Raw genomic sequence first — 72,089 nt, 5'->3', positions numbered from 1 at the left:
CAAACTGGAACGTCTTGACAAGCGTTCGGCACTGCGAAAGTTGCATCACAGAAAAGAAATGTGTTCTTCCACTTTTACATTTGTCTTCTCTGATCACAATGATGAGCAATATTTCAGGGCCTATTCTGAGCATGAATACTACTGACAAAAATTGCAGTCTCAGAGGTCTTCAATTCAATTTTATTACTAGAAGCCACTGGAGCTTTATAGGCTATATTTAGTGAAAGAAGTGGGTTAAGTTTAGCGAACCACTGACCGGCATATATTAACCTCCGCGGAAGTTTGCGGTTGTCCAGTATTGGGCATTTTTATCTTAAATACTTCCGAAAATTATCCCGCCTCAACTGCTGGCTCGTTTGAAGCAAAACTGCGCACTAGCCTTGAGTATTTCTATAACTATTGTCTCATCGGTAGTTCGACGGTGGTACTTACCTGATTCTGCACCGCACGATGCAAACCCGTAATCGTCTACGCCGAGATTGAAGAACCGAAAAGCGCCAGCGCAGAGTTTTCGCGAAAAGGCCGTAGTTGCGCCATCTGATGTTTCCTGGTTAAAAAGCCGCGACGCGAAAGGCGCCGAGGCAAGCACTGCAAGGTGCGCGGGTCCTTTGATGGCGCCACCGCCCCCTTTCGATGGCAGCCTAGTGCGAGCGCCTTCCGCAGTTCGCCGATCTCTGCGCAGAACATCACGGGTTTGCATAGTGCGTGGCTCAACCAGGTAAGCACCGGTTTCAAACTAATATCAGGCAAAAATTACCGTGATACCCAAGCTCCGGGGAAAGTTTCACCGCGAGCGAGCCACTGGTTGAGGCGGGAAACTGCTGGAAAGTCTTTACGTTGAAGATTCACCATACTGAACAGCGAATTCAAGAATACACCTTGAGCAGAGAATTCACAGAGAACTTCGTGGAGAAAGCTGAATAAATCTGTACTGAGCCCATACAACCAGCTTAAAAGCATCCCAAGAACTTACCCATGAATATCTATTTGTGCAGACAAGACTAAGCATGTAAGTAGCGCAACCGGCACCCTATATACTGGTTTGGTTTATGGGGTTTAACGTCCTAAAGCAACTAAGGCTATGAGAGACGCCGTAGTGGAGGGCTCCGGAAATTTCGACCACCTGGGGTTCTTTAACGTGCACTGACATCGCACAGCACACGGGCCTCTAGAATTTCGCCTCCAAAGAAATTCGGCCGCCGCGGCCGGGATCGAACCCGCGTCTTTCGGGTCAGCAGCCGAGCGCCATAACCGCTGAGGCACCGCGGCGGCCGGCACTAATATACTGTTTGTGGCACTAACGAAAGAGTCAGGCTTCACTAAACCAGTAGACAAACTTTCTCACTTTGGTATAAAGAGCGTGGAATTAACCGCAGATATTTCAAGCTGCATTCCCGCTCATTTTGCAATCATGCATGCATCAGAGTGAATTTACTTTGCCTTTCTGCTTATGCTTTTACGCGCAAAATATGGCATGTGAGAGCTTTTTTACATAAAGTTAATGAGCCATAGGATTCAGATGCGCCCACTGCCAATACGTCATGCGCTTAATTTCTAAATCAATTTTGTTTTGTGCATACTTTAGTCGAGCTGGGTATATTATCATTAGAGGAAGCAAACTTAAACCAGCTGCTCCAAAATATAGGTAAAAATCATGGTATCTTTCTTCTGTTTCATTTCTTCAGCCAGCAGCCTGCATTCCCATTTCAACCGTTTCCCATTTGTCTGTATCTGCATTTTAAAAACCATTTATTTACTTCTTCTTGAGAGCTATTAGCGATATTGGCGGATATCTAACGCTCGCATGAAGACCAATTTAAATGAAGACAAAATCTCATAGTTAATGATGCTTTTTGAGTAAAGTCTTCAAAGCTTCCCTTCAAGCTACTATCGTTTAGTGACTCCTTCTTCTACATTATTGCATTTATGGCGCTATAGACTACCATCACCACCAGCCTGACTACGCCGAGTCCCGGGCAAAGGCCTCTCCCATGTCTCTTCAGCTAACCATATCCTTTGCCGGTTGCGTCCACGGTACCCCCTCAAACTTCTTAATCTCATCCTCCCACCTACCTTTCTGCCGCCCCCTGCTACGCTTGCCTTCTCTTGGAATCCACTCTGTTCCCCTTGAGGACCAGCGTTATCTTGCCTTCGCATTACATGCCCTACTAAAGCCATTTATTCCTCCTGATTTCGACTAGGATATCATTAACCAGCGTTTGTTCCCTCACCCACTCCTCCGCTCCCGATCTTTAAACGTTACTTTCTTTCCATAGCTTTTCTTTCCATAGCTCGCTGCGTTGTCTAACTTAGCCTTCACGTTTCTGCCCCATAGGTGAGTACCGGCAAGATACAACTGTCGCATACATTTCTCTTGAGGATTATTGGTAAACTGCCATTCATGATGTGAAAGAGCCCGCCATATGCGCTCCACCCCACTCTTATTATTCTAGACATCTGAAAGAGCCTGCCATATGCGCTCCACCCCACTCTTATTATTCTAGACATTTGCCTCTGATGATCAGGATAAGCGGTCACTACCTGCCCTAAGTAGACATATTCCCTTGCTACTTCCAGCAAACTGCTGTTCTTTTGCTAGACTAGATAAATTAACACATAGATCAATGTACACCTCCATGTCCAACTCACGATTGAATACATTAGAATGGGACCCGCCACGGTGGCTTAGTGGTTATGGCGCTCGGCTGCTGGCCTCAAAGACGCGGATGCGATCCCGGCTGCGGCGGCCGAATTTCGATGGAGGCGACATTCTAGAGGCCTGTGTACTGTGCGATGTCAGTGAACGTTAAAGAACCCCAGGTGGTCAAAATTTACGGAGTCCTTCACTTCGGCGTCCCAAATAGCCTGAGTCGCTTTGGGATGTTAAACCCCAATAAACCAACCAAACATTAGAATGGTTATAAGGCTTAGCCAACTAAGCCTAATAAGCCCTATGATTTTGCACAGTAATGGTACTTGATACTTCGGCATTCATAGCGTATACACTACAGCTCTTGGCACCTTTGCTTCACATTGTCAGGCACAAATGGGAATAACCCAATGGCGAAAAATGATGCTGAAGGAGCACCAATATTACGCGGGAGCGGATGCTTTCCTCAGGAAAAGTACCACCGTTCCACGCCCACGGTGTTCTCGCGGACTGCAGCTATTATTCTCTGAGCAACATTTCTGCGCCTTTTGTTAGTGCCGGAGAGTCACTCAGGCGTGGCGCTGTGGGTCCAGTTCGGAAGAGTGCGCAAACTTCTCGCCGGCTTTCTCGGTATCTCGTACTGCACCGATCCATTCTTTCTGGCGTTTCATCCCCAACATATATTGTTAGCGCAATGATCACTTTCTTACGAGGTGCGATACACTGAGTAGTAAGTTTGCAGTGGCCCCGATAGTTTTAGCTCATGGGAAAAAATTGTAGTTTCATGGCTCTCGCAACACTCTTCTCAATTTGGTAAATCTTGAACTTGTGCGGCTAGCGTTGTCGTGGGACAATAGCGAAGGAAGATTCGTTCCTTCTTCAATGAGTTACGCTACTGAGATGGCGTTGAAATAATAAATTAGGATATGCAACAAATGCACCTAAAAGAAAATTCACGTAGACCCCTAATTCCGTTGTGTGCTGGCAATAGGTTAGCATTCGAAGTTGTTGGTGTCTTAATTGGAAGTAACGGCACTTGCGGCTTGCTGACGTCACTTTCATCCAGCCAATAGGTACGCATCCGTATGATGACGTAAATTTCTTCCAGCTAATGGGTATGCTCCGGTCTGCTAAGACTATTTCCGTCCAGCCACCAGGCGAATTTTACAACCGACGACGTATTGTGGCCACAGGGAGCTTCTAATGCTGGGGCATGAAAACAAGAAACCTGTACACATTTGAACTGTCAGTAGAAGACGCAATGCATAAAAGGTAGGTGCTTCAACAACTAGGCATGGTGGTAGCTTTCGTGTGCACGCCCAAAATTTTTAATGCGGATAATGCCGTCACCAGCGTATCATGAGGCACATTTCGAAAACTGATTGCACCTTTTACCAGCGGTGATTGACTGGTCCTTTAGCTGTTGCGGTACATTGAATTACTCGGGTCTCGAAATGACCGTAGCGAATGAACTGCGAAAAGTCCTTAATCGCGAGCTGCTTAAAATATAAAAGCCTAATGATCCTAGCTACATGTGTAATGTCGTTGAAATATTTATTGAGTCAGCCGCCGCGGTGGCTCAGTGGTTATGGTGCTCGGCTGCGGGCCCAAAAGACGCCGGTTCGATCCCGGCCACGGTTGTTGAATTTCTATGGAGGCAAAATTCAAGAGGCCCGTGTACTGTGCAATATCACCGCACGTTAAAAAACCAGGCGGTCGAAGTTTCCGGAGCCCTTCACTACGGCGTCTTTCATAGCCTGAGTCGCTTTGGGACGTTAAACCCTATAACACCAAACCATTTACCGAATAGGAGACAGTATATAGAGGGTAAAGACAAATAAGGATCGAACAGAATAAAGAATATTGCGGTTTTCCGTGAAAACTTAGGTTGCCCAATGGAAATGAGTCGTAAGGAAATTAAAAAAATTGGGGTCATTGCATCAAAAAATTGCCGACTGCTGCTCGCCGATTCATCAACTCGCGTGGACCGCCAAGCTACGCCCAGCATAACAAAGTAATGAATGAGAAGTTTCATTACTAGAAAAAAGAGCTCGCAGGGATGCATAAAAAAGAACAAATAGGTATCTCCCAGAGCCCTTCATACTTGAAGGTTTTTTTTTTTTTCAGTAGAACTCCTATTGCCGCAACAATGGCTCGGTTTGTGCGCGGAATATGCATCGCGGTAGAACAGGCGGAGAGACGGGTCCGCGTGATGGAGCACAGGACCAGCGACTGTGCGTGATAGCATTAAATAAAAAGATATTCACATCGCACCCCGACGCATTTCAAAACTTTCCGCAAACACCACAAGTTTGCCCTGAGAGCGGACGAGTGGCACATCTAGCGCTCCGCAGACGACGGACCGCACAAAGGCTTCTCTTTTGAATAGAGAAACGAGAAACGTGGCAGTGGTGCTTGTAGTCCTGGCAGCTCATTCTGGAGCCAAAATAATTGGATGCGCGAAAGTAATTTTCTTTTCTGCCCCCTGTTGAGGCTCCAAATGAAGCGCATGGTTCATTCTAGAGGGCGCGTCATGTGGTATTTCATTGTGGCGCAAGCGAGCACCAAATAATGCTGTAAAAGAAAGACGGCATTCGTTCTCTTCGTAATAACTAATAATATGTAGTGTTAGAAACTCATGGTCAAAGTCTGTGGCATGACCTGTGACAGAGCAGCTTCGTTTGCAAAGGAGCTTATAAAATGCTGTCAAGAGGAATCTGTTTCCTCGTAGACGATGCTGCGCTGCTTTGGGGGCGAATTTATGGAAGCAGAGGAACACTACTCTTATTAGTTATGCTTGAAGCAATTTTTCTTTCAGGTAGTCGTCTGATCAATAAACAGGAAGGATGAATGAAATTTGTAGCCTTGCGAAAACGCAGCGAACCGTATGATGTTTTGTTTGTTCGGATCTCAGATTAAACCAAATCAAAAGAAATCTAACTGAACATTCTTCAAGTTAGTGAACTGGTGCAGAAATGAGGCCAAGTGTAGTCCAGAAAAGATGAAGAAAAAAAAGCGCTAGGTAACCTACTAGAAAGGACAAATTCTCTTACAGATAACTTATGTTAAGTGACTGTGTAACAGCAGAATAACAAACGTGTCTCAACATAGTCACAGCTTTAAAATTTTTTCATAAGCAGGCAAATGTTGCGAAAAATGCGTGCTAACAGGCTGCACTAGGAAATTTTCCCCCGACTCATCTTAAGTGAAATGTGATTTAGATGCGCTAGCACATTTGCCCTTGTTTAGGACATAGGCAAAGGAAATGCGATAACATTCGCTTCACCGTCTACTGCCGCATGTCATTGCTTCTCTCCAACAATTACAGGCGCCCGTTTCAGACGGATTTTGTTTTGCTGAGCCATTCTGATTCATTTTCATTTTTCGTGAGTTATCCTTTGTCCTGTATCTCTTTCCTCTGCCATTCAAGTGGAGGGGACGATTTACCTCTCTCTACCTTCTCTTGTCGCATGGGGAGAGAGAGAAATTTCGTAAACATTACCTGCCGCAGTTGGAAGGTGAAGGCCTCATCCGGATATAACGGATCTTTTACTAATTACCGATGTTGTGCTAACACGCTAATAATAAATCATAATTAGTTCCTTGGTTGCATGCAAGCCCACACATAAATTCACCTCACTTGTCGTCTTGCTCTGTGCACAGAACTGCGGGACAAAGTGGTACTGACGGTCTTCATATTATGCACGGTCTTGGGTAGACATAACCTTGAAGAAATCAATGGATGTCGACTGTGATTCAGAGGCGACAGATGGCTTTAACGAAAGCCACCATGAGATTTATTCTAGTGTCAGGAGAAATTTTTATACTGTGACTTTTGGGAACGTTCAAATAAAAAAACAGTCCATGCCCACACGCTTGGTGGTGGATGCTATTCATCTCCAGTTCAAGAAATAATAAATGAACCAGCGGCGTGCCCCGCGAGCACTTCTCACAACATGTGGTAGCGGCCTCCCTAGCGGGTTTGCGCGCTGAGAATAGGTTTGCTTAGAAGGTTACGCTTCCGTATCACCCCCACCCCAGCGGTGGCCTAGCCGTGGCCGGCACACTATCATGACCCTTTCCGCGACTCTTGCCCTCGCTGTTCCGCAACTGTCTGGGAGGCGGACACTAGACATTTGTTTTGGATCTGCCCCTCTTTGCGCGCTATCCGGCAGAAACGCCTGCTCCGCTACGGACCGCCCCCAGGTCGACCATCGGTTGTAGAAGACTGAACCTCTGGTCCGTACCACCGGAAGTTACTGGACCTCCTTCGAGAGTCCGGAGCATATCTTTGTGTGCAAATAATACCTGATGCCTACAGACAGGCTGTCAGAAAAAAGAAGAAAAAAAAAACTCTCCACAGGAGTTCCTAAAAGGGCGTTCGCAAAAGCATCTGGACGGTTAACAAGCTTTCATTTTCGCGCACCACACGAGTTCTTTTCGGCGTATCCAGGCTCGCGGCTAAAAATAAAGTTATTCTACGCGGTCTTTAATGATTTAAGTGTCGTTCGTACGCACAGGTTGAAGCGGTGTGGTTGAGAACTCTATAAAAGCACGTAATCAAAAATTTTTCGGGTATGATCAGAGAGCATAAATGTTCCTTTTTATACGTTGTTTTCCTCAAGACACGTGACTGGTAATGCGTTTTTGAGTACGAAACAGGAATCATCAAGCCTTTTGTTCCAAAGGGCGAATAAACTGCCCCTCAATTTGCTCTTGCCAGCGCCGATAGATTTTATCTCAAGAGAAAAAAATATATCGCGTGTGAACGCTTCCACTATCAGTTCTTTCTTTTCCTCACGCCAGCCCGCGATGAGCCTAACCATCCTTACAATAAATGTTCAGCGTTGCTCGTAAACTGTTGACATCACTCTGTGTATGGGCCGCAACTAAAATACAAAGCACTGGTACAGACGTCAACATGCAGTTAGCCACCCAACAAAGTTCTGCTCTAAAACAGAGTGTCTCGTTATTACCCCTCACACCAAAGCTCTCATTCATGCTGCTGCATGGTTGGAGGGAGCAACCATGACAGCGTAACTTAAACGATCTTCTCAAAGAAGGAAAAAAAGCAAAACTTGCTCCCCATTCCTTGAAGGACCCCATTTCGTCCTAAGTGCCCATATGCGGCGTACTCAAAGGTCGTTTGCCTCGTAGCTAACGAGAGCTCTAGACGCGGCTCCTGTGATGGCGATTCATTCCCACAAACAGCTTTCCTTACCTCGTAATGCGAGCTTACTCGTCTAGGCGAAACAACATTCCATTCAATGGCACCCTTTGTGATAAACCAAAGGTGGAAAGAATATTTTAATCCAGAAGCGCATAAAATAAAGCCATGCCTTTGCAGTGCTAGAAGTCTCGCATGCGCGAGAAGGTAGTGGATAAAAAATAACGCTGCCGTGAGTCATTTTCACACGGGAGCTATTTTGAAAACTCATTGTTAAGAAATTTTCACGGAACTCTGACGTTACTGTTACATGAGTATACTGTTAGCAATAAAAGATCATCTGGGCGTTGTTACATCGTATCATTCTTTTTTGTCCTCGAAAGTGTGCACTCTACATATGATGGTAAACGCATATCATACACAAAAATATATCTTATGCAAGGTAGAAAGGCAGCGGACAGATTGAGAGAGAGATTGTTTTTGCTAACAAACATATTTGCAAAGGTGAAACAACCGCACAACTAAAGCTAAACATGCGCTCCAGCAAACTATACATTCAGTGCAACTAGTTTTCGAAAAGTTCCCTTCACCTACGGCAAGCAAGGTTTAAAAGAGAGATCATTATTTCCCAAGAGCGCGAGTTTTTTTTTTTTTTACTTGCGATCTCTAAAACTCCAGAAGTACATTCTAGTGTTTGTTTGCTTGTCTGCTTAGAACTACCTACTTTCTGCTTGTGGCGTAGTTAAAGCACCGGATTATTCTACAGTTTTTTTTTAGTTTTTAGGACGATTAAATGTACTTGCCCTTTAAACTACGGCGATATATGACACCGAGATCTCTGCGTCATCAAACTCTGCATCCTGAAGCACCATTATATTTGGTCTTGTAAGAGCGTCTAGCAAAAGTAAGAGGTAAAAGAGTAGCAAAGTGGCGTCTCGTTTCAGTGAGATTAATGAGAATGGGTAACTGGAGTGCGGCAAATCCGGAGAAGCACCAAAATTCAGCCGTCGTCCTACTTATGACGAAATATGAAGCTTTTAATAACCGTTAGTCTTCATTTGGAGAAACGCAAGAAGGCAGATCCTACGTGCACACAGAATACAGAGACAAACCTTTATTGATATATTGTTGGAGAAACCTGCCATCTCGAGAGCTGAATCTCCAAACTCAGTCAAAAAAAAAAAGTTTCAGCCCGCTTTGGCATGTCTTCGTATGGAATATTATGCTTCACGAGACTCGCACTGAAGGTCTTCATTCAGAACTGCTTATTTTTTATGGGCTCCTTCTGAATAACTTACACAGAACTCTCTGCATGCTGCCAACAATTCAAAAATTGCGCCATTTTTTTGTTATCGCACATGTCGTCAATTACCGACCCACAAAAGCATGCGTGTCGTTATGCACGTCTAGACTACTTTGAGAGTAAGGTCTAGCAACTGGTATCGGTTATTTACTTATGCTTTTAATGAATATGTGCAAAGCTTCACAGAAGGCAAAAAAAAAAAACAAATTCTCGAAAGCTGATTTTCAAAGAAGGCTTATGGGAAGCCTTTCAAAGCAGAAAATAGAAAGACATAAAGGAAAAGCTGACAGCTAAATAAGTAAGTGGCGGTCGAATATACTGTAGTGGGCGAAGGGAAAGAAAGGAATAAAAGGGGAACAAATGAAAGAAAACGAACACCGCAAATCGCGGGAAACAGAAGAGCATGGCATGTCCCCCAGTACCGCATGCTGGGGCGGCGCAGTGCATGGCAGTCCTACAGGGCTGACAGTCGCTGATACGATTGTCCTAGAATCCGGTTTTCCGCAAGCCGGTGTTTGTCTGCGCGGCCAAGCGTAGAGCACGACGCTTAAATTCCTAACTAAAAGGTGGTAGAAGACAGAAATGAACTACATTGCTTCAACAATATCATATGCTTCACAAGGAGGCCTGGTGGCCACACTATAGAAAAGTAAATATTTGTCTGCGAGCGCAGCGCCCTCCCACAGGCGAGAGAGTAAGGCTTCATCGCGGCCTGATTGGTCTAACGGAAAGCGCAGCTGAGAATCAGGGATAAGGAGGTGCAACGGCTGAATTTTTAACTTGTGTTAGAACTTGTGAGGGTTAACTCTTGTGAGCGTTAACTTATGAGCGTCCATCCCTTCATTAGACCAGCTTGAATGCGTGCGAATTCTTGTGGGCATTGGGCGTAGTTGTCCAAGCGGTGCTTTCCAGTAATGTCCATCAACACTCAACCACAGTCGTCATAATCGCCATCAGCATCATCGGCATTATTCTGCTTCACTCTGCTTTCTTCTCTCATTACTCTGCTTTGTTTTACTCTGCTTCACATTGCTTTCTTTCTCAATGTTGCTACTCCTAGCGTAATCTCTCGGATCGCGTGCTTGCTATTTACACCATGATAATTGAAATTCGCATTGTGGCAGCGGTGCAACTGGGTGAAAATTCAAAATTTCGATAGCCATCGACTCAAAGTGAATTGAGGCTGGCCTTCTAGCAAGCAAGCGATGTACAAACTTTAACAGAAAACTTTTGCTACCCAACAGAACAATAGACCATTAGTTTTAATGATAAATAACAGTATCTTTCAATATTCCACCGCTCCCTCACAATTAAAATTTATGTCCAAGACTCGTGCACTTCATGCAGCTGGTCGTGTTAACGGAGCGATGTGCGTAAAAATTGCATTGAGCGTCATCGCGCGCAGCGCACTTAACAAAATTGTGAAGCCACCCATTTCATTCTTGAAAACCGTGTACCAGCTTTCTTCCTAGCATCAGCGGTCAACAACTTCAGGAACTTCACCCGCGGCTGACGCATGCCCAAAATGTGGATGAAGCACTTTGACAAAAGTGTAAAATGCCGAACCGATGCGGCCATAGAGCGTGATACGACAAAAAATTAATTTCCTAAACATTTTACTCAGCCAGACTGCAGGCAGCCCTGACGGAATTCAGTTCCCTGCATTGTTTGAGATGCTCATCAAATCTTTCAAGACCACACAGTTATAGGTGGTATACATTTTACAAATTCTTTTAGCTATCTTGTCAAGTAGGAATAAATAAAAAGTATTTGGAAATATGGCAATTCTTTCTCACTAACGTCCCGCATAGAATTCTAAATAAATGGTATCAACAGGACTAATGGCTAAAAAAAAACTACACCTTTAATGCGGCCGTGCGCCAGTGGAGTGCGGATGCAAGAGCCCCTTTTCTAAAGCTGATCGAAGGACAAGCTCTCGAGGGCCCGAGCTCCTTAGGATTGCAGGGCTGTTTATCGGAGCGAGACACGTCCAAAATCGTGCCTTTTCAAACTCACGTCACCTATACTCCGGCTATCGACGGTGCTGATAAGTATGGTCCAAACTTGTCACACCAACCAAAAGAATGTCGCACCAAAAAAATTAAAAATATATATATTTCTATCAGCAGGATGCGCCTGTATGTTGCGGACTTGTTCATATTTTTCCTTAGAGTAAGAAGTCGATTGTGGTACGTGGCGCGCATTAAATGTTTACCCTTTCGTTTGATATTCATGTCAATGTTGTGAGACAAGCATTTGCATTATTTTCGGACTTCCTGCGGTATTAGAGCAAGACTTGTTTGGTACTATGCGGGCAATTTTTTTATGTCTACGGTATAAAGTCGTGTGGATCTTTTATTTAGTGAATGTATAGTAATTGGCTTGCAGTCATTCGATAAGTCCTCTAAACAACTTGCTTCGAATAAGTAATGTTTTGGTTACCACCCTCGCACCCCATGCTGGCTGCGTATAATGAATTTGATGCCTAAATTTTACTCTTAAGCGTAACACTGCTTGCTTGCAGCGAGGCTCGAGCTCAGAGAATATATATAAAAATGTTGCATGCGTTCGGCGGATCTCTTCAAGCTGTTATTGCAACTGGTTATGGGAGAGAGTACGGATATGATACCAGTCATACCTAGAAGCTTCGTCCTCCGTGTGTGATATAAATCCGAGATTGCAATATATTTTTTCCCGTGGTCCCGACATACATCATTAAATAGATGTCTTGGAAATCGACGTTTTAAGATCTGCTGAAGAGATAAAATGAAGAGTGCAGTTTAGTGTGGTTGTTAAGTTACAGTGGCCACCTAGCGTCAGGTTAGCAGACAGAAAGAAGAATATTGTTTCGGAGGACAGTACCTTTTTTCTAAGATTAGTAAATCGTAGCTCTATTTACAGAACCGTGCAGAGTAGCACAGAAGCATTTTATGAATTGGATTTTGCAAATTTTGGGATCGAGAATTAAATTCGACGTGCGCTTAAGACAGCAGCATTTGATCGTCGCCTACGCTCTCAGCTGAACTAACTCTGGAAAAAAAAATTGATGACAAATTTGAAAAAGTTCAATAGAGGCAAATATTTAATATCAGACTTTTGCTCATTTCATAATGAGCGTGGAGTCCTCAAAGGGGTAAGAATAAAAAAAAAGTAACGTATTATTAGCAAAAGCAGATGTGCCTTGATGTCGGCGTTCTAAAATTCCTCGGCCTATTAACGGCAACAAGGGTGTGTCACGCAACGAAGGTGTTTTTTAGGTTCTGTACGTAGGTGCTATAAACGAAGATGCGCTTCGCTCGTTTGCAGCACTTCACACCTCCCCCCTCTTCCTTATAACTCTCTGTATCCCTTTTCCCTACTTTGACCTAGTCGTTCCCTTTCGAAGCCCCATCGCTGCCCCTGGGGCGCCGTCTTACCGGAGTCTCGGCAGATGGCAGCAGGCATCAGGCTCAGCCTTCATTCGGCTTCCGATTGGTGGCTCAGCTGCCGGGCAGCCCAGTTTGGTCTGAAAACTCCCGCACCCCCTCTCTTCCCCCCGTCCCCAATCGAGCGCCTCCTAACGCTCCCTTTTCTCCTTTCTCTTTCTTCTCGTGATCCTCCCCTTTTCCCGCGCATCCTTCGGCGTTGCCTCGTTGGCGAGATGCTGGGGAGCGCCAGTCAGCCGCCGACACGCTTGCATCCCGGATCTGCGGCCTTGCACTCTGCGCTGTCGCGGGACACCGCGCTGGTGGCCGTGCGGAGTTTGAAAGCATCGCCTCTTTCTTTCTTCTCGCTTCCTCTTTGCGATCTGTGGTTGCTTCCAAGGGAACCGTGTCGTCAGCAAGGTAAGCGCCGGTTGTCTTCAACATTACTTTAATGATACAGAAAGCACCGAGTAGTGGTTTAACATGAGCCGAAGAACATAACGGGATTGTATTGACAACGTATATTAGCCGTCGCGGTGGCTCAGTGCTTATGGTGCTCGGCTGCTGACCCGAATGACGCGGGTTCGATCCCAGGCGTGGCGTTTAAATGTCTATGGAGGCTAAATGCTAGAGGTCCGTGTACTGCACGATGCCAGTGCACGTTGAAGAATCCCAGGTAGTCGAAGTTATCTAGAGCTCTCTACTTCGGCGCCCCTCATAACCTGAGACACTTTAGAACGTGAAACCCTATAAACCCAACTAAACCAATCACAATATCTATTGAGTGATTTCATAGAATTCTGTTCTGTTCGCACGTTTGTCAAGTCCGCCAGCATCACCGTATTTTTTCTTCAAGAACGGCGTCAAATTTTGTTGCAGTACAGGAAAAAAAAAGTGCGAGTTACTACTTTTCTTGCAGGAGCGAACGCGGGGTGTCAGTTCCTCTTCCTAAGTAAACAAGATGATGCAACTGCAAATAAAGTGCTCATAGTCTCATAATGCGAGGTATAATGAGCTAGAGGAAATGTTCATTTAACAGAAATTTATCTAGTTTGCAGGTACTGGGCTAAGTGTGGCTTAAAATTTGAGTTCTAAAAGTGCATTCAGGTTGTGTCTGTTTTTCAGTGATCTCAATATTGTATGTCCTGAATGAGCTTTTTATCACAGGTCCTGTTTCAATTTATTTGCTTTTTGATGTTTTCCTCGTCATGATCCTAACACATAGTTCCACTCGATGGCGCATACCGGTCAAGCGAGTCCATGCGATATCATTGGGCTAAAATTGAAGCTCTTTTAACTTCTAAAAAAGTACCGTTCCACATGTTTTAACTCAGAGTGTGTGTTCAGAAAACTCCAATAAACGCAGTTCTGCATGGAATATGAAGAACGAAACAGATTCGTTGAGTTACCTGCTATTGATGCGTGTTAAACACTATTGGAATGACTCACTGAGAACGGAAATTTATTCGCCAGGTTTAATTGACTCGTGGTGCAAAAATAGAAGAAAGCTTTCATTTGGATGACTAAAAAGATTTCCCGAGGACAACTAGTTTGCCGATTCGTGTGCTAATTCGTGCGGCTAATGCAGAAATTAGTCTTAATTAGCCAAAGGACAACCAACAGTGAAGGCAGAGCAGCCCGCCGCTGAGAAACAACTTATTGGGATTTAGCCTGGTGCAGCAAAGACGGGCTTTTTGTCCGATTAGGACAGTGAACCGGCGGCACGTATTGTTATTAGTGGCCGTGACAGGCTATTTGTGGTGAGCGTGCGAGTTGCATTAGCTAATGGGGACAGGGCAGAACAAGAACCGCAGACCCTCTCTCCCTGCCTCTTTGCGTACGCTGTACAGCCATGGCCTGGATAACGTCTTATAGCCTAGCAATTTCCTTCGTCTTTCCGCAGAACACGATTCGCCCATTCCTGCGCAGTTTGTAAAACTCTTGGGTGTGTGTCACTTCGGCCTCATTCTAGCTGTGTAGTGGATGCGTATTGTTTGGCCTTGTGCTCTCCCACAATGGATGCTCTGAAAGAGGATAGAGATTTAAGAAAATAACTACTCGACCCCTAATAAGTGTAAAGGAGAATCTAACTGTCAAACGCGAATATGAATCTTTGAGATATGAATTGTTATTGCTGTGGCACCAGTTGAAAACTCCTTAAGCCAGTGTGCCTTTAAGGATTTCTTTTTGAGTGATTGATGATTAATTATCAAATGTGTGAAATCTTTTCTTTTCTTGCTCGGAACTCCTCAACTTCAACTACAAAATGCCTTAAACCATGCATTCCCCGAATCAAATTTATCGCTTATTATACCGGGTGTTTCAGCGAACACTTTCAAAAATATTTAGGCTTTTTGGGGTAAAAGTGTTGGTTTCACGGCATAGTATTACCAGTGCTGGAGTACACCAGAAAACCAGTGAATCGTATTAAGTAGTAAGCTGGTTAACTGTTTTTAATAATTGACTTTTTAACCATTCGATTTAGGCGCTAGTTGCAAATAGATATTTGCAGCCGATCGTTAGTAAGAGCCATATCAGTTTTTAGAATTTCGAAAGCGCGATTATCCTTGGCGCTGTGGCTGGACGAATTTTGGGTGCATCGCGCGAAAAATACATGCGCTTTTGAAAGCATGCAGAAAAAGCAACCCCTACAGTGCACGTAATTACTTTCATGTATTTATAACTGGCGAGTGCACTTAACGAGGTAACGCGGAAATTTAGGAGATACGAGAGAGGGGGTATAGACAGGGTTCCCTTAACCAGCAAGGTAGCAGCTGAAGAAAGAACGTTATAAAAGATGAGTTAACCCTACATGCACGCGCCGAGGAACGGGAGAAACAAAGGCGCGGTAAGCTTACCACCGTGTTATGAAGGGATTACAAAGATTACAACTCAGCGCTAAGGAACGTCGCGGGAAGAGTATAATGGGTGCTCACACCCAGCAATTCTGGACAAAAGCATTTTGGAACGAGAAAGAGTTTATGGGCCCAGGTTTTTTATAGATGGTAATATTTCACTATAATAATCAATACACCCGCAGATCTCTATTCGGCACCCTTGCTTCTTACCACGGGTTTTTTTGGCAGTCTTAAGGGCTCGACGCGAGGCATGGAAACACTGTGCGAGAAGATTTTGCTACATATCGAAGGAATGAACTATTACCTTCAATGTGTTTATACCAGTACCTTGCACTTTTTCATTATTCGAAATTTTGGTCAAAGAATGTTGCACATGAAACCTCTAAACCTAGCAGCATTAGCTTTAGCGACATTTTTTTATTCTCTGTGCCATGCTTCTTGAACATTTCCACGGAAACTCCCGCAGAAAGGAACGCCCGTCTGTTAAAATAGAGATTCCAGCAAGTGAACCTTTCAGAGCGTCAACTAGGACAGAAGCGGCAGCGTTCAGAACACACAACCTCACTTTTGTGGAATCTTTGTTATTCATTCACTGGTCGAGCGGGCGCAATTGAAGCAAAACAAAATGCGTCGCTTTAAGAACATTCTGCTCAACACAAGCGCCAGCAGTGACAACCTTCGTACCACCAAAACTGATGAATGACACATAGCGTATGAGCTCCTAAACGTCTTCGCTTCGGCAGAATTTGCCTTGTTGTACACGTTTAATGCAGCGAACTATTTCGAACCACCGTCCCTGCAAAGGAGACAGACAGCTTCCTCCTCTGCACAAAACGTCACATACGCCTCTGTCATGCCAGCGGCCCCGCCTCAAATATACACACAAAAAATAAAAGCAGTGTAGCAAAGCAGTGACTCCTCCGCTTAGGAATTGTGACACATCCGACAGAAAAAGTTCAGCAGGACAGGGTACGTGCGTGGTGTGGTGGAAGACACTACGTTGCAAGGCTTTGGAAGGAGAGCTGGGGGGAAGGGGGGGGGGGGGGGGAGGTAGTGACGCCATCATCATCCGGGCGGAAAGATACCGACGACGAGACAGTGCGCACCGTTACGCGACGCCAGTGTCCAGGCGCGCGCTTGTGTCTTGGGCGAGCTGCCGCCATACGGGTGTCGCTCGGACCAGGAGTTCCCGCCAGAGAAACTGATCCGTCAACATAAATAACCCCTCAAGGAAGCTCGTTTTCTGCGCAGCGTAGGCTAGACGGCCCGTAGTGCGGTAGCCGTTCTTTCCACGCCAACCCATAGCCACGCCCCGGGCGCATAGACGGGAGGTCGGCGAAGCTTTTCGGACGCTGGACCCTGCGACGAAGGGGAAACGGGGCGTGCTCTGCTGTGTGTCTTCTGGGATGCCCCGAGGCAGATAGCGCCCGCAGCGCCGTCTAGCGAGCACCAGCACTCACTTTGCTTGCAGGGTTGAAGCAGTCTTCCGGCTCCCACTTTTCTTTCTTCTCCGCTAAAGAGAGAGGCCCTTTTATTGCGCCGTTGCTTGGATCCTCTCCGTGCGCAGCCTGACGGCTTTTGTGAACCGCTGCTCTTTTGTCCGCGGCCTCGTTGCCCGAGGCTCTCGAGCCAAGTTTTTCTTGTCTTTTTTTTTCTGAGCCCCCCTTGACTTCTTTCTCTCCAATTAATTTTGCCGTTTTTCATTGCTCTGATTGTGAGTGAGCACAGGAATCGAGAAATAAAATTTGTTGTTAGCGCTGGCTTTCTTCGTCTCTGATCTTAGCTGCCCGCGGGTTCTTTTTCCTCCTATAATAAACGCTTTGTTGATCACCGTTGTCTGGAGCGGCTCCTTTTCAATAACCATTTTCATCAATCTTCTGTTCCAGAATGGCACACACAAGGGAAGTTGAACGCAACTGAGTTGTGCGGTAGTGTCCTGCTATTGCTTAAGAATAAATAACGAAGCGTTGTTAAGTTACTTGACACTACCCTTAATATTGTTAAATTTAAATTATTAACTGGTGTATTGCAAAGCCCAGCTCCTAATTTCAAACAAGGGTACGGGCCTATATTTTGCATCATTAATTGGCAATCAATGATGCAAAATATAGGCCCGTACCCTAGTTTGAAATTAGGAGCTGGGCTTTGCAATACACCCGCCTTGAAAAAATACCTCAACCAGAGATGAAAACGGGCGATGTGGGACTTTCATAGCTCTAATTTTAGGCTCGGTAGCATAGCTCTTTGACTGTCAATCTAGCTGTCATCAACCAAACAGCTAGTGACTGATCTTTCCTCGGCAGTGGTGCCAACGTGCCTAAAACTATCTTTTATTCTTCCTGAATGGAATAGAGGAAAAATCTAAGAAAGATGAGGTCACAGGCCTAAAAAGTGCAACTATGTTTCACAAACTGAACACTTCGACAATGCGCCCTACATCAGGAAGAGTTTCACCTTTTGTTGATAGGTATCTTGGGTGAGAATGTCGACACTTTTTTATAACAAAACCAATTCTAAACAAAAGTGCAAGCAATAGTTACTAAACGTCGCATGGTACTTCAAGGTAGAAAATGTAACGTACAAAGACCATGGCCAATCGAAAGAATTAAAAACAAAGCAAAACCGCGCACGAAAACCAAAGATCAACTTTTCACAATATATAGCCGGAAACAAAAAAAAAGCTTTATTAGTCTAACTCTGAAATTCACAGCAAAGGAGCATTTATGAGCGCTAATTGAGCGAAAACGTTATTCCACAAGAATTGGCTAGAGAAAAGAAAAAGGGAAATTGATTTTTTTTTTAAGAGCGATACTAAGAGAATCAAAAGCAAAAGGACAGCGCCCGGATTTCACAAGAAGAGAATCCTGGACAAAGCGGGAACATTCTTAGATAGTTCATTTTCCGCTGCTTTCTGAAGGCCTACAGCGGTCTCCTGCCACGCTCCCAAAATTGTGGAAGAGCCTGTGACAAGTTCTTGGCGCTGAGCTGTCAGCGCAGGAGGCAGGCTTCACGGCGGATTCATTAGGCAATTAGCCGCCTGCGCACACTTTCCGAAACGTCTTGCGGGAACGCCATGTTCCAACGCTCGCCTGTCGACGAGCTCGGCGTTCTGGGCCGCTGTCAATTTAATTACGCGCCGCTGACGCGAGGAAAACCTACGCTTTAGCCCAGCTTTTCTGGGAATCTGTTGAAAGGTCACGTTCGACCGGATGGCAGCAGCTGAAGCTTTACGCAGAGCAAATATTTTTGTCTTGTGTTTAGAGCGAAGAAAGCGCTTCGTAAGAATGCTTTTGACGCAATCAGCCGCGTATCTGATTGCGCACAGTTCTGATAAAGTTACTTTAAGCTGATGCACAATTTCGAGCGTTTTTGTATCGCGTGGAAAGCTTTGTGCGTGACTTCATCACTCCAGTATAGTGCTTTGTCTCGGTTACCTAGAAATAGGACGGCGGGCACATTTAATACCTCTGCACCACAGGGACAGTTTAGAGCGTTTAGTGTCTCGGCCCTCAAGAGCCTCCTTTATAAAGCCGTTCCTTGAGGCTAAGATTGGTTTCCATTCGCATTATGTAAAAATTTGGCATGGTAACACTCAACATCCTTTCAGGGAGAAGTCAACAATGGTATTGCAGCGAAGGCACGATAAATTATTTGAAGAATAAGGAAACTTAATTCGACAGGTGCGGAGATGAGAAAACGGAGCGCCCTATTCTGCTCTAAGTGGAATAACATTTCTCTTAGCCGGTATGAAGAGGTATTTCTTGTCTATGTAGAAACTGAACAAGTAATCGCTGCCGGCATACACATGTCGCATCTCGTAATTGTTACCAGTCAATTAGTAAACTTAGCTTCATGACTACATTTACTTGTAACCGTGTGCTTACATGCAGGTTACATTGAGCGATGTATTTTTCTGAACGATTCCTTTATTAAGCACATCCAGCGGATACTGCATGCGTCACAGTCGGTAAAAACTTTTTATCGATGCAGTGACGAAGCAATTCGAATTTCCTAGTGATAAGTACACACAATGTTCATAAAACAAAGACTGCACTTTTTGACTACGACCTATAGTGCCATGCGGGGCAAACTGTGCTTTGGTCACTGCTTAGCTGGCCCTCAAAATCACGCCCACTTAGGATGACAGAGTGCCATTGGTCCTAATGAGCACTGAAGCTTGAGCAGTTGTTTTTTTCTCTGTTGAAGAAGGGTGAAACGACATTGTAATCTCAACTAAGTTATGCCGTACCATCTTTCTCAAAATATATAGCCCAAGGAGTTCGCTTCCAAGCCGTGTAGCGGAGCTTTTACGCGCATTTGACGGTCCCAAGCTTGGGAGGTTCCGCCATCAGAGGTCGGGGTCCCAGAGTATGCAAGTGCAGCCGCTGTGCAGGGTTCAGAAGCAGACCCCTTGGGCTGTACAGGTTCGACAAAGACTGTAAATTCAATGCACGCATGCGAGCGCACACATACAATCACGCGCGCAGAAAAAGCCCTGTCGATATTTTTATTAAACGGATAACAAAACACATTCGATGGCAATAAAGTACAATTTAACGAGAGCTTTTACAATAGAAAGGAAGCGTAGCTTCAGTCATGTTTCTTCAGCTAGCGCCATTTAATCACTCTCAACTCAGACATGCGCCGAGAGAGAACCTTAAAGGTCTCGAAAAAGTCATATTGATCACGCGAGCACAATCTAAAGCGTGCGCGAATGCATTCGGTCGTCCAGCACAGCACTCAGCAAAATGTGGTCATTCACTGTTTCTTTAAAAGCCATCGCTTTGCGATAACTTGAAGTACTCGCTATTAACTGCGTTTTTCTTCTTTTAGCATCATTCGCTTTACGCTTGGGCGAATTCTTTAAGGCACCCTGGCACACAGAGGCACGCTATAAAACACGCAATATATAAAAATCCTCGATGTTAAGGATGGCATAATTGCGTTGTCGATTTTAACCCTTCGCTGGAAATCCATTAAGCAACGCTGAAGCAGAGCAGCTAGTCATATTTTTGTGCCTTTGGTCGTTTTCGATCGATCGGTTTTCTTTACCTACACAAAATTTACCGTGTTCCGAGATAGCGGCTGCACGTTTTTCAACGCATGCAGTTGCGCAGAATCTCTGAGGGCTTTAGCTAATATCCAATACAAATGAAGTGAAATAGCTAAATTATACACATTGATGTAAACGCCACTTGTATTTGCAAGGGTTGCACAGAAAAAAGGGGGTTAATAACACTGAAATCATAGTCATGATGCCGCACGTGCCGCTGTGGTTCACGGCTTACGTGCCTATATGCCTTATTTGATATTGTAATTTAACCAACCGTCATACATACAGCCATCATTCTACCGCCAAATTACAAAGAGAAAATGCCTGACAGTTTAGCTTTGCTGAGCACGAAAAGTTGCGCGAAAGCACTTTTTTTTTTTGCAGGCGGGCAACAACCGCCACGTACATGAAAGCGCGATTGAAGTGTCCACTGACCGACAGTTATGCGCACCTTCAACCTTTTCTTCGCCAGTTACAACTTGCCCAATGTTCGCCGGTGACCTATGCTCCAGTGCCGTGCTTCTGCAGCAATGTTTTCCGCGACAACGCGTATTGCTCTAGTGCAGTGTTTCTGCCACCCCATTGTCCACGCCGACTCATCTAGCATCCATTTCTCGGCACTACCAGCACACAGCTCAAATCGTGAATATTAATTTGATAGCAGTATTAGTTGGTAAAGAAGGGGATGGGAACATACACATTGTAGCCCGAGGACATCATCATCATCATCATCCCCTGATGACATCCCTGTCGCTGTCCAGCCACTACATGCATAATCAGCATTTCACCGTGGGTTCACTTATGGGCCCGGCGAAACCCGTAGTTTGCCGAAGAGCATCGTCAGAAAACAGAGTAAACAATTAGGATAGTCTGAGACTAAATCAGAAGTTGGAGCGGACCCATAAGCTCCTCCTTAAAGAGCAACTGCAGCACTTTTTTGAGAATTTCGCGATATTCAAGGATTCAAATCTATATAGGCTGCAGGTAAAGCATGCCAAGTGTTTTTGCACTAGCATTTAAAATAGTGACGTAATCGACGATTGAATTTTGCTCTTCTCCTCAATGCACCGTTGAAGGGCAGGAAAACTCAGCGTGACGTCACGGAAGGTATGATTTCAAATTACCGCTGTCGTCAGCCACACCCTGCCCTGACTCATTAGACACTGCCAAACAGCTCTCGGCAGGGTTTTCCTTCAGTGATGTTGATTTTTTTTTCCCTTCAAAGCAGGCGTTTGTGCGTTGGAAATGTAGCGATACCTTAGATGACGTCATCATGCGCCCCCCACGTGGCGCTGTGCGCTGCGGGGAAGCTTGAAGGGCGTCCGGATTTTATTCAGCGATTACTTCACTATTTCAAGGGCCAGCCGAAAAAGACTTCGCATGCTTTACCTGCAAGTTTCACACATTCGACCCTCTTAAGCTCGTTGATTTCTGAAACCTATGCAGTTTCCCTTTAAGGGTATGACGTGATAGCGTTAAAGGATTATTTTCCATATAGGCGGAAATGGTTACTTTCCAACTAAACATTCATGGATCCCTGCGAGTCCTCATACAACACCTGGACCAGCGGTGCAGTGGTTAAGCGATGCGCCACTGCCGTGCGATGGCAGGTGCTCTTATCGATGGGGATTATGTGAGCCACGTTTCTCCTCCCGAGCAACTTCTCGCGACCAAACATTAATTTGCTGCTTCTGTAGTACCAAGACTTCATTTACAGCGGCTTCACGCAGGCGACGCAATAATTTTCCTGAAGTGGCAATGGTACTGTTGTCGCAATGAAAAGCACGTTTTTTTTTTTATATACTGGAGTATAACTTTAAAAGTTCAATGCTGTGACCAAGCGCCCTTTACAATGCGCCAGCGTGAAAGCTCTCTATCAAACTACTAGTTCTTCTTTAATCCGGAAATGAAATATTCGAGCCTTATTTATTAGTGCCGTGAAGACTCCCATGGGGATGGGGGCGAAGGACTTGGCTCCACTTTTATATAGCGCTGTTCACGTTTACAGACGCAGAAATTGAGTAGGCCTTGTCATCTGACAAGGTGTATGTTTTAAGGAAGATACTTTTGGTTGGTTTTATGGGGTTAAATGCACCAAAGCGACTCAGGCTACGAAAGACGCCGTTGTCAAAGGCTGTGGATAATTTCGACCGCATGGGGATCTTTAACGTACGCTGACATCGCACAGGACATGGGCGTCTAGCATTGCTCCCCTATCGAAATGCGACCGCCGTGGCAGAGATTGAACATTTAAGGAAGAACTAGCAGAACACTTAAGTTTATCATCATTCACGGGGAGAATCATCATTTGTGGGGAAAAAAATACAAAATCGCTTAAGGAAAATGTAAGTAAGGTTCTTTTAGCTAGAATAGCATTTCGTTCCGCCGCATTCCAAATTAAGAAGAACTGAGTTTTGGAAATTTACCTTCTTGAATGTGTTAGTTCCTTTTGTTGACTCAAAAACAATAAAGCAAAACATTGGGCAAGACAAAGAATTTCTCTCTGGTTCCTTCAAGACTGAAACAGAGAGAAATTTTGAGATTCAGCGGAAAAGATTGGGCAAAAAAAAATTCACCATAGCGGGCGTTTCAGTGCACTGACAACGTTATCAGGAAGAGAAGTGAGGAAGCGGCATCAACAACGCATGAACAACGTCTACATTATCCGCACACGTTGGAGCACGAAGGCAATATCGGAACAAAATGAACTGTGTAGTGCTTTCTCTTTTTTTTCTTTAAGTGAAGGGTAGAACTAAAGGAGCAGTTTTTGTGCAGAAGGGAACATGTTTTCTTTTTTTTTTGGAATAGGGGTTGTTTAATGATGTTATCGGTTGAAATTGTTCAGCAGAAAGAAACCGGCACTGTGGTAGGTTGTATGCAGCCAGGCATACAGCTCTGCAGCAGGCAGATAACATTTTAACGGAAGTTGTACTTGAATAAGATGCGTTTATATTGTGAAAGGAAACATGTTCGACGTACAATGGCTTTTTACTATTGGTGTTGGCTCTAATGGTCTGGCCATTTCCGAGATTGTATTGACTTGCATGAATGCTGTTATTTACAGATTCGAGGGTCGGTGCAATAAATGTAGATTTGATTATTCTGCAGAAGTTGAGAAAAGCTCGATGTTTTATTTTAAGGTATGCCCAAATGGCAGCCCGTATCACAATATAGTGTTAGAGCTTAGGCAACGCGCCTATGATCATGCTTCTCAGTATAAATGATGCATCGCTGTCACAAAATTCGGCGCATTTCGGCGAAATTCGGCGCCGGCGCGAGCCCAACGGGAGAGAGAGAAAGCCCCGCCGAGCGCGTGCCTCTCTCTCCACCGCCATGGCGTGCGCCGAAGGAATGAGTCATCCACGCCGAATCCTCTGGAACAGACGAGTCGGTTCTACAGCTGACGGGGGGAAAGGGCGTAGCCTTGCGTGCACTAAGACACGTCCCCTCGCCCGTCGGCGTCGGCGCCACTCAAGAACACGCTCGAAACTTCGAGATGCGACCCGCGACCTCTGACCAATGGGAACGCGCGACCGGTGAGAAGAGGAAAGGGAGACAGCACTGCCAATGCAGCGTGTATGTGCGCGCCTACTCGGGCGCGAACAACAAACAGACGGGAGAGCGAGCCTATAAAGAAGGACGTTGACCGCTATCAGTCAGTCCGGACCGCCGTTTAAGCTTCATCGAAGCGCGCCCGTTCGACTCCCGGGAAAACACCACTCGGCCAGCATCGGACCAACGAGGCAACGGTCGCCAGTCTGCGGGACGGCATCGTCGTGGAACTCTGGTCGTCGGACTGCCGCAGTGCCCGGTGAACAAATTGTGTTTTGTTTGTTTACCTCTCTCTCGTGTTAGTGCACTTTAGGTGCAATATTGCCTCTGTATTGTATTCTCTCTCGAATTTGACATTGCACGAGTTGCATTGTTTCGTTAACCACTTTGTATGTGTCTGTACTAATGACTGTGAAATCCTCTGTATCGTCTCTTTGCTGTATAAACTTTGTTTTGTTTTGTAAACCTCTGGCTCCGACCCATTCTCTGGCTTGCGACCAGCGAAAGCTGGGCACCGAACGCCCAAAAACCTCTTGTCATTTGGTAGCTGGTCTCCGCTGAGTTTGCCACGCTGAGTCGAGGGCATCTCCTTTGAGTCCGAGACTGCTACCCCCACACGCTCTAAGGGTGTCTGGGAGCTTCCCACTAAAAGTGCGCGAAGTCTGGGTGACAATATATTCTGGCGTCCGCGACAGGACGTTTGGTGTTTGCAAGCACAGAGAACGGAGAAAGAGTCGGAAGGAATTTACGAATCGTAAACGAGTGTTAGCAGCAGAGCGATATTCTGAGGTGCCGCGCCGAAGCGGTTAGTGATGTTCACCGTGTAGAGGTATTCATTGCCTTGAATGTAGAGTTCGGTCTCCAAATATGAGCTTTAAGGAGCTAAAGGAGCTAGTAGAGGCCGGTCTCCAGATGGGGATGACCGGAGCCGAACTGCGAGAATGGGTGGACCAGGAAAGAGACAGAGCTGAGAAAGAAAGAGAGAGAGCTCGAGAAGAGAGCGAAAGAGAAAGAGAATGGCAAAGGAGAGAGGAAGAGAAAGAGAGAGAATGGCAGAAGAGACAAGAAGCGGCGGAGAAGCTCTGTTTGGAACGAGAGAGAGAATGGCAGAAACAAGAAGAAAGACAGCGCGCTAGAGAAGCCGCTGAGAAAGAGAGGCAAAAGAAACGAGAAGAAGAACAGAGAGAATGTAAAAAGAGAGAGGAAGAGGCCGAAAGGGCTTTTGAAAGAGAGATGGCAATCATTCAGAGGAAGATTGCTGAAATTCGGCGTTTGAGGAACGTCAGGAATCCAGTGGAGCCTAACCCCGGAGAGGCCGGGTGGAAGACTAACGAGTCTAATTTGTTGACAACCACGGAAGAGGTTGTAACTAGCTCCACTAGTGAGAGTGAGGTTGTGGAACAGCCTGTTCCTGCAACTAAAACCACAGAGAGTGAAGAACAGACCGGAGTGTCGCTTGCTCAGGTAGTTGAAAGTATAGCTACTGCTGAGGTAGTAGGCACTGAGGAGAAGGCCAACCTGACGCTACAGTCAGAGTGCACCCTAGAGCAGCCGCCTGAGGACGATGAAGCAGTTCGGTTCTCTATGGAGGAGTCCCAGTGCAACACCTCTGAGTCCGGCAGTGATGACCACGAGAAAGAGTGGTTAAATGGCACTGAGAGCGAAAGCTTAGACGTTGTAATAACTAAAGACAGCGCACTCAGTGAAGACCCGGAAACCGTTCCGAGCGAACCCTCGAGCAGCGAGGAGGGCTTTCCCGAAGAGGAAGGCGAGGAAATTTGTGCATCTGAGGAAGGAGAGCAAATGGTTGCCTCTGAGGAAGGAGAATGTGCCGTAGAAGTAAAGGAACAGACTAGAGAAAAGTCTGCTTACGACTACACCGAAAGTAACCAACTGACGGAAGGAATTGAGCAAGCAGAATTGAAAAGTGAGGAGAATGATTCTCCAATGACTCCTGAGTCGAGCTCTGAGCATTGTGCTCGAAGAGTATGCAAAAAGAAGAAAAGGAAGAAGGACTTGGAAGAAGAAAGTGCAGTCCTCGAAGAACAAAAGAGAGCTGAACCAGTGGCTGCATCGCGAGAGAACAACTCGGATGACGCCATTGACAGTGAACCGGGCTTGACCCGAAGGAGAATTTGGAAGAAGGAAAAGAGAAAGAGAAGCGTATCGAACACCACCAATACAGGTGGAATTGAACACGACGGGCCTCGCAGAAAGCTGAGGAAGAGAATGGACAGGAAGAGATCCATGCTAAAGACAGCTGCGACGGATGCGAGCGAGCTGCGCGAGCACCGCAGCAAGGTCAGAAAGAAGTTCAGAGGAACGAGCCCAGCGTTCAGTAAGGACTCCTTGTGGAGGCGTAAAAGCAAACAGAAGAGCGCGCGCCGAGGAGAACACGAGGAGCGGAACCGTCATGAGCGAACCGGCGTAAAATTTGTTCGCAACAGACGCGCTAGACGCAGGAAAAGAGGAAGGGCTCGAAGTCTGGGCGCAAAACCAGACATGAGTACGAGTAGGAAACGAAGCCAAAACCGCGTAAAGAAGAGAAACCGCTTTAGAGGCAGAAAAAAGAACAGAGCCCGCGACAGGAAGGGCCAGAGTCGCGTACGAAAGAGGACCACGAGTGAGGCCGAAAGCCTGAAGAAAGCAATCGTGTTCCGAGCCCCCTGTGTAGGCCAAAATTGGAAGTATAGGCGAAAGTGTGCCTTGTATTTGCGTGCTCCATGTTTGTAGCTTTGTGTTAACGTACTGCCCAATCGCGGCAGGTTTTATGTACATTGTGAACATTGCATTGAGTACGTATGTGGAAACATCATTATATTGGTGTATATATTCTCACATATATTTTGTGAGCGCATGCATGTGCGCGCGAATTCTACCGCCGAACTGCGGCGTGTTTTGGAGTGCAATCTGTCTATTGTACTGTGCTATGTATGAGAAAGCATCAAGGTATTGATGTACGTATTTTGGCATTCGCCACTGACTTTGTGAGCGCATGCATGGGCGCGCGAATTTTGTGTTTAGTGAATATTGTTACACAATATTCTTAAAGGAAGGGGCAGTGTCACAAAATTCGGCGCATTTCGGCGAAATTCGGCGCCGGCGCGAGCCCAACGGGAGAGAGAGAAAGCCCCGCCGAGCGCGTGCCTCTCTCTCCACCGCCATGGCGTGCGCCGAAGGAATGAGTCATCCACGCCGAATCCTCTGGAACAGACGAGTCGGTTCTACAGCTGACGGGGGGAAAGGGCGTAGCCTTGCGTGCACTAAGACACGTCCCCTCGCCCGTCGGCGTCGGCGCCACTCAAGAACACGCTCGAAACTTCGAGATGCGACCCGCGACCTCTGACCAATGGGGACGCGCGACCGGTGAGAAGAGGAAAGGGAGACAGCACTGCCAATGCAGCGTGTATGTGCGCGCCTACTCGGGCGCGAACAACAAACAGACGGGAGAGCGAGCCTATAAAGAAGGACGTTGACCGCTATCAGTCAGTCCGGACCGCCGTTTAAGCTTCATCGAAGCGCGCCCGTTCGACTCCCGGGAAAACACCACTCGGCCAGCATCGGACCAACGAGGCAACGGTCGCCAGTCTGCGGGACGGCATCGTCGTGGAACTCTGGTCGTCGGACTGCCGCAGTGCCCGGTGAACAAATTGTGTTTTGTTTGTTTACCTCTCTCTCTTGTGTTAGTGCACTTTAGGTGCAATATTGCCTCTGTATTGTATTCTCTCTCGAATTTGACATTGCACGAGTTGCATTGTTTCGTTAACCACTTTGTATGTGTCTGTACTAATGACTGTGAAATCCTCTGTATCGTCTCTTTGCTGTATAAACTTTGTTTTGTTTTGTAAACCTCTGGCTCCGACCCATTCTCTGGCTTGCGACCAGCGAAAGCTGGGCACCGAACGCCCAAAAACCTCTTGTCATTTGGTAGCTGGTCTCCGCTGAGTTTGCCACGCTGAGTCGAGGGCATCTCCTTTGAGTCCGAGACTGCTACCCCCACACGCTCTAAGGGTGTCTGGGAGCTTCCCACTAAAAGTGCGCGAAGTCTGGGTGACAATCGCCCTTTTTATTACAGCGCATTAACTTTGGATTGTCAGGCGCAAAGAAGAATAACAACAAAGAAAAGCTTGTGCGTACAAGCGTGAATTTACTGCGTAGAATAAAAACCAAGAAGTTTCGGCCATTGAGACGTTCCCTTGGTGTTAGATACAAGACGAATCTTTATACATTAGAATATTTTCACTGAAAGCGACACATGAAAGTAATGTGGAAGAACAGAAGCGCCTGTTTGCATATCTTTTGTACATTGCATGCCCGTAAACTCCTTTCACAACTCGCTATGGTCTATAGTAGAGGGCGCTACCGAATAGCATAGGGCGGTGAAAGTCATTCGCGCCCGAGGGTGCCATGTCTTTTTCGCATTTCCAGACTCATTCTCGCTTCCAGGCATTTTCCTTTTTTTGTGCCATCTTTCTTCCGGTGTCCATTCGTCGGTTTCTGGCTCCGAGTTTCTCTGAAAGGCATTCTGCAACTCCTCATGAGTTGCCGGAGAGGGAATTATTCATGAAGCTGAGGCGGGCGCCGCATGCGTTTTCACGGATGCGGTCCAGCCCAGCTTTAAGATTCGCCGAGTCGGCGGCGACAACGCTACGCGACGTCGCCCCGAGATGCCACCACGCACATTACATACTAACGCACATAACGTCGTCCGCTTCAGCTCACCACGGCTCAAGAAATAGGCTCGAGACTTTATGTGCGGCATTTCCCGTCGGGTCAGCCAGCGTCAGCGGCAGTCAGGCTAAGTTTATCGCATAGTAGGCTTTTCGGTGTGTCGTGCTAATACCGCTAGTCATTAATGAAGACCAGTCCCCAAGGGAACATAGATTTCACCGAGGAGCGTTACAAGTACCAAGCCGTATTTTGCCTCGCTAGAACTGTGCAGTGTGGTGGAGCCCAAGTTGCGTCTACAGCGCTGTACTTCGTTATCACTCTTGATTAAAATTGCTTTCGGGCTCTAAGCCTAACGACGGACCCGCCAGATATACCGGCAGTCAGTCGCTCAGAAATAAGCGAGTGGTTACTGGCATTCACACAAGCGCAGCCAAACGGCTTCTCAAGACTCTCTGGTCTCGGAAAAGCTGTTCTCTGCGCTCCAATCATGTCGACAGCGCGGCTCCGAACTTCGCAGCGCGGCGACGCCAGTGACGTCAGTCAGTACCGCACGAAGGCACCTCCCCGGTTCGGTTTTGCGGTTTCGGTTTCGAGTTTTGCGTTTTTTGCTGTTCAAAAATTATTTTCGGGTTGCTTTTGAAAACCTTACATCGTACACATTGCAGGAGGTTCTTAGGAACACACAAAACAGCCATTAACTTAAAATGGCTGAAAAATCGCCAGAGTTCCCCTTTAATGTTTCGATGTGTGCGAACACTACGATGAATATGCTGCCTCATGACCTGACGTCCAACGGCTCTAGACCGCAGCGCGCTGCATAGTATTAATCTAAACGGTGATGTCCCCACCGAGCGCTATGATTTGTGTAGCTCGCACTCTATACCAAGCGCTGGCGGAGATCACTGGAAAACGACACCTGCGTGGACTGGAGCCTAAATCATCATCGGAGACACGGCTGCGTGATGACCACTTGCAAATGGAGAGGCACGTGCCTTCCAGCCGTCGTGCTCCAGTACTCCGCTAATGGCTTTCGGCCGCCTGAAAGGGAACACCAGCTGGTCTCTATGCAGCAGCCGGCCGGAGCCTGGCTCATCTCTCGATGCCCGCATATTTACCGGCGTCGAGACGCTGGGGAGAAAAAAACTGCGTATAGACCCTCGAGGCTGAGGTCTCCTCTCGCATGCGTGGTCAGGTATATTGCGAGCCACATCATCCTAGTCCGGTGGGCGCCGCTACTTACTATTATGAATGCTGTTATGAAGTTGCATTTCCACACTTAAATGTGCACGCGAATGTGTGCGTTTTGTGCGGAGGTTATATGCCCATAAGCGTAAGCATCCCTCACTCTCAAACGCTCTTCCGGCAACGGCTCTGACGAGTCCTTGAGGATGGTTGCGGAATCAACATCATAGCGGTTCCCGGCAGGTGGACCTTTAAATGCACGCAGTTATAAACTCTGATTACGCTGAGATTACAATTAAAAGTTCGGAAAGCTCGTTTACAGAAAAAGAAGAAAAAGAAGAAATAAAAGTAATGAAATCTCTACTATACTGTGACTGTTTTTTGGTAGTCAATATATGACTGAGCACACTCGACTAACACGAAAACGTCAAGCGAAAATTGAATCGATAGAGTACTTTTGTGTTGTCTCCATGGGAAGGATCGGAGTTTGAGGTTATGCACAGCCCTTTACCATCTTCGCTTTGTATATTTTTCTAAGATTCACCAGAACGGCAGAAATCTTTTTTTTTTTTTACCACTGCCAAGTTTGTGCACATACCATTCCGTTTTTAACGGCTAATTAATTCCTAATGCCTACTCAGCGTTCATCCCTGTCAGCTTGTTTAGAGGACGGCCGGGATTTCCAAATGTGGCTAACCTCACAATCCTCCCAACATTTCTTAGCTCTACGATATCCTAGTTTAGATCTGACAGCTTTTCGAATAGCCCAGTTTTACTAAATTGACTTGATGCTTGACGGTTAATCATAGATGAATCCTTCATTCGCCATGATGTATAACTGCTTACTTAGAAATTGAGAAGTTGGGGCTCATCCATGTTTTACTAGTGCCATGGTGATAAGCCCCAAAAAACAGAAACACACAGCGTACCGACCAGAGTCGGAGTAAAGCACTTGTCATCCGAAGCAAAAATCATCAAAATATTCGACACACAACTGATCCAAATGAAAGGGGACCTCCTCTTAAGGCAACGTGATATTGAACTGCAACGCGAGAAAAATGGGAATACTTAGTGTTGGTGTCCTGTTGACAATTTCTGCAACAAACGCATAATCGCTTAACGACGGCGTATGACTCCCATCAAGTCCTAGACAAATGTGCCCATAAGTTATCAATTTATCACCACTAGCCAGTCTATTACTCACGTAACGTTTGAATATTTGTAGAACTAATAACAGGATTTATTAGACCAATGGCGCCTTTAGAGATGTTTTAATACCTCCGGCAATACATAAGCAAGGACTGAAAATTGTGCTCCCTATTTCTTCGGTAGATTTTTATCAGTCTGCCTTCAGCAAATAATGGTCGCGTAGCCTATCTGTTGATTGAATAAAGCTGAGATCCTTTGGTTCTTCACTAAAATTTAGAACTAAATGTATGCACCCCTCCTATATGTGCAGCTTTCTTTCATCTCGAATTTAAATAAAGCGGCATTATTTGGGTGATTTCCGAACAGGCAGTTATGCCTTTATAATGCGACCGGGCAATCCCTGGGCGCTGGTTACGTGAATAAGAAAGAATGGTGAACTGGCTAGAGTAAATCATAGATCATTAGGCTAAATTCGCACATAGATCATAACCCATATAGTTCGCACATGACGAAGCTTATTTCTGCGTCTTCAAACACGGAATGCCACACGTCTAAATTCACCCGATGTTATTCCAAATCAGATATACTAATTCAGAATTTTATGTTTGGAAAGCGCTGCCAAATTCAAGCTAGGTTCGAACCCGAAGGGACATCCAGACGTCGGAAATATGTGTGGAAGATGGCGGAGGAGCTTTTCTCGAATATAACGAAGGATTTAGCAGGATGAGATAAATTGAGGAACCAACTAAGCTAACGCTGAGAAAACTCAAATAGGTGCATTGTGAAAGTTTCGTTGCGCATAAAGGGAAGCACAGAGGCGAACAAATAAAGACAGCGCTACCTCAGGAAACGATACCACCTAAAAACGCACAACCTTCACCATCGCATTCAAGATTAACCGCGGGACGTGCAGCACAGGCGAGTCGACCGGTGTCAGAAGCGGTCAAAGAACGAGACAAGGAAGGAAGCAAAGCACCCAAGTGCAGCGGAGTCGACGGCAGGCCTAGGATCACGTCGTCTCTTCGCCACTTTCGTTCGTGCGCTCCCCGCGGACAAAAGGCGGGGATGACGGCCGCCTTATACGGTATCGCTGCCATCGCTGTCCCGTTGCCTAAGGCGGCTGTCTTTGTCAGCGGAGGAGTGAGAGCATGGAAAGGAGATGGAAGCAGGGCAGCGAGGGGTTGCGAATGTTGCACCGCCTCTCTACAAGATGAGAAGGGTAGCGGTGACGGATGTCTCTTCTCGGAGAATAATACAGCGATTGGAGAGGGCTTCTCGGCTCTTCAGTATTAGTCCGGAAAGGTGTGTGTGTGTGTGTCTAGGGGGGGGGGGGGGGGGAGGGGGTTAATGAAAGGCGATAATGAAATACGAGGAGCAAAGTACGCCGAATAAGTAACAGAAAATACGGCCAATCAAAAGACAAGTAGAATAGGCTCGAAGAAATGAAAGAATGTAGAAGTCTGGAGGCAGAAGCGAAGTAAAAGGTGCTCCTCACTCTAGGCAAGCCTCATTCCGCATGCCGCACCGGGGCACTAAGTGAGCCGCTGCACCCGCGTTTCGAGCCGCAGCCTATGTGAGGAGCGGTAAAGAATGAGGTGATGCCAGGCGGACGCCAGCACCCTTTCTTTTCCTCTTTGACGGGCTTTGCGGACTAGGAGCTCCACAGTAGCCACGGCTCTACCTCCGGGAGTTGCGACAACCCTGCGCCGCCGCTCTCTCTCTTTCCTGTCTACTCCGCGGCTCACCTCCTCTTTCACACTTGCTCCGCTTTCTTTATATTCCCTTTTGTTTGCGACAGTGAGTCCTTTATTGTACTTCCCTTGCCGGCCTTAAAGCGGAAGCTGGAAATCAGAATTACAATGGCGCTTAGATCCATCGGTGCACCCAACCCCTTTCTTTCCGCCTTTCGCCGAGTCGCCTTTGAATTACTCTTCTAGAGAGATGGATAGGAAAGAAAAAAAACTAACGTGTTTATGTTTCAGACGTCTCTTGAGTCAGACAAGAATCCTAAACGTAGTTTGCAAAAAAAAAAAACTGCTCAAGGCGCAAAGCAGAAACATAAGCGAAAAATTCGGAGCGGAAAAAAGGGCCTCAGTCGAAAACAGTCCGAGCAAGTAACGAGAGACGGTGAGTGAAGCCGCTACGAACGTGACCGCTCGGGATCATTAAAGCAGCAACAGAGACGGCGGTGTTTCGGCGGCTTCCTGGGCACGTTCGAAACGCTGACTCGGTGAGAAAGCCACTTCAGCAGTTTCTCTCGCTGGTTTTATAGAGACGTGTTTTCTCCTCATCCGTGCCTTGCGTTCCGGTTTCTTGCGAAGCATCACTCGTCGGCTTTTGATGCTTCTAACTCACTCCACGGCATGAGCTTTCGGCGCCAGAGCAAAGACTTCATTTTAGCTGTCGTTAGAGAGGGAGCAGAAGAAAAGCTGAGCAGTTTGCCAGGTTCGGAGCTTGACCGAAATGACAGAACATGCCATGCGGTTTAAATGACGTCCAGAGTTGTCCCGCTTGTAAATTGCATCGAGTTTTATCGGGAATGAGATCGGACGTTGAAGTGATGCTTAGCTTTTTCAGGCTTCGTTGTATATTTTGGCTTCTTTTTAAATCCAACGAAGTGAAACGGTTTTTACAAGTTTCAGACTGTGTCTATATCGGGGATATACACACCAGACACACAGAAGTGGAAAATTTGGCATAAATTCGCCCAGCACCACAGTATTCTAATTCACAAGCTACTAGTTCAATAACTTTACAGGTTATACTAAGGAAGCCCATACAAGCTGAAACAGTGCTGCCAACTTCCACCGCCGCTTCTCCCCAAATTTGCAAAAAAAGTATCTCTAGATTTCCCTAGATAGCAAAAATAGTGTTCAATTGTGAAAAAATGTATATTTATGCGTAGTTCAGTAGCAAGTTTTATCATGCAGCTACTCTGTTACCAGACGTTGGTAAGCAAATTAGCTGTAAATTTGAAATGAAGGATCTGAAATGAAGAACTTCTAAATGAAGCTACAAGATAAACCGTAGCGCTCTTTGGAAATTGTAAATTAAACGCTCTATATAGTGTATGTTTTTTTTCTTCACTGTACGCAAGATATTAGTAAACATGCATCAGCATGTGGAATTAACTGAATTTATTTTCTCATGTTGAGTCGGTTTAGACTTCAGCCGAAGGATACCACGTACAAAAGGCCTGGAGGTCGCTTGAGGAGTGAACAGAAACTGCGACATAAAAGCTGCTTGTTCATTTGCTGCGATTTCTCTAGAGGGTGCATGACGTAACAGTTTGATTGGTTTAGTTTATTGGGGTTTAACGCCCCAAAGCGACTCAGGCTATGAGGAATACCGTAGTAAAGGGATCCAGAAAATTCGACCCCCTAGAGTTCTTTGACGTGCACACGCATCGCACAGCGCACGGGCCTCTATAATTTCTCCTCCATCGAAATCTGACCGCCGAGGGAGGGATCGAAGCCCCGTCTTTCGGGTCAGCAGTCGAGCGCCATAACCACCGAGCCAACGCGGCGAGTGAACTGGTAATTGTTCCCCTAGTTAGACCAACTAAGATTTCCAACCCGGTGCTCCCTTATCAAAGAAATGGCACCATTGTTCTTTCCTAATTATCAAAATAAACATGCAGATATGCTTACTAAATAGGAATTTCACGTCATGCAGCGAACTCCCAATACAGCGTGAGAAAGGGGCGTGCGTGTTGAGGGAAGGCGGTGGGGCCAGATCATAGCAGCTGGTGCCACAGGCCACGTCAGGGACCATACACGCCCGACTACGTTCGTGTAAAGGCTGATTCATATGCATTCAAGCGACTGAAAATTTAGCAGCGCAGCCCGGTGGAAATTGTTTTAATTGTAGGAACATCACCGCTCTGACTGCTGGAGCCGCCGCGATGGCTCTAAAAAGCTTTCGCGCTGCAGCAACAAAGCGTTTTCACTTGCATGTGAAACAGGCTTTACTCGAGCGCGCGGCATTGTTGTGGGGGCCTCCGTCAGTTGTAGAGAAAAAATAACGAAAAGCTCTTACTGTCTTCCAAATTTGAGAGATAGAGAAAAAAACTCTCCGAGCAAATGACATTTCCCTTGATTATACAAAAAAAATCCTTTTTTCCCTAAACTACATCCAAATTCCCTAGATCTAGGGGAAAATCCCTAGGGTTAGCAGCACTGAGCTGAAAGCACATTGTCAATGGGGATAGAAGAAGGGCTGCGTGTTCAATGTGCAATAAGCCAAATGATCAAGCTTCGTGGATGAATTGCGCAGTCTGATTGACCTGTTCAGCAAATTTACACTTAACTGTTCCAGGAGCTTCTGGAGAAAACGCGAAAGACAGTACCAAAGAGATCGGTTTATGTGGACTTCCGTTATGCGAAGCTACTTCGCTGATCACTTTTTATGTGCGAGATTTTGAGCAGATATAGCAAAGAGTAAGCCAATTGCCTAGATCGTAAGACGGGGTCAGTGGATCACTGGCGGTTTCACTTAGTTGTTATTGCGCTCATATTTTCTTGCGGGAATTCTCAGTGCCTTGGTTTACAGTCTCGTAAATACTTCCCCTCTGTCCCCACATTGATAGCGCATTTTCTGAACAAAGCCGTTTTTTAGAGAATCTTAGGAAAGCATTATTAGTCAAATTTCTCCCATTGCGATTGCTTCGCATGTGCTCAATTGCACAAATGTGAGGATGAGGAATTATGATTCGCAGGTGCTCAATCGTTCGGTCAAAACGCATTATCCTGCTTAAAAACAGCATAAAGTGCATTAACCGAGGAATCTACGTATTCTGTTAAAACTCTAGCTGAATTATTTCATCGAGGCACAGAAGCAGTCACCACTGTCCGTTGTCCCTTTATTCGTTTTCCATGCAGAGAAAACTATGCAGTGTCAAACTGGTGGAGTCAGCTTGCTCTCATCTGTGCTGTCCTCTGCACGCTCTTCTTTTTACACAGAGGGAGCCCGTGATCGACATTCCCTGGGTTCCGGCAGGCATGGCTTGCAGAAACGCCGTGGTAACGGGCGGTTCTTGAGCGGCGGCCGGCCTATGGTGTAGCATGTCCCTACTGCGCGGCGCACACAGACCTTACAGCCACTTGGACGACGAGGACGACCTCGTGAGGTACACAGACACTCAGCAAGACCTCCGCTCTTCCCCTTCTTCGTCGGCCGTTCCCGTCTCTCGCCTCGTTGACCACACGCAGCGCTCGCACCGACACTACTGGTCTACCTCTGGAGCATCGTCGTCGCAAGGGAAGTGCAGTCCCAAGATGTGCGTCCTCGCGGCCGTAACCACGCTTGTCACGCTTACCGTGCTGGTCACCGTGGCAGCAGGAGTGATTGCAACCACAATGAGCACGCCTGCTAGCTCCAGCACGGGAGCATCCACGGCAACAACGGGTGACACCTCTGGGATCACGTCGGCGTTGTCTTCGAATGGAGCTGGCGGGAGGTCACTGGAAGACGTGGTGAGGGCGAGGACACCAAGCTGCGGGGAGGTGGCCGGAGTCGTTGAGGATGGAGCCTTTGTTTTCAAGGTGAGAGAACTGGGGCTACATATGGCTCGTCTGTTTGACGCCGCTGTTTTGGATAAAGGCCAGAGTGAAGGTGGATTCGTCTGTGCTTATTTAATTTTCTCAGACTTCCTATAAAGCAATTGCTTTATAGGAAGTAAAGATATACATATGCCGCTCACGTGTGCATTATTTTGTCACGTGCCTCTAATTATTATAGTGCTGGCACCACCAACCCTTTCATTTGTACAATTCACACCATAATCAGTGCACTTAAACTGTTACAGTTGCCATTTTGAAAAGGATGCATGCAAATGGTAAGTGCCATCTAAAAAAATGTGTTGGGAAGAGCTAACGTTGCTTTAATTTGATGAGATCACAGAACATCATATCTTTATCAAGCCACTTGCGCTCGTAAAATCACAACAGCAAAATGCACCATGAATATTCTGTCATTCAAAAGCACAAGTTCTTAACTTTTCTCAATCAAAATCTAGCATCACAACTGCAGAGCGAACAAAACATCCTGCGCACAACTCATAGTAGGAGCAATTTATAACCGGAACAGACAGCGTATTTTAAAGCACAATTACGATGCTGTTGATTTGTTCCCACTTCCCCACAAAGCTAAAAAATCGACATAAACCTACAGACAACCGTGCTGGAAAAACGAGTAGGGCTAACGCATGGGGCAGCGCAGTGACAGAAGCACGTGACGTAGCAAGCGCCGCGGGAAAAAGCAAGAACGACAGCCGGGAGACCAGTAGTGAATCTCTGCGGCTAAAGCAAACATCGCGGGAAGCGGCCCGGGGGAATCCAACCCTCCCTTCCACCTATTCCCCCTTCGGTGGGTGATGGGGAATGACTTCGTCGTCTCCCTTCCTCCTTCCAGTGCGTATGGGGCACTATCCCTACATCCCCTTCGCATCCCTTTGAAAAGAGCGGCGGCGCAACGGTCCCCGCCGCTGCCCTGTCTCCCAATTTGTTCAAGGTCCGCAAGGGACGGGGACTCCAGGAGGGGAAGGCGCTCTCCAAATTGCGTAGCGCGTGGACTATCGATTCCTACTAGGGGAAAAAAGGGGGATATAGTTCTCGCCAGGGTACGCGCCTGCAGCGACAGGGAAAAGTTGTCTTCGCCAGGGATGGCAGAGGAAAAGCAGACAGGCAAAAGAAAAATAGGGAGGACAAATCTTGCCGTCCGTGTCCCTTGCGCTTTCGTCCCTACAGAAGCGGACGGCAAAAACAAGAGAGCTCTCCTTATTTCCGCACTGTTTGCTCAGCGGATGAGAGAGTGGCCGGAGCGTGTCTTCTCAAGTTCCGCGTCAGGAACGGGCACCGCGGGAAAGAAAGACACAAGAAGTAGACCCGATATTTGTCTCCAGAAGCTCTGTGGACATATATGTGTGCGCGATAAGGAGGCCCCTCGGAGGAAAGGATGTTCGAGTAAGCTTTGTGTTAGCTTGCGTGTATGAATTTTGTATGTCGGGTACGTTTCGACCGTTTTGTCATCAGTAACAAAGACGTCTCCTCGTTAGGGGGGGGGGGGGGAGAAAAGAAAGAAGCGTGGGTAAAATCTGTAAGAGCAAAAAAACTAAGAAGAAGTGCTTCGCGCTGCCTGGAGTCCGCGAATGGAGCGCCGAGAATAGCTTAAAGATAAAGGTTGCGTCCTGAAAACATGTAATTAATATTTTTTGGTCTTTGTAGATGAATTTCTGTGGACTTCATAACTTGGGGCATGGAAATTATTTCCTTTTTGCAGAAACTTTAACTCACAAACATTTCTTGATTCGACCCGAAATGTCCCAGAGAAACGACTTTGATAACTTTAAGGTACCCTACACGGTTGCCAGGAGTAAGCTATTTTGCAAAAAGCACTGGCACTACTAAGAGCACATATAGGCATGTTAAATGCACTAGGAACACAACTGAGAGTCAAGCACAATAAAATCTGTATAGTTAGGCTTATCACCAACATTGTGACCGCAATCGGTACCAGAGTGATGGAGAGGCAAGTTTCAGGTGTCTGGCAGCGCTTCTGGCGACTGCTAGAAATCCGCTTTTTTTTTTCCTAAAAAAACCCCTTATCGTCCAACGCATAGAGAAAGCAGTAATAGGATCGCAGTCTTCCCTTTCCAAGGACTGCACTAAAAGGTTGTGCATGCACCATATTCTGCAAGACGTAGCTCATAAGGACCTACAGTGAGTGCAAGATTGTCGGAGACGCAGTCTGCGGCATGAAGTCTTTTTGCCCAGCCATCCGTCCGTGACATGCCGGCCGAAACTGACGAAATTTTTAGTCTGTTGTTTAGAAAATAACATCCCTGTCAGCTGTGAGCACATGCTGGTGGTAGAAAATAGAGTGCAGGAGAAAAGAAAAGTCCTGAAGCGAGAATTTGCAGAAGCATAAATCCAATAAGGACGATCTGAATCAGGTGCTAACTTCATACTCTATGTTAATGGCGAGTAGAAACAAATAATTGCTGTTCAAACCTCCACTCCGTGTCGTCGAAAACACCACTAACCTTTTGTTTTATCTCAAAATGACCGGTGCAATCGCATAATGGTGAAGGCGAATATTAATCAAAGAAATTTATTCCCCCAGCTAGCGCTCAACTCAAAACTAATTCCTTTTTTCGAGAGGAGGATATTACTGAGTGGCAACGTAGGCTAGCTTTGTTTTGCTAGCATTATCTGCGCACTCACAATACACACTACACCAAACTACCATCACTTAAGCTTATTAAAGATAAAATCCGCAGGCTCTCGCATTTCAGCAAGCGCTACACAGGCGGAAGGATCAGCTCAAAGCGCGGCTCACGGACCATTAGTCCTCGCTTTTTTATTTTTGTTCGCCTGCCTTCCCTTTCTTTCGGACCTTCTCTCGCTCGGCGCGTAATTCGCAAATGCATGCCTCGTAAGCCGGAAATTGCTGAGACGCCGGCGGCAGCGCGGGGATTAGGGCCAAGCGGATATTGTCGCCGCGCGAAAGGAAGCTCGGCGGGGCCCGGACACACGGATCGAGCTCGAATGCGCGCGCATCTCCGCCCGTCTTCGATGCCCTCTTTACCGAAGGAAGAGGCACCGCGAATGCTCGCTGTCGGCGTGAAAAATGAGCTCAGATATCTGGTTGGAAGCCCGCTGAGCCTACGAGGTCTTCGAAGGGAGATTTAAGCACGAAGTAAGGGAAAGTTGGGGGAAACCTATTGCGAAAAAAAGAAAATAAAAACCATCCGTATTCATCTTATGAGATCCGCGCCGTAGACAGGCCAAGAAGAGCACTGCTGCTTGCTTCTCTATATATGTCAACGTACCGTTCCTTTCACTTTACCAAGCTTACAGATCGATTTATTACTTTAATTTTATTTTTTCCCCGCTTGCTGCCAGACAAGCTCCTTCTGCTCAAGGCAACAAAATATTTCTTTGAATAACCTTACTTTTCACTCGCTTTACCAAAAAAAAAAATATTTATCAGCCTGGGCATTAGACCCGATCGAATCCAATTCGGGCGCATTGGAGCAGCCATTTCGTGTTGGAGTTCATGCTGACGTTAGTACAGGCGCTGAGGAAAGTGACCGGAGCTCACTGCAGCCATCATGTCTTTCTTATCATTAAAATATTCATCTTAACTACTCCCACAGCAGGACAAGGGTTTCTCGCATATGTTTCCAATTAACCCGGTGCTCTCCTAGCTGCGGTAGCCTGCCTTATATTCACACACTTCCTATACATATGCGTAAGAAGTACGCGAAGGAAAGAATGTGGGAAGGAAAGAAGAAAAGCGAAGCGGTGGTCCCAGGTTCGAATACCAGACCAGAATTTTGAAGAGAAAAGCTTCACTAGGCTTCACTAGGCTAGTCAACACGAGAGGCTAGCGTGGGCCCCGTCGTCAGAAAAAGCCACAGGTGCGCATGCGCGAACTGTGTGACGTCACAGGAGAGGCGCAGGTGGTAAGAGCCACCGCTGCCGCTGCCGCGACTCTGCGACAACCGTGACGTCACAGTAGAGGCACAGGTGGTCGGAGCCGCCGCTGCCGCGACTCTGCAACAACCGCGTGACGTCACAGGAGAAGCGCATGACGCCGTGGCTCTGCTGTTTGTCGCGGCGGAGAGCTGGGCATTCCTACCGTTTGGGTGAGCGTTGCCGGCGGTGCCAGGCATTTGAAGCGGTTTATGGGTGACTGCTGCAATCGATTGCCTTTCTGCTCGAGTCTTTTAAGAACGGCCTAACGCGGCGATCCAGTCGCCGGACTAAGTTCGTGTTCTGGGACGGTGCGTCCCTCCACCTGGTTCTCCATGGGGGGGCCGGGCTCGCCGGCTTGGCGCGTTGGTGTGGCTGCCGTCGGGCTTATCGAGGTGGCGTTCCGCAGCTGCACAGAACCGGGCCGAAATCCAGGAAAGGATGAGTTCAGGCTCTCACACCTGGACTTGCGTAGATCCCTTGAGATGTTTGGCACTTACTTAAACAGTTGGTTGGCCACTGTGATGAAAATTTCGGGGAAACACACACATTTAGCCGGAGCCAATGTGTAGAGCGTCCGACCCGCGTGGCCCCCTGGCGGCGAATCCGCGCCAGCGCAGCCTTTCGCTTCGAGATATCCAGGCTTAACCTTATCTAAGCCCCAGCGAATTTTTTTCTTTAAGTGCGAAGTTTCCTAGAAGGCTGTATAGCTTTCCATTGTAGCCGTAATGCTGCGCTTGGGTGGATGTCAATGAGTAATTACTCCCTTATTACATATGTACAGGAACATCTTATAAGGATGTATGTGTTTCTTATATTCGTGGCCTAATGCAAATTAGAAAGTACTGTATGTGCATGCCGGTAAATATTGTTGTGGGTTCTGTCATCAGCGCCGAATGCTCCATTTACTTCTGCTAGGGCAGATGTGCTTGAATTTAGAACTAGAGAACATGGTCTGTTTATTTGTCTTTTATTCTGGAACGATCTATTTTTTTATTTTTTTTCGACAAGTCACTCATGATCTCCCTCACCGAATCAACACTCATGAGCGAAAAAAATGGACGTTCCAGTTTTTGTGTGCCACATAGCTGTTTTCCTGACCAAACAACACAAACAAAATCGACTCCTTTCTGAAGAAAACGTATGCTATTATTTCTTATGCAGCCGGAGCAGTCTGCGATTTGCGGAGAATGTCGACGAGCGATAAACGTGTACGAATGCGCACAGCCTTTCGTACCAACAGTCGGTAGAATCGAGCGCCTAAAAGTTCAAATTTTCCTTCTATCTCGCGGTCGAAAAAGACAAAACATTTTCCACAAATCAAGAAGCACTAACACCAGCATTTCTAAAGTGAAACAGAATCGATAAGAAAAAAAAAAGAGAAAAGTTGCTGAACAACGCCAACTAAACAATGCCACAGCCAGCCCTGTGGCCAAACAAAAGCAGCGCCTCCGTGATTCAGGGCAGGAGGCAATTTCCAATCGCATTGTGCTGCCGTCGACTTCGCTTATGCTATTTCGTCGCGTTTCGATAGGGAACAGCGGTGCTCTGCGCGCCATTTTCAAACCCCTTACTGTCTGTTCTTATTTGTGTGGAGTTGTTTACGCCGCCCTACCGGCGGCGCAGGATCGTGTCGGAATGTTTTCTCTGCGATGCTCGAAGAGATTGCGGCCGTGCGCAATCGGTGCAGACGTTTCTTTTTGTGCCTATTCTTGAGCAAATTTAGGCAATATTCAAACTTCGAAGCAACAGAAAAAACGTCGCAGGAATGCGCTCTCTTAAATGTTTCGAGTAAAGCGAAAGCGGGGAGATACGCCAGCAATAGCCGAAAGGTGGGACACAACGAAATAGAAGAGCAATTTTCTGGCTGCTCTCACGGCAGGCAGAAATGCAGCCGCAAATGCAGAGCATGGTTCGCGAAATTCCCAATATTCCGATGCCAGAATATTTGATTAGCGGAGGCGCCCCCCTCCTCTTCGGCCGAAAAATTGCAGTGTGTAAGGGTCTCGTGATTTATAGTGTCTCGGCTCCGGCGATTGTGAAATACGCAATTTCCTAAATCGACGAGAGCCCTCCGGGCTCGTACGTATCACGGTTGTTTCAGGACTGCGCGGTTAGGTCGTCGCTTTCTTTCTATTGTGGGCTATGCAAGGACTGTCCGTTGCTACACAACGATTGAACAAAAATGTTTCTGTTTTTTTTTTATCCCCCGAGTGGTTATCAGCTGTGGAGGTTGCATTGTAATGATAGAGCAGGTTGCACACTCTTATTTGCCTAGCGGTTTCACCATGAGATATAAGCCAATGTATTGTTATTGAAACAAACATAACAAACACAAAATTTCCACAAAACGCGTTTTTGTTCTTCAAAAGCTCTATTCGGTCAAAATACTGTTTTACTTCAATTAAGTTTCTGTATGGGCTCTTACTTACGCATAACGCTACACTAAAATGCTCATCCGCTGATATGTGCCAAGTTTTTGTAGGAAACATTGACAAAAACCAGAGAACACCGGCATAACCAATGAAAATAACCACCCTGTTGGCACTGGAAAACACTTTCGATGCAAGCCGCCGTGGTGGCTCAGTGATTACCGCCCTCGGCTGCTGGTCCGAATGGCGCGGGTTCGATACCGGCCGTTGCGATGGAGGCGAAATTTGATAGAAGCGAAATTCTATGGTCCGTGTATTGTGCGATGTCAGTGCACGTTCAAGAACCCCAGGTGGTTGGAATTTCCGGAGCTCTTAAGTACGGCATCCCTCATAACCTGAGTCGTTTTGGGACGTTAAACCCTCATAAACCAAGAACTATAAACAATTTTAGATACTGGGATTTATGATGATTGCGATTAGGCTTTTTCTACGAGTGCGTGGCTGGGCATACATTTCCGCCGGAAAGAATGCATGCCATATCAGATGCTTCCGAACACCGGTGACTCACCAAAAATTACGAGGAACTTTAGCGGCTAAAGGGGTGAAAGGCGAAAGCCTGAGTGCTGCATTCTGCTACGCGATTGTTCACTGCACATTTTGTTTGTGTATTAATTAACTGCCATTTAATGACGCTCAAGCTTCGCCTTTAGGAGTGGAACGCGACAGCGTGTTGTAGCGCTGCCACGGAGTTCAAGGAACGCCATCACCCGTTCGGCGCGATGCGTTGCCCTTTGAACGCAATGCTTTTTGCAGAAAGGAAGTTGGGCTGTAATTCTCGGTGGACACCTGAGCCGCACCGTACAGGAAGGGAGGAAGTTTGAGTGAAAGAAGAAAGAGGGGCCGTAATGAAGAAAATGAAAATTGTATTTGAGGAAAGGAAATTACGCATTAACTGTCTCACATATTTCCGTAGACACCCGTCAAAATTCGCGCGTGGTGATGTCACGACAATTTGGACCAATCTGAAACGCAGACAAATACGCCTTGCTCGTCGGTAAATTGGTTTTTGAGGAAAGGAAATGTATGTCTCTTATATCTCGGTGGACACCTAAACCTCGCCGTAACGGGAAGAGAGGAAGATGGGAGTGAACGAAGACACCGTATTCACTAGACGCACCTTTGTACATTCCAAACCATCGAGCTGGCATGGCGGAGTGGTAGTGTGCTTGACTCGCATTCCGGAAACCGGGGTTCGATTCCCAACCTCGGCCGATTTCTTACTCGGTTTTATTTATTTATCTGGTCTGACTAGAAAGGTTAATTAGACTGATTGGTTAAGTAAGCAATTAATTAGACTCAGTCAAACTTACTTGGAGCATCACTATACGATCCCTTTAATTGGTTGCATGGTTAGTAGCCAAAGTACAATTGGCCCCGTTTGAAATTCGCGCACTGTGACGTCATGACCGTTTCGACCAATTGAAAAGCGTGACATTTCTGTCGACAGCTCCTGCTTACAACGATGAGGCATTAAAGGCTTCCGCCTTAATAATGTGGCTCTTCCTCCTCTCCCTCATTTTTCCACGAGTGAAGTGACAATGGTATCTTTTCCGGCATAAATAGGGAAGCAGCTTCTGAATGGAGGTATAGGAGTATTTGCTGCCATAACCTGCAACTAACTCTAATGTTGCACAAAGGGTGCACCTAATGCTTCTTCAGAAGCTTAAGTTGTGGACGCGCTGGTTACTTCCTGGAAAATAACTGCTCTTACGATGCCCCCAGAATGCAGCCGATCACATACGGGAGCAGTATTAACGCGACAGTGTTAAGGCTCCGGCTCTGCAGAAAATCCAGCATCGTCGACTTCGACGGTGTGAGCGAAAAATCCCCGTAGAAGACCTAGGTGGGTAAACTTGGTCACGTGACCTAGTGGCGTCATCACAACCTGCCTACCATAGAGTGAGCAAATTGACCATCATGAAGGGTGGCGGTTAAGCTATTAGCTGGTCACGAGAGGTAGCTCGGAAAAAGTAAGCTGGATTGCACAAGCCTCACCGGTGGCAGCACCTGCCATCGTAGGGCAGCGGCGCATCACTTAACCATTGCACCATTGGGCCAGGAGTGCTATGAGGACTCCGAGGGTTCTATGAATGTGAAGTCGAGAATGAATAATTCCGCATGTATGATCATTAACAAATGTATGCTGTCGCGTCGCACCATTAAGGCGGAGCTAAATTGTTCTCTATAATTTTGCGCGCGTCTCCGAAAAATTTTTACGCCAAACAAAAATATCGATTACGCTTACGCTCTACGCTGCGCTAGTGGCGAAACACAGCTGAACCAACCCTAGGCATTGTCAGCATTTTCAAATGTCCGCCACTTTCACTCAATATCTAATTTCTGATTCACTGTACGGTCCTGGAGTCCAGACAACGTACGCCTGATACCACGCTTTTCCTAGTAACTCCTACACAGACATGCAAAAAGCATCTGAAAAGATGTTGCAAGTATTCTGTGTCGTCAAGATCTTGCGCACCATCTGATAATAACAAAGGCTGCACGATACGCGAGGCACAGTCCGCATTTATGGGGTAGTCACCTGACCACGGGGAAGTGCTACCCTCGATCAGGGGATTGCGGGCGCCGCACGTGAAGACGACACAGCTCGTGAATGTGTGTCAAGGTAACGGTCAGGTGAGCGCGGATGGATTTCGCCTCCTGCTGCGGCTGTAACAGTCGTTTTTTTCCATTCTGGGAGAGGAGGTTAACGCTTAATTTGATAAGATGAACAAACTAATATTCTGTTAGTAACCATCTATGTCATTGGCTCGCTATCGTTTACGTTTATTTCTTCTGCAAGTAAAAATGAGTTTTAACAGGATTAAACCGAGTATGACGTGCGAAAGCGCTTGGTTTCCAGTTAACGTGGCTATTGCCTAAACGTTGCCTGAATATGTCCTTCAAATGCGCTTGACTCTTGCCTATACATTGCCTTACATTGTCCTTCAAGACAATTTCTGTAAAATTTCATGCCAAGTGACCTTCCCTTAACCACACCGTATCCAGGTTACATTTAGAAGAACGGAAAGCAGGGCAGAATATAACCAACCCCTATATATAGCCTTCATTGATTACGAGAAAGCGTTCGACTCAGTGGAAACCTGAGCTGTCATGCAGGCATTGCGGAATCAGGGTGTGGAAGAGTGCTATGTGAAAATATTGGAAGATATTTATAACGATTGCACAGCTACTATAGTTCTCCATAAAGTCAGCAATAAAATTCCAATAAGGAAAGGTGTCAGGCAGGGAGACATGATCTCGCCAATGCTCTTCACTGCCTGCTTACAGGAGGTATTCCGGGGACTGGAATGGGAAGAGTTGGGGATAAGAGTTAATGGAGAATACCTGAGTAATTTGCGATTCGCTGATGACATTACCTTGCTAAGCCACTCAGGACAAGAACTGCAAAGCATGATCAATCAGCTAGACAGGCAGAGTAGAACGGTGGGGCTAAGAATTAACATGCAGAAAACCAAAGTAATGTTCAATAGCCTTGCAAGGGAACAGCAGTTCGCAATTGGTAGCGAGGTGCTGGAAGTAGTAAGAGAATATGTCTACTTAGGGCAGGTAGTGACCGCAGATCCAGATCATGAGAGGGAAATAACTAGAAGAATAAGAATGGGGTGGAGCGCGTATGGCAGGTTCTCTCAGATCATGAATGGTAGCTTACCAATATCCCTGAAGAGAAAAGTATATAACAGCTGTATCATACTGGTACTCACCTATGGGGCAGAAACGTGGAGGCTAACAAAGAGGGTTCAGCTTAAGTTAAGAACAACGCAGCGAGCTATGGAAAGGAAATTGATAGGTGTAACGTTAAGAGATCGGAAGAGGGCAGAGTGGGTGAGGGAACAAACGCGGGTTAATGACATCCTAGTTGAAATCAAGAGGAAGAAGTGGGCTTGGGCAGGGCATGTAATGCGAAGGCAAGATAACCGCTGGTCCTTACGGGTAACGGAGTGGATTCCAAGAGAAAGCAAATGTAGCAGGGGACGGCAGAAAGTTAGGTGGGCGGATGAGATTAAGAAGTTTGCGGGGATACAGTGGCGGCAACTAGCAAAGGACAGGGTTAATTGGAGAGACATGGGAGAGGCCTTTGCCCTGCAGTGGGTGTAGTCAGGCTGATGATGATGATGATGATGATGAATGTTGAATATGGATCCATGTCATTTCGGTTTACACGGGAAAATTCATAGGTCAAGGGTAAAAGGTCAAAGAGACCCATCGGCTTTTTGAGGATAGCTACTGAAGTATTGCTTTTGCACGAAAAGGAACAATACGGCGGACACCCAAAGCCGCCCAAGGTGTCTACAGGTGACAGACCCATTTGTGGCGTCTCCCTGTGATTGGCTGCAGGCACTGCGCTACGCTGAGGCCCCAGTAGGCGAGCGGCGGTGGAGAAAGCCGCAGCCCAGCAGTGCGCAATCGTGCGTAGAGGGCCGCCACGCCGAGCACTTCGGTTCGCCCTGCCTGCAGGCTAACCCGGTGACCAAGAAGTTCGAGGGATCCGAGGACTGCCTCTTCCTCAACGTGTGGACGCCGCGCATCGATGCCACGGTGAGTCTGGAGCCTCAGTAAAAGCGGAATAACCGCTAAACGGTATAGTTCATGACGATAGAGAGAAAACCACGAGATACGTACAACACTGACGCAACAGAACGAAAATCAGTTTTTTTACACTTGCTGGATAAGTCGCAGACCTTGCACAGGTGCTTGTCGCTGTAGGTGCTGCTAGTTGTTTTCTTTGGGCTATACGACAAGCAACAGTGAGGGCATCATTGCTATTAAAGCAGCGTTCTCAACAGTTCTAATTGGTAAGTCTTATTAATTTAGTGGTTGCGGATGTTTACAGACCCGTTAGAGAGGTGATGTGCCCCGAAGACAAGGAAAATACCGACGCCGCCTTAAGTAGTTGGCGCGCCCTTGTAGATCACGAGACGCGATCTCAGCCGCCATCCCTACCAGCAGCGAGACTACAACGCTGATGCCGACTAAGCTCCCGCTTCAAAGCTCGCTGACCTATAAAAGCATTTTCGGCATCCACTTGTGCAGAGTAGACAGAGCATGAAATGCTGCACGTGTAGCTTAAATCTCCGCACAACTACAGCTAGCAGCGTAATGGTTCTACAGAACCCCTGCGGGGATAAGCATTACCTACAGCGTATTCGTGTGTTAAGTTGAGATGGCACATTCTGATGCTAAGCCGGTTAAACTGGTTTATGCAGTGCCTTCCCGATTCTAAAACATCATAGAAATAGCTCCCGCTGTTAAAGAGTGTAAAAAAAAACATGCGCTCTGAAGAAACACACGGATATTTGCGCAGAAGCGAAAGTAAGAGCAATAAAGGTACAGTAACTAAAGAGGGGTCAGTAACAAGCCACACCAACGAGAAAATCACATCACACATTTGTAAAGCAATTCTTTCCGAGGTTACTCGAATGCGCCGTATTGGCCAGCAAAGCACGCATCACGCACCGTAGTAGTAGTGCAACGCATTTACTCACTAGTATGCAATGAACAAGGGGTCAGTTGTAAATATACTCAGCATGTCGGTGCTATTTTTTCCTCTCAGTAAGTTATTAGCGCACAGTCTGCTGAGCAAAGAAAAAGCCATCGCTTGAGCGGCAAACCAGCTAATTGACGGCACTAATGTTCTTCGACTTTCATTATCTGATGTACTAGTAGTTTATGCTTCACGGGTATGCCATATACGTAACCAAGTCATTACTCCCCACACATATGGTAAAGTACATACCCTTGCAGTCTTCATTACTGCTACACGCTTCGTAGTATTCATTCCGTTTACATGCAAAGCATTAGTTAGTGTGTTGTCGGTCAACGCTAGCAAAAGGCAAAACAAGGGGGCAAATTAGCGTCCTCGCGTGCGAACTTATGAAGAATGATGCTCTCACTCAGTGCGCCGCTGGGAGCTGCAAGGGACGTAAAAAAATTGTTCGCGTTTCGTTCCTGCGTCACGAGGGAGCCATCTGACGCTCTGGTAGCCGGCACACCGTCTCGAATGGCGGGCTTTCGCCGCCCCATGAGCGGCCTGCCTGCGTAATTACGAAGAATGCTACAGCGCCAGACCTACGCGGAATCCCCCGCGGTGCCGCCATTTTCCTAGCAGAGCTGCACTGTTCAATAGCGCTACGGCAGTAATAGTGGCGTGACGCCATTTTTCTTGCTTCGCTGCTGAGCGTTAGGGGGCTCAGGAGGATTTCCGCTGGCGCCTGAAATGAGCCCGCATCTGTCCGGCAGTGAGCTCTGGCTTAATAGTCTAGGTATTTGTGGACCGAGGCTATGCCGCAAGCGTATTTCGGGTACCCTGCTCATTCAAGTGAGCATTCTGAGATATTTTCTATTTCATGTAAACATTGTTTTCTTTTGCAAAGGAATAAAATTTGATTGTATATATGCCAAGCTTCGACCATCATAAGGAACGTTTATATCCACTTTCCCCTTTTCTCGTGAGTGCTGTAAAAACATTCAACTTCTCTTTTTTTGTTCTTCGCTATGTATTCCGAAAATTGCCGCTAAGAACCCGTCTTCTGAGCAGTGCTGTTAATTCAGACTTCTGCGGGTCTTAAGGCTTGTATCATGCTTATGGTTATGGTTATGCTTATGCTTATGACATAGCAGCGTGCACTTGCCCAGGCGAATTTCGCCTTAGTACAAAGTTCGTGCAACACTTTGTGTAAGCTTGCGCCCCCGTTCATCGTATAATTGATATCCGCCTCGGCTTCTGATTGGCTTCAGCGTTGGGATGCTAATCTCAAGGGGGCAGAAATCGAGTCCTAGTCGTGAGAAGCGCATTTCTATTGAGACAAAATGCAAAAATGTGTGTTCTTCTCCTCTTTCAAAAGGACTAAATTAATCCAGAGCGGACCTTTATACTCTAATATCACAGGCTTTTAAAACCTCACCACTGAACAAAAATCTTGGAGAAGACGAGTCGCTTTTACCATAGTTGAGAATTATATGACGCAGTTTTATGGTTTTTTATAGGTTTTATGATTATTGAGAAAAGCACAGAGTGACTGAATGAAACAGGCGAAATGAAAATGAGAACAAATCATCCAATTTCTTTTAAATTTGTTTTCCTTTCGGAAGGAGTTCTTTTTTTTGAAAACAAAAAAAAACTTTTTTCTATATTGACTTTCTCAGCGAACGACAATAACAAGCTTCGGCGTTTTAAGTGCCTAGTGAATCTGAGCAAACTATGACAAAAAAACAAGCAGCGTAGAGACTGACGAAAAATACAAATTTTATTACAATGTCAAAAACCATCTGTGCGTAACCAAACAAGACACTCGTTTTTCTGAATTCCTAGATACTGAAGGAAGAATGGTGATTGAGTGCGTCCTCATGCGGGTCCGCACCTATCCCATTTTGCAACGCAGTTGAATCGAAAATCGCTTCAAAGACGGAATGAAAAGTTTTGCCCGTTCAGCCGTGACAATACCTTAAAATTAATCTTGGCACGTCTCTCTCCTCCAGACTCGCAGAACTCTAGTCAGCGTCTGAGGAAAGAAATAACGGCTGGTACGGTTCACCAAATTCAGAATCGTCATTGCTTCCAGCTTCGGGGAGTAACGACAATTTCCTCAGACGGCTGCGCTTGAAACCAGACATCGCGACTATTCCTCGATTTTTTTTTTTTTTTCATATAGAGTTGCTTCTTTTATATATGCGTACAGCGCAAGGTCGTCACGCCCGGACAAGCGTGCATTACAAGTATCGATCTTCAGAATGGCCTCGCGACACGGATGCCTTGCGCAACCCCGGGGCAGATATCCACCGAGCGCTGGGTTTCACTGTCCCATTTGTAGGAACCCTCGCGGGAAAGCGGCCTCCTCCGTCGATACAGCGTCCGCCGAGAACTTCTCCACAAAAGCCGGATTTCTCCCCCTCTTCCCCACCATCGCCGTCGCCGACGAGGCATTACGAAATGGCCCTCTTACGAGTCATTTGCAGCGGCTTCGCGGCCGCCTTTATTCTTACTTCGATTGTGCGGCTTCACTGAGACGGCGCAGATTTACGACATTTGGCGAAACGCTTATGTTCGGCAAACGCTGACGATGTCGCCGAAGCCTGAAGATGGAGGACATTCGAAGCAGCTGATGCAAATGCGTTAAAGTGGATTTTCCGCGGTAGCCATTAGGCAAAACATGGGCCGCTTTGTGCGGCTCAATCATCTGTTCCAGTGTTGGTTGGTAAGAAAAATCTCATTGTAGTGTGTCCTTCTTTATACGAAGCCCTTTCCCTAACCCAAGCCACAGTGGTTTAGTGGTCTGCGTAATGGATGGTCTTCCTTCCAGCGTCTCCCGCTTCGTTGCACTTAAACTGCAGGATACTTCGCGTGCACACACTAAATGCATGATTCTGATTTAAAATTTGTGGCCTGGAAAGGAACGGTATACGGCAGGTGGCTAGATTCAGCTTAGTTCACAGCCAGACAGAAGTTAGTGGAAAGGTTGGATATTAAGGATTGGTTTAAATATGGACGCAGGTTTGTTCTGATTCGTGAAGTTTTTCGATAATATAAAGCGAATTAAAGGCGCACAGATGAACAGTCCAGTACAAAGACGAATATACATTCCTTTTATCATTTTCTCACTAAAATAGAATTAATATGAGATAAGAGTTATATCCTAGTGAGAATAAAATGTTGAATATTTCCTTTCACCGCCAGGCACCTACGAAAATACTGATTAGCTCGTGGTACTTCGATGTTGATGAGAAAGGCAAACATTGCGTCAGAGAAATTATCTGCGCTATACTTTAACGGGGATTATATTCATGTGCCGCAACTCCAATTTTGTATATGAAAAAGTATCGGAAAGCCTGGAACCGAAAAACATGTGGCTCTTAAAGAAACACTTTCAGCAGCGTAGTTATTTTTGGTTTAGATTACGCAAAAGCTGACATGGTCATTACCCTTCTCAAGGCCTAGCCGAGCGAACAATGTCAGGGTAAACAATTGCTCGCTTTGTGCATAGGGATAAATTGCATGTCCTGGAAAACAGGAATAATTGGCGTAAAATGAGTAAACGTCCGAACATTTCGCTTAAAAGGAGCGATATGAAAGTAGGTTATGATAAGAAATTGATGGAAGATCGTGGGCAGCTATTGTCGTTACCTTCGTGGAGTTGCGCCCAAGGTGAACAAAGCACGAGTAAGAAGTGTAGGTAGACTTTATCCTGCACTGGACAAAAAACTGCCTAAACCTTTCCCTTCAGGAGGCCCATGGCAGAAAAGCTGCTCAACGAAACAAAATATTGATAAAGTACATTAATTTGCGCGGCAATAGTACCGTTACTCGTACAAGAAAATCTGCCATCAACAGACTGAATTCGTTTACTTTAGTAATAGTTTTGCAAAACCTGAGTAGTGCTGATTTTAACAGTAAGGCCTGTTTATTTTGAGTGCACAAAGGTGAGGCATAAAAGGAAAAATGGATAATCCACAGCTGCACATCGGGGTAGCATTTATAGCGCTATTGAAGAGCATAATTTTCTAGAACCTACACTTTAGCTGTCCACTGATAAGGCACCATATGTTTTGGATTAGTGAGTGTGGTTGATCAGGCTAGTTGCAGATTTCAATAAAACTTGGGTTGGGCCTAGTTGGTGCATGATGTTTAAAACAACATAGTTGCAGATTCCCGGCCGCGAAAAACAAAACACAGCGCAGCGTTTCAGAGAGTGTCCAGCGAAAGGATGAACATAATGAACATAAAGGGTGTCCTTGAGGGCAGGTGTCCTTCGAGGTGTCCTTCCTGACCTCAAGGCCCTGTGCTGAGCTCAAGCATAAAAAAAAAGTAGGGCCGAAATTCTTAGCCGCTCACATAAGAGCCGTTTAGGATTTCCTCACCACCCTCCGTCTTTTTCTCCGTTTACCATGGAGCTGAAGGGACACTAAAGCATTCACGCCTATACATAGACCATTTTCTACTCTAGTGCTGCACTAAAAAAGCGATGAACTCCGCGGTCCCGTTTACTTTCACAGGTCGGCAGCATTAAGCATGCGAACGAATATACGACAAACAGGCCGAAACCACAGCAGCCTTCGTGGAAGAAGAAGCATATAAAAACATAAAGGAAAGACTGCGGGAGGGCTGGCAGCGAAACCACGGCCCAGAAGCGTCGTTAAAGGTTGTGCGGCCCCCGCTAGGAAGATCGATGAGCCCGGGAGTGTGTCGCGAGTGTCCGGCGCGCTCCCTCCGGAGGTCAGCGACTGGAAGAAGGGAGTCTCCATCCGTGCCACGCGGGGAGTGAGAGGAAGCCCATGGTCGATTTAAAGGATGTACTGCCGACCAAAAATGTCCTCCCTGTGTGACGGGCGACTGCTTTCCTCCGCGGCGAGCGGCAATGCTCCGACCCTTCCAGCACTCGGCTGCGTCTGTGCCGATTCCTTTTCCACGCATCTGTATATACAGCTATTTCTGAGTTGCTTCGCATGACCTCGGTTTTTCGCTTGTTTTTATGTCCATCCGTGCTTCTTGGATGCCTTTTGCTCGTCTGAAGGTAGTTGGCTCTATTTGGCACTAACGAACTGGAAATCTCGTATAAAAATGGTCTATAGACAGTCTATAGACTTCTTATTGACTCTGTTGACTTCCCATAGATATTGCTTTTTGTCTATTCATAGTCTATAGACTGTCTATCGGCAAAAGTCTACTAAAAGTGTACGGCCATAAATCTAGAGAATGTCTATAGACTGTCTATGGCATTTATTTCCTATAGACTGTTCTCTAGGATTTGTCTACAGAGAGTCTATAGAGTTTATAGACAGAAAAGAAGTCTATAGACGCTCTATAGACTGTCTAAAACTTCTAAGGGCTAACGTTAATTCGTCGGACCTTGAGCATAATTGGAGCCTAAGAGTTCTCTTCACCCTCATTCCCCTCCACGCACTCTTCCCCTTGTGCTTCATCTTAGGTGTAACCAGTAAGTCGGCTGGCGGGCGTTCAGCCACTCCAAACTCGGACGCAGGTTTCGATCAGCCCACGTTGCGTCCTCTCTGCTTCCCAGCTCGATCGAAGAAGGGCTCCCCCGGGATGCCATTTCAGCGGCTGCTGTGTTGAGATAGCGCAGAAGAAAAGAAAATTTCTCCAAGCTTTAATGTGCAGTTGCGTGGTGTGTGTGGCAACGTAAATTCGCTGTCGCTATTTTACTCTCCAACATTGCTATTATGAACGCGATGTATTGCGTCACAAAGGGTCGCGACTAAATAGTACGGTGCGACGAAGAGTGGCTTCTATTACGAATCCTAAACAACTTATGACAACCTTTTCGCCGCATATTAAAATCACGGGATGCGGGAATGAAAATACTAGAAAATGAGCGCTCTTTGCTCCAGGTATTAGCAGAAAACTGGAAGTGAAAACGATCGCCAGTCTTGTACAATGCCACCATTTTGAAAATGAAGCAACACAAGTGAGTGAACGAAGAAAAAGAGGCAGAAAATTGCATAATTTCGTTGACAGAAAGCTTTGAAAGCTTTGGTTGTAGCTAGTCAAGGAACGGGTTATTTGTTAGGTTTCATTGTGGAGGTTAGAGTGAGCAGAGAACCTGAGGAATATGTTTTGCTTGAAGAAACCTGCTCCAAGCACATTTTGTTCTGTATGATTACCGACTGAAATTTTCAAATTAGTTTTTCCTTAGCATTTTCTTGGTGGTCCTGAGCGCCTCAAAATTGTGTGAAATTAACTCGCAACTCATTTATTGACCCATTCACGCTCTCTGCGTGCTGTCAGTGATATGCGGTGCACTTCAAAGGGACCGCTTATGCACTTAATGTGTTCGAAGCGTTTTTCATGTTTTGTTATACGCTTTTTTGTCCTTTCTCTGTCTCTCTCTCTTTTTGTTGCTGTGTAGCTTAGTTCATGCCTTCGGTGGCAAACAGTGTCTGACTTTATTAAGCGGCCTTGTGCCTTTTTAGTGAAAAAGGACTACTTAACATGGTGCTAGCCAAGAATCTTGTGTGAAGCCTTAGGAGTAACTCGGGAAAGCTCGGGTTAGTTCGCAGGACGTGGCGGAAGCAGCTGCCAATGGTAGGAAGCTCGGGTAAATTTGGAGGAGCGTCGCGCCAACTGAGCCAAAGGCAGGGTGACCTTAAGTGTGACCTCGGCCGCAATAAACTAAATATTTCCGTGTCTCGGTTCTGAACCCAGAGCGGCGCGTACCGAACAGCTTGACTTGTCACTGCACGAGAGCACTATGCTATCGCTGCAGCCAATCATGCCTCGTCTTAAACTGCAACACACTCTCGCGCTGTGCATAGCGCATCGTCATCTTCATCAACTTCCATCTGCGGCGCGAACAGGTAAGATCAGGTTAACCTCAATGAAGCTTAACCTGAGTATAATACCGTCGCCAGACCCGCCGACCGCCTAGCAATAAGCCAACCAGGCTATACACATTCTTTAGCACGTCTCCTCGGTTTCACTACGTTAAATCCCTACCACTTGCTTTGCGTAGGCTTCATATCTTCCGTCGTGATTGACCGTATTTGCGAAAAGTTTTTTTAGTGATCAAGACATACTGAAGACAGTTGGAGAAACCCAAGTTTAAAAGAGCTGCTTTTTCATTACTCATTTAAACTTGTGTCAGATGAAGAAACACGATTGCTAACTAAAGCATATTGAACCCTGTTTTCTACCCCACAATCCCAGGCTGGTCTGGACGTGCTGGTGTGGATCCACGGCGGGTTCCTTCAGCTTGGATCGGGCCACCAGCCTGGTCTGAGCCCCTCAGGGAAGCTGGCACGTGCTGCCAACGCTGTGCTGGTCAGCTTCAACTATCGCCTCGGGCCGCTGGGTTTCCTGGCGCTCTCAGCGCTTGGACCGGATGTCAACCACGGCCTTTGGGACGCCGCACTCGCACTCACGTGGGTGCGCGACAACGTTCGCGCCCTCGGAGGGGACCCGAACAAGGTGCGTGGCGTTTGTGCACCGTTACCGAGAACGCTGCTCTTTCTGCGTAAGCACCAAGGAACATCGTCCTCCGCTTCCGTAGCTGCAGAGTGTTCTTACAGTTCTTCTTAAATGGACTAAGAAAGCGACGCCTCACCCTAGCTGCAGAAACGTGTTTCAATATGTAGCGGTTTTCACGTACGTACTTTAATTATTTTCGTATTTTTTTTTTTTGTGGTATGCCTCCGGCTTGTTGACTCTCTTGGGTATCGCTCCATCTTTAGACAGTACCTCCCTGTTAGCACCAACCAACATGGTTTGATTTGGTTTGCTTTTATAAGGTTTAACGTCCCAAAGCGACTCAGGCTATGAGAGACACCGTAGTGAAGGGCTCCGGAAGTTTCGACCAGCCGGGGTTCTTTAACGTGAACTGACATCGCACAGTACACGGGCCTCTAGATTCCGCCTCCATCGAAATTCGATTCCCGCGGTCGGGATCGAACCCAGGTCTTTCGGGTCAGCAGCCGAGCACCATAACCACTGAGCCACCGCGGCGGCTACAACCAACATAACCCAGCAGTTGGCCAGAGAGACTGTTGTGGCTTTAATGACCCCACTACACTGAGCGGGGTCGTTCACATGCGTATTGCTTACAGTGCTTCAGGTGTGTGGTTCTCAGCAGTCGGAGATACTTTGTAGGCAATAAAAACTGAGGGCACAGGAAATAAAACAGCGCAACCTTTCTCGCTTTTTTCCTCCCCTTTCAAAATTCTTCAGGTTACGGTCGTGGGCACAGATGCTGGGGCTTCCCTCGCACTCGCCGTTCTCGCGGCCTCCCCACGGACGGGATGGGGCCGACTCTTCCAGGCTGCGTGGCTCGACGGGCCATCTTCCGTCCTCAACAAAACTTACGCGCAGGTATTGAACTATAAGTATCGGTCATTTCCCAGAGACCGTTTAGAGAGCAATCGAGAGTTCGCGACTGGTGCCAAATCATCAGCTATTTATAAAGCCTGTTTGTGACATTTTTTTCCGGTACTAAATGAAGACGTAGGAATGCACATGGGCAGTGTCAAATTTTTTATTCAAGATAATCTTGCATTTTCGACGGAACTTTGAGTTGAGCTCTCCACCGCACTATGCGCGTTGTAAGGTCACCTGAACTGCACCGAAAGTTTATCGAGGCCTTGCATATGTTTACAACGGGGGGTAACTAGGATATTTACATGTGCCACCAGAAAGTCGTTGCTCTACGAGGAAATAAAAGAGAATCCACAAAGATTATTGCTCGGATTCATCTGCTCCGAACAAGTCTACCTTCTACAAGGTGAATAAGAATGAAAACAATTCAGATTATGGCCCTTAAAAGTAATAGTATGCCGCTTCTCACATTGCTTTTTTCTTCTGTATAAAATTAACTTCGCATACCAATGAAAGTGAATGGCCTAACTTTAGCTGACTGTCGTCTTCTTTATCCTGTCGTGTATGTCGGATTACTTTATGTAATTGTTTACACTCCATTTTTCCCGTATATGTCTTGTAAGGCATAGTGGCAAGAGAAAACACTGGCGTTTTTTCTGTCTATTATAAGCCTAGACCTCTGAATTTGAAATGCGAATAAATCCTCGCTGTAAGGAAATCAGCAGAGTGCGACCTTTAATAGTTCGGCCATAGTTGACAACCTTGCGATCGCTGTTTCGCCAGAAGACTTATGTCTGTGCGTCCTCCTAGATCGCAAGGATTGACTTCTTAGCCTAGTTACTTTTCCCAATGTTCTGCCTGCTTCTGTCGCTAGCAGAAATAAGGCACACAAGAAATGTTTCCAAATCACATCATCCGTCGAAAATCAGCTCCTGCCAATCAACATAACGGCTTCATTTAGTGCCCCCCCCCCCCCCCCCTCTTTCCAGTTTTGCAGCCAGAACTGCTTATGGAACACCATGCAGAACTGTCGATACGTGTCCTTGCTTTGCGCTGGTGAAGAAATGCGGATGAGGGCTTAAGAAAGGGTGGGGGCTAGAGGCGTACGCGTCTTGGACTCTATCGGGAAGCAGCGGGTGAGGAAAAGCACAATGAAAGCCTGGCGGGGAAAGCGAGTCTGGATAGACTGAATTGTAGCAAAGATAGAGTTCACAAATGTCAAGCGAAACCAGAAAGAACCGTACAGCGTGCACATGTAACCCAGCTCTCTCACACCTTAGCACACTATGTAACATAGCCTAAATGTTGCCGCTTTTTTTTTTTTTTACTTCAGAGGCAGACCTTTTTTTACGTAAAACGCTATGACCTTAGTGCTAGTAGATGTATTGCAAGGTGTGTTTTAGTGTCATAAGAGAAAATATTTTTACAGAAACCGACTGGAACTCAATCGTGGCAATTGCGATCCTCCAATCCAAGGATTTGTTGCTAGCTCCCCTCCTTGATATTGCCTTCGTTTACCCGCGTTTTGCTGTTACAGGTGGCGAAGCACAACAAGGCCTTTTTCCAGCAGCGCTCGGGCTGTTCAAATGCAACCTGCCTGCGTGCCCTCAGTGGCCATGACGTCATCAAGGCACACTTGGGCAAAGACGACCCATCGTTCAGGATCAGAGACCAGAACGACTTGCCCATTCAGGGGATCTTTCCGGAGCAGTTCCTGGTCGTGGATGGTGAGCAAGATCATAAAGGCCCCAAGCTTGTATTGCGGTGCCGTTTGGCCTGGTGTGCCAGCACTCTCGAACTCCACTCGAGGAAGACATTTGAGATGACCGTTATTTCTTTTTCGTGCGCAAAGTGTCGTAGACTGAACGCCTTTCCCTTGCAGCAAACCGGCGCAGATGTCCGTTATTTGAGCATGGCGGAAGACTGCTTGTAATGAGCCGGGAGTAGCATTTGTCACTCTTTGTGCGCAGAAAAAAAATCTTGCGGGAAAATAGGCGCAGGTCTTTAAGGCTTGAAGAATCAGTCCTTTCGGATAACATCTAGCAATGACTCAGTGTGTTGGCTTTCTCTTTTCGCTTAGGCGCCTATTTAGCAGTTGCGAGCCTTACCATGATCATAAAATGAAATGACTCGTTTTTGTTTGGGATGATATTTATTCAGCATGGAATTCTCCTTCAATAAAGCGAATCATATCTTGAGCGCTATAACTATCATTAACATATCATTATATATATCGCTCGCATATCACTATCAATCGGATACCAAATGTTTTTACGAGAAAATGTAGAAAACATTTATTTGTAAAGCCGTTTGGCACACGAGGCGGATATAAGTTGATAAATAAGATATGAGTTAAAGTATGATAGACGAAAGGAATGGGGCGAAATATATTCATTCTAGACGGTGAAGCCATTGAAGCAGCGTGAAGAGTTGAAGATAGTGGATAGGAGGATTGCTACTAACCAAATAATTTTACGTACAGAAGATACATAAAATATATCTTCACCTCTAAGTTGATCCCAAATTGCTCATCCGAACCCAAGCACTTAAGGCTTGATTGACGTGAAGTGTGTTTTTTTAACGTGTGTGTTTTTTTGTGCAGGGACGGTGCTCACGAAACCTCCATTGGAAATGATTGAAGGCGAATCCAAATGCGACATACCTATCCTGATCGGTAAGGCAGTAATCTGTTTTGCAAGACTTATAGCCTGACCGACGCAGTTGGCTGCTAGGTTGGCAGCCGGTGGACACAGATGGGAAAACCAAATCGCACATGAATATTTTAAATGGGTAAATCAGCGTTGGCAATGCTCCATCGTAAGTACCAGGCTACTAGTACCGTGTTTCCAAGGTAGTCGTCCAATTCTCTTCTAGAATCAGGTGTGATTCATTTTTTGAGAGCCAATTAAATTTCGTCCATTTGTGGTGGCTTCTTACTAGTAACGGTGCTTGTTTATATTTATGATTTAGCGAGCAGACTAAGCTACAAGCAATATTCTTAGCTTCCCAACGCCACCTTTATAATGAAAATGTTGCATGATTGTGAACTGTATATTCGCGTGCGTATAGTGTCAAATATATTTTTGCTTCTTGAAGGCAATTTTCATCACTCAAAAAGACACAGGATGTTTTTTTTCTGCATCTGTGACCTTTCCACTCGGTACTCTGGCCTTGCAAGAAGCTGTAAGGTTGAAACAGGCAGGAGGTGAACTACGTTCGCGATCCTTTGCTAGTCATGTGCAAAAGCCCTGCTCAATACATATTCTAAGTTTGTTTATCAATTATAGACTCCAGAATGTAGTATCACCTTTTCTGAAAAGAAAACAAACAAACGTAATAATTTTGCCCTCTCTAACGCAGAAGAATTTGCCTGATGCTTGTGAGCTCCTTAGGAACAGGGAATAATTTACTGAAGGTCTACAGGCCGTAATAAGTAGTAGTATTTAACGGCCCTTTAGGATTTATAAGTCAAACTCGTTTAAGTTGTAACCTGCACTTTGAAGAGCCTTAGGAAAAATTCTTTTCGTTGACACACTGCAGGCTCTTCGTCACAAGCGGTGGACATATGGCCGGGTCCGGACGATTTGAGTCACTGGTCGTGGAGCCAGTACAAAAAATACGTCACCACGAGTTTGGACAGCTTCGGTTCTGGCATCACGCAGATGGCATTGCAGCTGTACAACGTCACAAATGCTACAGGTAACATCAGCTATTACCTCGTTACTCACGGTGATAAGTAAGAAGGTTTAGAATTCCCGTTCACCAAGCTTCGCTAGTATAACTCTCGGAGTTGCCCATTTTTGAAAACGAAGAAAAAAACATTTGACATTTGTAAACATGCGAAAATCTTGCAGTGTGCTTTTTGTCCAATAGTTTTATTCTTCATTTAACTGAAGAGTATGATTTGCATATTTCATTCAATAAAAGTGTAACCTACAGTTGTCGCTTGGGTCAGCCAACGCAGGTCTGAATGCAAGTTTGTCGAAACATTTGCCCCTTATGCCCCCTTTTTTTAAACAATTACTTAGGCTGACTGCTTTCGTAGATATGAATTAGCTCCAAGTACCTCCAGTGTTGTTTATATTTACATAAGTACATCACAAGTTCAAAGACAAACTGTTCGAAAGCGCCTGTTTAGATTTTGATGTAGTGTCAAGCTATTTCCGTTTTCCGAAGTTCTCCAGTTCCAACGAATGGAGTTATTATAACTCCCTCTCTCCATGAGCAGGTATACCTACGACACATCCCAATTACCCTGGGCCCAGCAATTATCTGAGATAATCGCATCGCAAGCCTTCCTCGTAAGCTCATTCTGTTTCCAGGGCTTTACGAGGAGTTCATATCAACATGACGGAACGTCATGCGCACTTCGGGAATGGACGTAACTGGCAGCGTATTGACGCGAGAGCATTAAGGCTAATGATTCAGTGAAGAATCCGACGGTTCCGGCGTCGGCCCCGTCTGTGCAAGGGAATGTGGATTGGTCGAAAAGGTAGTGACGTCACACACAGAGCGGCGAATCTCAAAGTTACTAAAAAATCCCATAATTCTTGAATATGTCGCAACTTAAATCAAACCTTACAAAATAAAAGCGTTCAAATCATTCGCACTGAAAATAAAATAGCGGTGAGACGGTAATCGAACCCGTGACGTTTGTACCTCTAGTCAGACCCGCTGCTCCTAGGCCAACAAAGCATGTTAAAGGGATGCCTTGTTTGTCGTGTCCGACAGTGTCCATACCAGTTATGCGCACAGAGGACGCCAGGTGACTGAAGGGAGCCACTGACGCTCTCGCGTCGTAAGCTTAAGGCGAAACAGAAACGTCGCAGCGATTATTTTCTTTTTCGTTTAGGTTGTGTTTACTTAAAACAGAAACAGCACTTGAGAAGATGCTTCCTCTATTTTGAACGTGGTTAAAAAAGAAAGAGCGTTTTAGAAGATACGCAGAAGCAGTGTTTTTAATTGCAGTTTATGGCAACATGCAGAAAATATGACTGCTGGAAAACTACAAGGTAGAGCGATCGGTCTTGTGCTCACTACTTTGCTGTAACACAAAGTTTTTATTCATATTACGGTGTATAACGTTAAGTGGAAAGTGCAATGACGGAACACTTCACCTGAAATAAAAAAATTATATAGTATCGCTAAGAATCCGAACGGATGCTTTTCAGCGCAGGTATTCTCCAGGAAAACGTTTTATAGAAGCTTCTGTTAGCCTCTTTTATGTTGCAGAAATTAAATAGCACTTTTATTTTCAGTAATCAACTATTGCAGCTTCCTTACAACAAATATTATTTACCGTGTGAAAATAACTGACGCGCCACATGAAAACTAACCTAGCGAGAAGTTATTTACAATTCTAAGGCAAATATATTCAAAATGAGCAGGTTCTTTAGCGATTCTTTGTCACCATTTGAAGATCACTTCAGAATTCATTCTGTCTAAAAATCTCATCACAATTTAGGCAGACAACTTTGTGCGCAAGTGATATGGTCATGCAAAAGCTCCATATTTTTCCCTGTTTGGATACCGCTTGATCAACGTCGCATTTAACACGCTTCATAAAAAGAAATAACGCGCTTAGCGCACTGCACTTCGTACTGAGGAGGCTGATGCCAGCACTAAGTTCTGGAGTATCGCACATGCTTAAGCTATTTCTTCAATCCTTAGATGAGAATGCCAACACTTCGATTGTTTATTTGTGCACGTAAACCCCATATTTAAATCTGGAAATCGCAGTGGCTGCAGTAACTTCGAACCGGTATCATTAAAGTAAATATCATATGAAATTCTTTAGTACATACTGTAGAGTAATATTATACAGCAAATCGCCACCCTATATATATGAAGCAAGAAAAAAACGAAATTCTCTCACCTTACTAAACTTGCACCGCCGAATAACCCCAAATTGCTTAGTTTTTTTTTTTGAGACCGAACCTCAGTAGAGACGAAGAGTGCAGGAGCCCAAATTCGTGGTTCTTCAGTACTTAGTAACGTACTTGCGAGGTTTGCAAGCTTTGAGATTTTTTTTTCGGGATAGCATATGATGAAAATAAACGAATACACACATGCGCGTGCTATAAAAAGGTGCAGACAAAAAACAGCCAAATTGCGATATGATGCTGCCGAAAACGAAATGAAGCGATAAACAAGATGTGATGAAAAAAAAACTAAAGAATTTCGCCTAAAATAGCAGGGCACGGGCGCAAAGGGAATAAAACAAGCGAGAGAGAAACGCTGTGGGGAATGTTTTTTTACGGAAGATTAGGCCCTGCCTATAACAGAAAAGCGTTTAAAACATGCAGGAAAGAAAAAGCAGTACGGCTGGCATGAATTTGACTCTCCAGTTGTTCTAAACCAGAAGCAGTCGCACAAGGAAAACAAAAAGGACCAAGACAGGTAAAAAGAGAAAGAAAATGTTAGCAGGACGTAACCTTGATGAGATCGAGAGCATTAGTGCGATGTAATTACTGCCGTACAGAAACGAGGCTCAAGTGAAGAGGGAGAGGGGTGTGGAGGACGCAGCAGCATCTGCGCAACAATGAGCCCGCGAATGCTGGAAATTACGCCGCAGAGGCGCTCGACGAGAAAAATATAAGAAGCGCCCTTACTCGGTTCTCACAAAACAAAATTCGCTCTGATTGCGGGCGAATGGAGCAGAAAGAGCTTCACCCGCGCTGTAATGCGCTCGGTCCAGAGCCGCACAGCTCATGGAGCGAGAGGCTTCCGGTCTGAGCGAGCGTACCAGGGGAGAGAAAGTTCTCGCGGTATTCACTTCTTTTGGCTTGTTTTTCGAAAGAGTTCCTTGCTCCAAATTTCCTTTTTTATTTTGCTCTCGTTTCATCTTGAGTACCCCTCAGCGCTTGGCATAACCCGGCTATGTTGCAAATGAAATTTGGTGAAACAATATGAAAACAATAACAAAGTGAGCCTGAAGTGTGAGCCACAGAAGCTGCCCTTTCGAGCAAAGTAGTGCCGTGTCACCACGGAACGGAATAAATAAATAGTTTGGTCAGTTGCGTGTGCCTTCGCAATAGCTTGAACAAACTGCTGTTAAAAAATGTGAGAGCCGCTCTTTCTCTGAAAAGGTGCAGCTCAAGAGAGAAGTATATAACAGCTGCATCTTACCGGTACTTACCAAGGGGCAGAAACGTGGGCGCTAACGAAAAGGGTTCGGCTAAAGTTAATCGCAACGCAGCGAGCTATGGAAAGAAAAATGATTGGTGTAACGTTAAGAGACCACAAGCGGGCAGACTGGGTGAGAAAACAAACGCGGATTAAGGATATTCTCGTCGAAAGCAAGTGGAAGAAATGGGCTTGGGCAGGGCATGTAATGCTAATTCAAGATAACCGCCGGTCCTTAAAGGTAACGGAGTGGATTATAAGAGAAGGCAAGCGTAGCAGGGGGCGCCAGAAAGTTAGGTGGGCGAATGAGATTAAGATTAAGAATTTTGCGGGGATACGTTGGTTGCAGCTGGCAAAAAAACAGGGTTAATTGGAGATACATGGGAGAGGCCCCTGCCCTGCAGTGGGCGTAGTCAGGGTGCTGCTGCTGCTGATGATGATGATGAATCGGTTTTCGATGAATAACGAAGAATGTACCAGGAGTAGGTTTGAAGATCTTTGGCAATGTTTTATTCCTGAAAATATTTTTTTTTTGGTTTTGTTCTCAAATGTTGAAAAGTGGAAGTATGCAAATAGAAGAGAAGGATTTGAAGTAAAACACAGTCAGGTGATCGGTCTGCATCTTGTTCAAAGATAAATAAACTCTATGCGGAGGTCCCTTTTCTGCGTCTTATTCGGTATTGCCTTATCGCGTATTTTCATTTATTCCGGGCAACCTTAGACACCTTGGAGCAAAATCGTGATTGAAAGTTTTTATTGTGGAGCGCCCAACTTTTCCGACAGTCGAAGCAGGCAGTGACTGAAGGCTACTTTACTTCATCAAATTTACTGTCGTTAGAACGGCACATTGTGCTACCCAACTGCCAAATGTAACACAATTTTTTTGTGTTTCATGTCATTTATTTATTCCAGCATCATTATTTACAGCACCATCCGGGTCGTAACACCCGGGAGGCTGGAATGAAGGCAGAAAGACCTTGACCGCTTTAGTCTAAGAGGTAAAATAATTATAAACATCGTTACAATAACTCACAATGACTTTTAATTCGGTTTAGAGAACAAGTACTCTGCAGCAGAGCATAAACTTCACAGTTTTTATTAGAAAGGTTTTAATGATAATACGTGACCCAACCCGATAATGGTTCTGCCTTCCCAGAATCCGGCACAACGCCAGAGTTGGTATATACTACAATGGTGACTGACCTGCGTGTTGGGTGCCCGCTGGCAAACATGGCTTCGGACTTGGCCACGGCGTTCCAGTCTCCGGTCTACCGCTACATCTCCGAGGTGCGCCCGTCAAAACCGGTGGGTATGCAACGATAAAATACTTTACGCTAATTGGTATGTTAGCAATCTATTATAATTTTAAGGCAGGGCTGCCATTTTACGAGAAAATCTAGCTTTTATTGAAACTTAATGTCCCGAGTTTGAAGAACAGCATGAAAAGGTTGACAGCCGCACCACTGAGCAGCCAGCAGACTTGTACATTCACGATGTTGACTAGAAGGGCGACCTGGCTAAATATTTAAAGCTGCAGCTGCGTGGTGAACGAGCCATGTTGTGCATTGTGCAAAGACTTGCGTGTCTATAGTACACAAGCTTTTTCCGCGGACCTTTCGTGATCCGTGCGCCCCGTTCAGTGAGTGAAACACACTTTCATTCTGAAGATACGACTAATAGCATTACTACCTACCGTAACAGTATAATTACCTGTCTGAAACCGCTCACGTGTCTGCTCATACTTGGAGGTAACAAAGTTTCCAGATTAAGGTTACAAAAAATAGACATCTTATTATAGAACATGGAATAGCCCAGCTCCCTTCACTCCTTTTTCGTTTCGACAGTATGCAGTATATTTTTATAAACTTCTTGCTCACGCTACGTAGGGCTTCGTGGCTATGTTCGCACTCGTACATATTACCAATGTATAGAATATAAAGTTAAAATATTGGCCATTCTCGACGTTTTCTTACTAAGTTGTTCAAAAAGGAATAAAATAAATCAGAGGAGACTTATGCGTCTATTTTTTTCGTCCTCCGCAGCGCACGATCTCAAAGTTTCATCGACGAAATGACGTTCCTTCTCTATGCGTCGTCTCTCGACCGAACAGGCTTCTTTACTAGATGGACAGCTGATTCCTCTCTAGGAAGTATACATATGCGTGAAAGCACACTTATAGCTTCGCTCAGTGCGACTTTTGCAGCACTTCAGCAACTGTATGTAACAAACATAAAACTAGCTGACATATGTGATGTGGTGTACACTACAAACTAGATAATTCAGTGTTGATTACATGCTTTCAATTTCCTGACTACTTTTGAAATGTGAAGTTAAGCGGTAAATGCACAGGCTTCTCTTTAACAAAGCACTTAGATTCAACATTACATCCTATTAACTTCCCTTTTCACACCGCTGCAAATACGCAGGTGAAGATTCTGGGTCACGAAGCCCCATACAGCCTACACCCGTGGACGCTGGTGGCGTTTTTCGACCAGCAGGACCACTTCCTCGGCACCGACAGCGAAATCGACCCAGAGCGGGACTATGTTCTCCGTGATGCAATTCGAGAGATGGCGCTGCGATTCGTTCGCTCCGGTGGCCGCTCAGTTCCCGTGGCAGACTGGATGCGCTACCCCAAAACCATCGCCATTTTGAGGGCATCGAATGCCACATGGGACGTCGTGCCGACTGCCTCTTATAAGAAGACTGAGTGCAAATTCTGGACCTCCGAGGGACTCACCCAGTACGCCTGGATAAGCTAAGCTCTTGCAGTGCTGTTACCGCGCCGTCCATGTCCCTCGATCCGTCTACCGGATTCCGGCAACTGAACTTGGCGGTGCGTCTATCCTCTTTCGTCACGGAGTTCGTCCTTACTTGGAAAGCATCAGGAGTTCAACAAGAAGCAGGGGTGGTCGGATCATGGGCACTTTCTGCCCTGGGCCTAGTCAGTGCCAATAGCTTTCTGCTTGAATGACGACATCACTGGACAACCGAGAGGCATTACTCGAATCGGTGCCGAGATGAATGCATTAATCGCCTAATGATCCATCGTCATACCTGCAAGCCTACTCATGCAGCAAACATTATCTACAAGACGGGTAATCTGCCATGGATAGCCCGAAAGATCTCATGGGGTTCGACAGATGCGCTGTCCTACCGGAACTGACATTCATTGTGCGTGCGTTATTTGTGTTTAAAAGTTTGGGCATGGAACTGTCCGTGCTAGATATGTGCGCGCAGCATTGCTGCTTATCCATGGAAAAGAGACTGACAAAACGGTGTGTGACACAGTGTGGCAACCATGGAAGGCTCTACCCAATATGCATCTTGTTTGTCATTGACTAAAAATAAGACTTGCTGCGTCTGTGAAGTGTGCGACAGTGCCAATGACAAGAGCAGTAAGCTTAAAAGGAAAGTGAAAGGACACTTTCAAGGTGATGATGCCGTGAATTTGAAGCGCATTTGCTCCAGCACCGTATCACCGGCACCTGTGCGGGAAGATACCACCGCAATCTCTTCATCATATTAGCTTTTACTTTGATGTTACTTTAAGTAGTTCCCTTAACTGAGCAAGCTAGGCTCATTTATGTATACGGCTATGTATTTGAGAATTTTCTCTTTATTCGCTTCTTCGTAATTAGAGCGCATGATGCAGTTATGAAAGTGAGAGTGTTGTAGACTGTATATTGGTGCAAATGTTCATTTCAGTGTAAGATTTTTGGAACTCAAAGGAATTTGTAAAGTAAAAACGAAAGGAAAACTTTACTCGAAAGTAGTATATCTGAAGCAACAATCATAAACGTGTCTTATGATGCAGCACAAAATTTTAATCCACAAAGACAACAAAGAAGTGCAAAAATTGTAAAGACACTGAGCAAATGATTTATAAGATGATCTGCACGCATGCCACGTGATATGAGGTACGTATCCGTCGACAGATATAATCTGAAGATTTAACTTTTCCTTTAAGAGCGGGATTCTTAGTCATCCTACTTATGTTCCCATTGTGGGAAGGACTAACACGCCAGCAGGCGCTGAAAGCAAGATATAAACTTCAAATAGCAATGTAGATCTGAAGTTATTGGTGAGCCTGTAGGAAATAGAACACCCTTTGTGTTGTTGGCGGTGATTCTTCATACAGTGCGTCCGGTGACATGTGCACAAGAAACTGAAAAGATGGAAAGGAACATTTGTGTGTGAGTGAATGCAAAGATTGCTTGACCTGTGCCTTAGGAAGACGCTTCCTGGCAACTTCGCCGTTTGGCAGCCCTAGCAGATAAGGTCGCGAAGTGGTGACACCGACCATGTTTTAAGAACTGCAGACGGACGACTACCATCTGGAGCAATTATCGTCCATATGAAGTGTGCTTTGCTGCTGGTATTTTGTTTGGCGCGTGTTTTCATGTCAGTGTGGTGTGTTTGTGTACGTCCAAACGACACACATTTGGTGCAAGTTGTGACTTCATAGTAGAAGCCCTTACTGATCAATTTGCCGCTTACGCGTGGCATGTCCGTATAAAGCCCCGTATATAGTTCTTTGAAAGTATTCACCTCTCTTCTTCCCTTATAGCGTATACCTGGATAGTGCACGAGAAAAAAACTGCATTTCATCCGCAGGTCAATCACACTCTGCCTAATATTTTCACACGTTAGGTGAACGGTAGTGCTATTCGAAGAGTATGCTGAAATATTCCTTTTTTTTTTCAGCACAGCTGTGACGTAGAGGAAGGCTGGAGGAAGGCAGACGTCAGAAGTGTGTAATTGCAAATTGCTGCACAGTATATCGCATCTTCAAATTTCTTTTTGTAATTGAACTATGCCATGTGCAAATTAGACAAACCCAGTGCCTCTTATTTCCACACGCCTAGAAGGAGGTCAGTGAATGTAGTTCCTGCATATCAGTTACGCCTATCCCTTGAGTGAAAAACTGAAAGTAAAGTCATTAAAGCTGAACTCAGAATATATGGAGCGCCACACTCAAAATTTCTAAATAGATAACAAGTTAAGACTTTCGGTGAAGCTTAAAATGCTGTACGATACCTTTCCACCGGCAACGTTACCAACATTTTGATTACTTTGTGTCCATGTCAGTTACTCCGGGGACCTCTAGAAGAAAATTCTGAGGCCTTGGCACTGTATATCCTTTTCGGACGTTCAATGAAAATGTATGCCTGAAAAGAACATACGGTCTCTTAACGTTGGGGAGCTTTAAGTGAGTGAATGGGCTGTGAGTGCTATCTTCAAATGACCGGTGTACCTCTCTTGTTCGACAGGATCACTTGTACATCCCACCACCCCTGCAAATGCTGCCTGGTACAACACTTTCCGACGTGCATCTTGACTGTTTCTAGCCGTGAATTATCTGGCTTGCGCAATTTTTCTTTGTTTATCAGCTGAAAAGTTGGGTTTGTATATATTCACACTTAATAAAGCTCGTTTGGTGGCTTCTCAGGTTTTGTTGTCTACAGGCTTCTGAAAATCTTATTTTACTGTTATTATTTAATCACAACTTTCCAGGAGACCATCAGAAACTCTTTTTGTGGCCATCGATATACTCCAATCTTACGTTGTAGAGGTAGAAATTATGACATTCAAAAGAAATAGTTGACTATAAAAGCTACATAATGACACCGAGTTTTTGGTGGGAATAACAAGCCGATCATCCGGCTCTGTGCAACCTTTGAATAATCTTATTATTCACTGCTCCTTCACGACCTGATATGTCTTGTTAAGCGACATTAATGTCATATTTTGGCCGATAAAAAGCTACTTCGAGAAAGCGGCCGCTTATGGCATCCCCGCCTGGTCCTCTGAGAGCACTCTGGATAGCTGTGAGAGGCGACCGCTTATTCGGCTCATCAATATCAGAAGCTCTGACCCCATTCGACTGGTTCTTTCCGAGCGCTGCCTTCCCGCTGTGCTTGAGGCTTTCCGACTTTCATCTCAGAGTTGTTGGGTGCTATAAGTCACGTGGGTACTTCCCACCAGTCCCAGCGTCGCGTCGGCAGAACGGCGATATTCGATGGTGTGATCGGTCTGTGGTGGGCTGTGAACTGGCTTTGTTTTGATGTTCTTTCTCTTGTGTTCTGCACATCCTTCAAGCCTAAGAAGTTATTCAGTTAGTGCCGAAGTCTTCGAACATTTCTTCGCAGCGCTTAATAGCTGCAGCGATCACTGCCTCGCGTAGTCATTGAGGACGCGATGACCATCCCGCACGGCACCCGTAATGCACGCCTTGAAGCGAAGCTCACACCACGTCTGTGGTAACGAGATACGTGTGTTGGCGGCGGAAGAGACTGCTCGCACGCAGGTTCTTCCCTCGCAGGGATTAAATGCGCATCCTTCACAGTGAACGCGTCGATGAGTTCAGCAGCATTTCCAAGTACAGAAAAGGCGTTTATGCTTGTGCAACTGCAGTGGAAGTGTTCTTAAAGGGAAGCTGAAACGCTTTTTTGAGAATTCGAGGTTATTCAAGAATTCGAATCTATCAAGCTTCTAGATAAAGCATGGAAAGTATTTTTGCACCAGCATTTAAAATGGTGACATAATTGTCGATTAAAACCGCGATGATGTTCAGGCTTCTCCTCATTACGCTGGAGGAGTGCAAGGAAACTCGGCAATGACATCATTGTTGCCGAAATTTCAGATGTCCGCTGCTTACGCCTGCATGCTGCTGTGTGTCGTCAGATGGCGTCAAACAATGCATCGTGAGCTTCACCTTCGAATGCGTCGGTTTTCTTCCATGGAATAACCGTTTCTTCGCTGGAAACGTAGTGCCGTCATACGTGACGTCATTATCGGGCCTCTGCCCGTCGCTGTGCGCTTCAGAGAAGCTGAACGCCGAAGACGACTTTATTCGGCGATTATGCTACCATTTCAAATGCTAGAGCAAAACGATTTCGCAGGCTTTACCGGCACATTTTGCACATTCGGCAACCTTAAACTCATCGAATTCTAAAACCGTTTCAGTTGCCCTTTAAGTAGGCACAGGGCACAGAAGCTGCTTGCGCGCGATGAGAGAACAGCTGTGAGGGTGTAAAATGGATATGCTTCGAAGTAAATGTGCACTGTTGGAAAAACAAAATACACCGAACATTACACACCGGCCGATTCCAATCGAAAGGTTTTGAGGTTTTCTTTCCGTCACGTGACCGCTCTCAGAGCACCTCGCATTTTTTTTTTTTTTGACGGCGCCTCCTCCTCTCGTATTCGGAGCTCGTACCGATATGCGGGCTCTGAGTCAGAGATTGAAAAGGACCGGTCGAAGATGCCATTAGACCCCCTTGCACCAAACCGCGCAATTGAAGCACAAAGATGTAGAGCTCATGCTCTGTCTTTTCTTTGATCCCTTTTTTCCACATGCCAGGCGAGGCAGTATTTCCTCGTATTACGGTGCTATCTCTTTCGGGAATTAAGTGGAATTGAAGAATTTAATGGAATGCTCAGTTACGCGTAAGTGGTGTACGCTGATTATTCGAAAAGCTCGATGACACATACAAACGAAAATGTGCTAAGAGCTCCACCATTTTCGCTCAGTGGCTAGAAACTGTGCTATTCGTATCTGAAGCCGCGAATTTACGAATCTGAGGCCCAGTCAGCACCGTTGGTCGCTAATGTGGCACGTTTCTATCTTCAAACCACTCGATGACCATGCACAAGTGAGCATTTTGAGGTATAGCGTTCTCCTGGACTCAAGCCACAGAATGTTACTCAGGGTCTGCTCTTCCATAAGGCAAAGCAGAAACTGCTTTCGTAGTTAGCGCTAATAAAAAAACGGCTACTCTCGCAAGAAACATAAGAAATGAAGGTTCTTAACTATGACGAACAAATCGCATCGATTTACCAATCCCGGAAAACTGCGCCTAATTGCTATTTGAAACCTATTTCAATTTGATAGCCTTCGTGATTTTAACAATTCACAGACCCTCAGCAAGACGCGTAATGAGGCATGAAACTAAACGAACAACTGAGCCGCGCGAAGGTCACGCAATTTTACGGATGGACAAGCAACGCAAAAAAAAAAAAACACAGGGCAGCATCATCCACTGCTGCATAACTTTGTGCGGCCAAGCACGAAAGCGCTGCTTATGCTTCGATCAGCGCGATACGTGGAATGCGTGTAAACATCGCGGTCGATACCTCCCCTTCGAATGTGACCAGTGCTTACAGGGAGCACGTTCTCCAGCGGAGATTAAGGCGCCCTCTGCGCCTGACACGCGCAACGGATCTA

General features: G+C 46.0%; 1 protein-coding gene across 1 annotated transcript; it reads left to right on the top strand.

Moving 5' to 3' along the window:
- The first annotated feature begins 12,776 nt into the window (after window positions 1–12,776).
- On the top strand, window positions 12,777–69,310 carry LOC149371485 (uncharacterized). Its single transcript, XM_089565719.1, has 10 exons — window positions 12,777–12,944; window positions 35,951–36,532; window positions 47,254–47,454; window positions 55,574–55,834; window positions 56,591–56,731; window positions 58,272–58,461; window positions 59,337–59,408; window positions 60,275–60,433; window positions 65,016–65,164; window positions 66,286–69,310. The coding sequence occupies exons 2-10, from the start codon at window positions 36,053–36,055 to the stop codon at window positions 66,619–66,621; spliced, it is 1,989 nt and encodes a 662-aa protein (XP_089421845.1). The 5' UTR covers window positions 12,777–12,944; window positions 35,951–36,052; the 3' UTR covers window positions 66,622–69,310.
- The last annotated feature ends 2,779 nt before the right edge of the window (window positions 69,311–72,089 follow it).

This window comes from Amblyomma mixtum, chromosome 1 (assembly GCF_055824585.1).
Source record: "Amblyomma mixtum isolate Tamu chromosome 1, ASM5582458v1, whole genome shotgun sequence".
NCBI lineage: Eukaryota > Metazoa > Arthropoda > Arachnida > Ixodida > Ixodidae > Amblyomma > Amblyomma mixtum.
The sequence above is the reverse complement of the archived record's forward strand: the minus strand, read 5'-3'. Positions and strand labels throughout refer to the sequence as shown.

Coding starts and splice junctions, on each gene's coding strand:
- LOC149371485 (XM_089565719.1), top strand. CDS start 36,053: ATGTCCCTACTGCGCGGCGCACACAGACCTTACAGCCACTTGGACGAC. Junction 58,462..59,336: donor GCAGTTCCTGGTCGTGGATG/GTGAGCAAGATC, acceptor TTTTTTGTGCAG/GGACGGTGCTCACGAAACCT. Junction 59,409..60,274: donor CGACATACCTATCCTGATCG/GTAAGGCAGTAA, acceptor GACACACTGCAG/GCTCTTCGTCACAAGCGGTG.